This window comes from Lutra lutra, chromosome 5, assembly GCF_902655055.1.
Source record: "Lutra lutra chromosome 5, mLutLut1.2, whole genome shotgun sequence".
In the NCBI taxonomy this organism is placed as follows: domain Eukaryota; kingdom Metazoa; phylum Chordata; class Mammalia; order Carnivora; family Mustelidae; genus Lutra; species Lutra lutra.
The window spans coordinates 155,596,598-155,668,686 of record NC_062282.1 but is presented as its reverse complement, the minus strand read 5'-3'; the positions used below and the strand labels follow the sequence as shown (position 1 = coordinate 155,668,686).

The following is a 72,089-nucleotide window of genomic DNA, read 5'->3' as shown; positions in this document are numbered from 1 at the left end:
AAAATTAGCATTATGGTAAAAAAAAAAAAGTAAGACTCCATTAAAGATTTTTTTTTTTAAGAAGTTGTTTGCTAAATGGTGTTTTAGGAAAATTCCTCCTGCTAAACTATCAGAGGTAAATCGTGCTAATTGATTGGTTAACACAAAAGATCAGCCAGAGACTCTTCTGACAACAAACAAACACATATGAAAATCATGCTATTTTATTGTGAATAGAAATGGAACAGAAAGTTAGGCTCTAGGAACTTTTTGAGTAAAAAGTGAGTGGGAATTGGCAAATAAATGGGAATGTTGGATGACTGCTGTTTAATATCTTCCAGTGCAGGTAATTTGGCTCTACTACATTTCATACTTAACTCTTAACTCTTAGACCCTAAGTAGGCAATGTTATTAACAGGAAATTTGAAGTAAGAAATTCCATGAGATATTCTATTCTGATCATAATTTCCTATGTTGCCATTTTTTACCCTTTTGCTCCCACTATATAAATTATTCTAATTAAACACTAATCAAGGGGATTTCTTTTACCTCTACCACCACATTCAGTCTTCATTTTTGTTACAGTCAGGCCATGAAACTTCCACCACTTCAAATATGATCTTATAACAACTGTCAACCCTCTTGTTCTTTATTGAGAATGGAAGGCAAATCACTAACCCTGGATTAATTTAAAGAGGTTATTTTTTTTTCTTAAAAGCAGATGATTATGCAAAAAGTCAAATGGCTACATTGAAGACCTTTAATTTCAAAAATATCTGTTTGTGTTGTCAGTCATTTCCTTTAAATATTAAATATTTTCCTGACAGGCATTCTTTTCCACCACTCACCTCCTGAAACCATATCAAAGTTTGGCTAAACTTATCATTCCTTTATACCACGCTGATATTTAATCTGTTAAAATAATCTTGTATCCTCCTTCAGACTCTACAAAATTGCTTACTATCCTTTTGTATTTCATGTGTCAAGGAAATTGTGTACTTCCTACTGATCATTTTCCTATTCCTCCCCTTGATATCATTCCATTTCACCTCCTTTCGTGAGAGCATTTCATGTCATGACTTATCCTCTTTCATCTAGCATTTGCCCCTCATGTTACTAAAAAGCACACAACTCACTTTCTTTTCCATGTGTCCTTGGAATATGCTTCTAGAAATTTTCTTGGACATTCCTTGCATAGTGGGGCCCTTACCCTAATTTATTACCACCTGGTCATAAATAAACACTTCATTGCCAAACCCAGTCCATATGTCCAAAAGATTTTTTTTTTCCTTTTTATTATCTGTTTGGTGTAAGAGTCTTTAAATACAGAGCCCAAGGGGGGAACTCCCATGACGAAATCTAAAGATGGGTCTTCTCACCTGGGCACAGTCTGTGCCTTCTGCCTATGATGTCTTGTCCAGCACATGACTTGTGTGAAAGTCACAGTATAAAACTCTCATTGGGTACTGAACAGTATATTTCTTCATTCAAACATTTATCCTATAACAAGGCACTGAGTTGGGTAACTTTTATAAAGTATTCCATATTGTTTTTCAGGCTACCTTGCCTTCACTTCAACTTCTATACTTCCAGACCCCTATTCTTGATACAATCTTAAAAAGTTCTACCATAATCACATTTTGTTTCTGTTCATTCACCAAATAGAGAGACTCTTGATGGTACATATTTATCTATATAGTTAATGCACAGGAGAATATGTTTTGTGAATGAATTAACATATGACATAAAAAATCACATAAACCAAAACATGGGGCACCTGGGTGGCTCAGTGGGTTAAAGCCTCTGCCTTTGTCTCGGGTCATGATCTCAGGGTCCTGGGATTGAGCCCCACATCAGGCTCTCTGCTCAGCAGGAGCCTGCTTCCCTCTCTCTCTCTGCCTGCCTCTCTGCCTACTTGTGATCTGTCAAATAAATAAATAAAATATTTTTTAAAAAGTCACATAGACCAATGAAACAGGAACAAGAGTCCAGAAATAAATCTACAGATATATAATTAATTTTTATAAAGATGCCAAAGTCACATAATGGATAAATGATAGCTTCTTCAATAAATGATGCTAAGAATACTGGATATTTACATGCAAATCAATGATAAGTGTTTGGTTTAAGATGGTGCTATGCAAGATCTTCAGCTTGCCTCTTCCCACAGACACAGCAAATCTAAAACTACACATGGAATATTGCCTCTCAAAGTGACCTGAAAATTGAATAAATTAAGCTTCCATAAAGGATAAAATTATTCATTGAGATAGGAAAGGAGCAGAAACATAGGTTCACTATGGAAGAAACTACTCCTCATTATGATGTGTCACAATCAAGAGGGATATCAAAAATACAGAACTTTTGCTAAGGGGTGAGGGATTCAAGCCCTATATCAGGTATCTTAATCCATATATTCTGCAAGAAAAATAATTCCCCAAATCAGTAAACATTGACAATCAGTGGAGATTACATTCAAGAAAGTTATAAAACTATAGGAGCCCTTAATGGGCATTCATGAGGACTCACTCAAGTTAAAACCAGCACAAAAACACCAATTTGAAAAATGCATAGATCATACATAAGGACACACATTTGCTAACCTTAAACTTCCTGCCACAGAGAAAGGAAACAATAGGGACTCTCCCTGGGAATTAAGAGAGTAGAAGTAACCATTTTGTTATTTCAGTTTTCTTTACCAATACTAGTACTAATAAGTGCTATTTTGGAATTCTGCCTCCTGGGACGCCTGGGTGGCTCAGTTGGTTGGACGACTGCCTTCGGCTCAGGTCATGATCCTGGAGTCCCGAGATCGAGTCCCGCATCTGGCTCCCGGCTCCGCGGGGAGTCTGCTTCTCTCTCTGACCTTCTCCTCACTCATGCTCTCTCTCACTGTCTCTCTCTCAATAAATAAATAAAATCTTAAAAAAAAAAAAAAGAAAATCAGACTTCACCACTTTCCTTGTATAGACCCACCAGGAAATGTCACCTGAGAACATGCAGGTTATGAGGAGAGTGTGAGGGCAGACAGAACTTTCTTACCACAAGAGGAGTCTGTTTCTCACATTATCTGATGCTCCAATTATATCATTTGACTGGAAATTTCCATGACATTTCTGCAGCTATCATCCACCACATGGAAACTGATAAGTACTATCCTGAACAAGAATTTGAATATCCCATCTTTTCTATGCAGAATGGGGGCAGGGGGAATAAACTAAAGTCCATATGCTTGTCACAGAATTGTTGAGGATTAAGAAAAGCCCCTCAATGGGAGAAATCCTATCAATTTTCACACCAGGAAAAAGTTATATATCATAGGAGGCACTTAATGTTACCCTGAATTACTTATCTGGACTAAATCCTTCACTTTACAAGTGAGGAATGTAAGATCTATGACTTTTAGAGATCAATGAGCATCATGCTGACAGAGCAGAGGTATAGACCCTGAACAACTGAGTCTCTATATTGTACTCTGTATTCTGCCACAGTGTCAGTTTCAGACAATCCAGTCTTTATTTAAAATACTTCGTTGATAATATTCATGTTCAACAACAAATTACCTATTGAGGAAAACTTTCTTCTATGATCTACATGGATATTTCCTCAAATGCTTAGATATTATCCTAATCTCCCATCCTTCACATCCAAATACACCTTCTGTGGACTCATGTGCTTCAAAGTCCCAATTAGTTTGCCCAGGGTGACAGGTAGGAAATGGCTAAATTCCTATACAAAACTCAACATAGTGGTATGGCTTATCCTTGGTGATCATTACCCACCAAGAAAGATTTCATTTATTTCAAATAGCTAGTATGGCTACACAATTCATTAGTAACCAAAATGTATTACATATGTTGGAATACTAACAGGAATAAGGAGTGATGATTTTTTAAATTTAAATTAAGTTAGCCAACAGAAAGTACATCATGAGTTTAAGATTCAGTGTTCAGTGATTTGTCAGTTGCCTAGAAAACCCAGTGCTCATCACATAACCTGTTCTCCTTAATGTGCATCACCCAGTTACCCCATTCCTCCATCCTTCTCCCCTTAATTGTGTTTCCAATAGGTAGGAGTCTTTCATGGCATGTCTCCCTCTCTGATTTCTTCCCATTCAGTTTTCCTTCCTTTCCCTTACAGTCCTCTGCATTGTTTATAATATTCCACATATGAGGGAAACCACATGAAAATTGCCTTTTTCTGATTGACTTATTTCACTTAGTGTAATACCATCCAGTTCCATCCATGTCGATGTAAATGGTGGGTATTCATCCTTTCTGATGGCTGAGTAATATCCCATTGTACAAATGAACCACATCACATGCCAAGTGATGTGGCACACATTTTCATGTGTCTGTTGGCCATTATTATGTCTTTGGATTAATATCTGTTCATATATTCTACCCATTTATTGACTGGGCTCCTTGTTTTTGGGGTGTTGAGTTTGATAAGCTCTTTATAGAACTTGGATACAAGCTGTTTATGTAATAAGGCATTTGCAAATATCTTCTCCCATTTGATATGTTGCCTTTTAGTTCTTTTTTTTAAGATTTTTTTTATTTATTTGACAGACAGAGATTACAAGTAGGCCGAGAGGCAGTCAGAGAGAGGAGGAAGAAAAGGCTCCCTGCTGAGCAGAGAGTCCAATGTGGGGCTTGATCCCAGGACCCTGGGATCATGACCTGAGCTGAATGCAGAGGCTTTAACCCACTGAGCCACCCAGGCGCCCCTGTTGCCTTTTAGTTCTGTTGACTATTTCCTTTGCTCCGCAAAAGCTTTTTATCTTGATGAAATCCCAGAAGTTCATTTTTCCTTTAGTTTCCCTTTCCTTTAGAGACATATCTTCCAAGAAGTTTCTGTGGCCAAGGTTGAAGTGGTTACTGCCTCTGTCCTCCTCTATGATTTTTATGGATTCCTGTCTCACATTTAGTTCTTTCTCTATTTTGAGATTACTTTTGCATATGGTGTAAGAGAGTTTCATTCTTTTGCATGAGACTGTCACTTTTCCCAGCAGAATTTTTTGAAGACACTGTCTTTTTACCACTGGATATTCTTTCCTGATTTGTCAGATTACATAGAGTTGAGCCTCCATTTCTGGGCCCTCTATTCTGTTTCTTTGATCTATGTGTCTATTTTTATGCCAATACCATGCTGTTTAGATGATCACAGCTGTGCATTATATCTTGAAGTCAGGCATTGTGAAGCCACCAGCTATGGTATTCTTTTTCAATAGTCCCCTTGTTATTTGGGGTCTTTTCTGTTACCATAAAATTTTAGGATTGTTTGTTCAAGCTCTGTAAAAAATGTTGATGGTATTTTTTTATGGATTGCATTGAAAGAATAGATTGCTCTGGGCAGCATAGACATTTTCACCACGTTTATTCTTCCAATCCATGAGCATTGAATTCCCCCCCCCATCTCTTTGTGTCTTCCTCAATTTCTTGCATAAGTGTTTTGTAGTTTCTAGAGTATAGATTTTTTACTTCTTTGTTTAGGTTTATTTCCTGGGTATCTTATTGGTTTGGGTGTTATTGTAAATGGAATTGATTCCTTAATTTCTCTCTCTTCTCAGTGTATAGAAATGCTACTGATTTCTGGGGATTGATTTGATATCCTGCCATGTTGGTGAGTTACTGTATGTGTTCTAGTAATTTGGTGGTGGAGTATTTTGAGTTTTCTACATAAGGTATCCTGTCGCAAGTGTAGAAAGAGAGTTTGACATCCTTTTTGCCAATCTGAATGCCCTTTATTCCTTTTTGTTTTCTGATTGCTTAGACTAGGACTTCTAGTACTATTTTGAACAAAAGTGGTGAGAGTGGGCATCTTTGTCGTGTTCCTGTCTGAAGAAAAAAGCTCTCAGTTTTTCCCATTGAGAATTATATTCACTGTGGGCTTTTCATAGATGGCTTTTATAATATTGAGATATGTTCCTTCTATCTTTACACGTTGAAGAGCTTTAGTCAAGAAATAATGTAGTATTTTGTCAAATTATTTTTTGCATCAATTGAGATGTTCATATGGTTCTTGTCCCTGCTTTTATTAATGTGCTCTATCACACTGATTTCTTTGTGAGTGTTTAACTACCCTTGAATCCCAGGCATAAATCCCACCTGTTTTTAGTGAATAATCCGTCCAATGTATTGTTGGATCTTATTGACCAAGACCTTGTTGAATATTTTGGCATTCATATTCATCAATGATTGTGGCCTGTGACTTTCCTCTGGTAGGGTTCTTTGTCTGGTTTTATGATCAGGATAATGTTGGCCTCATAGAACTAGTTTGGAAGCTCCCCTTCCATTTCTTTTTTTTTTCAAAAACAGCTTCAATAGATAGGGATCATTTCTTTTTTAAATGTTTGGTGGAATTCCACTGGGAAGACATTTGTTTCTGGACTCTTGTTTCTTTTGGAGGGATGCTGATTATTGATTTAATTTTCTACTTGGTTATTGGTCTTTCAGATTGTTTATTTCTTCATGATTCAGTTTGGTAGTTTATAACTTTCCAGTACTGCATCCATTTCTTCCTGATTGGTTAATTTTTTGGAGCATAGCTGCCTATAATACTTTCTAATAATTGTCTCTATTTCCCTGCCGTTAGTTTTGACTCTGCTTTCACTCATGATTTTATTAATTTGGGTCCTTCCTCTTTTCCTCTGGATAATTCTGACCAGAGTTTAATCTATCCTATTAATTCTTTCAAAATAGCAGCCTCTATGGGGGACCTGGGTGGCTCAGTGGGTTAAAGCCTCTGCCTTCGGCTCAGGTCATGATCCCAGGGTTCTGGGATCGAGCCCCGTGTGGGGCTCTCTGCTCAGCAAGGAGCCTGCTTCCTCCTCTCTCTCTGCCTGCCTCTCTGCCTACTTGTGATCTCTGTCAAATAAATAAATAAAATCTTTAAAAAAAATAGCACCCTCTAGACCTAAAGATTTGTTCTACCTTTTTTGTTTGTTTGTTTCTATTTCATTGATATCTGCTCTAGTTATTATTTCTATTCTCCTTGGTTTAAGCTTTTTTGCTGAACTTTCTACACGTCCTTTAGGTGTAAAGTTAGCTTGTGCATTTGGGATTTTTCTACTTTTTTTAGAGAGGTTTGAATGGCTGTGTACTTCCATTTAAGGACCACCTTTGCATTATCCCATGGATACTGAACTGATGTGTTTTTATTTTCTTTGGTTTCCATGAAATGTGTAAGTTCTTCTTTAATTTCCTGGTTGACCCATTCATTCATTTATGAGATGCTCTTTAGCCTCCAAGTGTTTGAGGTCCTTCCAAAAATTTTCTCAATCAAGTTAATTTCAAAAGATTGTGGTCCAAAACTATGCAAAGAATAATCTCAATATTTTAGTAACAATTAAGATCTGATTTGTGACCTAGTATGTGGTCTATTCTATAGAACATTTCAAGTGCACTCAAGAAGAATGAGTATTTTGTTTTAGGAAGGAATATTCTCTACATATCTACAAAGTCTATCTGGTCCAAAATGTCCTTCAAAGCTTTTATTTCTTTGTTGATCTTCTGTTAGATGATCTGTACATTGCTTTAAGTGGGGTTTGAAGTTTCCTACTATTAATGCATTAGTATCTTGGTTATTAACTGGTTTATATAATTGGTTGATCCTACCTTGGGGATATAAACACCTACAATAGTTAGATCTTCTTATTAGACAGACACTTTAAGTATGATATAGTGTCCCTCTACATCTCTTACTACAATCTTTGGTTTAAAATCTAATTTGTCTAACATGAGGATTGCTACCCCAGCTTTCTTTTAAGGTTGTTCAGCATAGTAAGTGATTCACAGTGGCAAACTCTGATTTTCTGTGTCTGCCTTTTGGTCTCTCTAATTTCTCTCTAATTTGGGGACAGCAGTTTTCCCTGTGATATCAACTTTCTGATGAACCTAGGAAGAGTTATTCATTTTCAGTTTCTTCATTTTTTCTCTTTTTTCTTGATGTGAGAATGGGAGTGTGGGTTTCCAAGTTCCTTACGGGCCAGATTAGAAATCAGACTTTCCGTATATTTATCTATTTTAAATATCAGTGTGGCTTAAGAATTTAGAAATAGGGGCACCTGGGTGGCTCAGTGGTTTAAAGCCTCTGTTTTTGGCTCAGGTCATGATCCCAGGGTCCTGGGATCAAGCCCCGTATTGGGCTCTCTGCTCAGCAGGGAGCCTGCCTCCTCCTCTCTCTCTGCCTGATTCTCTGCCTACTTGTGATCTCTGTCTGTCAAATAAATAAATAAAATATTTAAAAAAGAATTTAGAAATAAATGAACATAATAAAATGTTAAGTTAATAAGTCATGAGTGGACACAAGATGCCAGAGATGTAGGAGGAGTCACCTTTTCAACCTGTCTCCTAAAGTGAGCTGATTACCTACCAAAGAACTCTGATCATCCATGAAATCAGCCTGAGATTAGAATTTTACACTTCTGCATCTCTTCAGGGGTAGAAGACGTCAGTGGACAGGTAAAGTGGAGTGGGAACATCAGACTGATATCAGAAGATAAACAAAAGGGGGAGGGAGCCACCAGAAGTAACACATTGGAAAGTAATACTCCAATACAAGAGTGCCCTGTGATTGGGGACCAGCATTAACTTGGAGTGTCATTGAAAGCACTCAAAAAGTTCAAAGGATCACACGGGGAAAATGGGGGAATCGGTCAGTTAGGGACAGGGGCTTAAGCCCACTGACCCAGGACAACAACAGCTGGCACTGAGCCAGAGAGAGTGCAGCGAAGAAGCCAGGTCTTTGTCGCTGATCTTCCAGCACACCTGAGAGCATCTGGAAAGTGGTGCATGTGAGGGTGAGAGAGCCTCACCAGCTGGCAAAACCACATGCCTCTGCAGAATACACTGTGCAAGACCAGAGTCTGAGTCGCACCCTACACTGTCTTCTTTTTTTTTTTTAATTTTTTAAAGACTTTTTAAATTTATTTGATAGACAGAGATCACAAGTAGACAGAGAGGCATGCAGAGAGAGAGAGAGGAAGGGAAGCAGGCTCCCTGCTGAGTAGAGAGCCTGATGCGGGGCTCGATCCCCGAACCCTGGGATCATGACCTGAGCTGAAGGCAGAGGCTTTAACCCACTGAGCCACCCAGGTGCCCCCCTACACTGTCTTCTGAGAGAGATCCGTGCAGGGCCCAGCCAGCCAGCACTGTCTAGGACCCAGAGAGTCTGAGCACACCCAGTCAGGGCTAGCAGGAAAATCTCAGTGCTCTATTGCTGCTTGGGACCTCTCTGACATTCTGGAGCTGCCCAGACAGCCATGGCTAGTATTTCTCTTGGTTTTGGGTAAAACAGGAGTTCCTGAGACCCCAGAGACCATGACTGGGCACGTGCTCTGCCAGCAGCAGAGGGTGAATTTTTGTGCTCTGGAGCACACAGAGGAGAAGAGACTGAGGCTTCTCTCTGAGGTGGAGGTCTGGGTCCAGTTTGCTTTCCTCTAAATCTCCAAAGAACCACCAAAAGTCGCCAAAGCGGGAGAAAACAAATGAACAAACACACAAAATCCTCCAGACAACAAAAGCCTGAAAAAATGGTTTCCTCAGAGCCCAGCCCTTTGATGGGGTCAGGAGGACTTAACTGTAGCAACACTGCCTGAAGAAACACATGGCAGGCCCTTCCCCCAGAAAGCCAGTCAAAAAATAAAGAAAAAAAAAAAAAAGGACAAAGGAAAAGCAACAGTACTTCGTAGATACAACTTTTATTTTTAATTTGTTCCAATTATTCTGGTTCTTTTCATTTTTTTATATAACTCTTTAACCTATTTACCATCACAGTGAGATGTTCAGTACACCAATTCCATAGAAACCTTTTAACCTGAACTTTTTAAATACATATACCTGTGTTTTTATTTTGCTTTTCCATTTTTTAATTTTTAAATTTAATTTATTTTTTTTAAATATTCATATGAAGATAATCTTCAAGGTAATCCCCTTTCCCCAATCAATGTTACCCCCATAGGTAAACCAGTTATTTTGTTTTTGTTTCTGTTTTTTTTTAATATTTTATTTATTTATTTGACAGACAGAGATCATAAGTAGGCAGAGAGGCAAGCAGAGAGAGAGGGATAGAGGAGGAAGCAGGCTCCCTGTTGAGCAGAGAGCCAGATGCAGGGCATGATCTCAGGACCCGGGGATCATGACCTGAGCTAAGGCAGAGGCTTTAACCTACTGAGCCACCCCAGTGCCCCAGTAAACCAGTTTTAATCCCCCTTTATCTCAGGAAAGTTGAGTCCTTCAACAAAAATAACAAGATATATCCCTGAAGAATCAAAAAATCCTTCCTTGCCCACAGTGAGAATTTATAACCACTTTCCATCATTTTCTTTTGTCAGTGTTTCTGTGTATTTGTTTTTGTTCTGGTACTACATAAATCTTATATTTCAGGTTCATTTTGACGGGATTCTTTTTAAAATATATTTTTTTTCTTCTCATCTACATTTGTTGGTCTTTTTGCTTTTCTGTTTGTGTTGTAAACTTCATAAATATTATCTTTAGTGCCATTTGGGATGGGCCTTCTCTTTTATCTTTCTTCTTTTTTTTCCTCTCTCTCTCTTTTCTTTTTATTCTTTTTTCTTTCTTTCTTTTCTTTCTTGATTGTTCAGAAGTGTTCTAGGGTGCACCTTGCCTGCACCATGGTCAATATATTCAGCTACATATCCCTTCAGCCCTCTCTAACCAAAATGACTAGGAGGAGGAATGCCCAACAGAAGAAAAATTCAGATACTGGGCCCTGTATTTCAGAGCTATTGGATAGGGACATAGACAGTATGTTGGAAAGGGAATTCAGGCAAACAATTATCCAAGCAATAGCTAGGTTGGAGAAAGCCATGGATCACAAAATGGAATTGATTAGGGAAGAACTGAAAGCCACCAGGGATGATGTTAACAATGATCTCAATGAATTCCAATCTAATCTAAATTCTCTAATAGCTAGGGTTACTGAGGCAAAAGATAGAATTACTGATCTGGAGGACAAACAGATAGAGAAAAAGGATCAGGAGGAAGACCAGAACAAACAGCTTAGAAGCCATGGAAACAAAATTAGGGAAATAAATGGTGCCGTGAAACATTCCAACATCAGAATTATTGGAAACCCTGAGGAGGAGGAGATAGAAGCCTAGAAGATGTAGTTGAACAAATTCTACAGGAAAATTTCCCCAATCTAGCGAATGGAACCAGAGTTCGTGTCCTAGAGTCAGAAAGGACTACCCCTAAGATCATAGAATCTAGAAAGACCTCAAGACACCTCATTGTGAAAATGGTGAATCATAATTGCAGACAGGAGCTCTTGAAAGCAGCTAGGGGAAAGAAATTCCTTATGTACAGAGGAAAGCCCATCAGAATTTCAGATGTGTCCATAGAAAACTGGCAAGCCATAAAGGGCAGGCAATACATATTCACGGCACTAAATGAGAAGAACATGCAGCCATGAATACTTTATCCAGCAAAACTGGCATTCAAAATGGATGGAGAGATAAAGAGCTTCCAAGGCCAGCAAGGTTTAAAAGAGTATGTGACCACAAAGCCAAAATGAAGAAAATATTAAGGGGGTTATATAAAGAGGAAAAAACCTAAGAATATCATTGAACAGAAATATAAAGAGACAATCTGTAGAAACAAAGACTTCACAGGTAACATGTTGTCAATAAAAACATATCTCTCAATAACCAATCATCTCAATGTGAATGGCTTAAATGCACCCATAAAATGACACAGGGATGCAGATTGGATAAAACGACAGGATCCATCCATATGTTGTCTGCAAGAGACCCATTTGGAACCTACAGGATACATCCAGACTGAAAGTGAAGGGAGGGAGAAGCATCTTTCATGTCAATGGGCCTCAAAGGAAGGCTGGGGTAGCGATTCTCATATCAGATAAATTAGTTTTTAAAGACCATAGTCAGAGATACAGAAAGATATTACATAATTCTTAAGGGACTAAAAAGATCTAACAATTGTAAATATTTATGCCCCCAATATGGGAGCAGCCAATTACACAAGAAAAATGTTAATCAAGATAAAGAGTCATATTGATATGAATACATTAATAGTAGGAGATCTTAACACTCCACTCTCAATAATAGACAGATGATCCAAGCAGAAAATGAATAAAGAAACAGAAGCATTGAATGATACATTGGACCAGATGGACCTCATAGATATATACAGAACATTCCACCCTAAAACAACAGAATACTCATTCTTATTGAGTGCACATGGAACCATCTCCAGAATAGACCACACACTGGGTCACAAATCAGAGCTCAACTGATAGCAAAATATTGAGATTGTTCCTAGACATTCTCAGATCACAATGCTTTGAAACTGGAGCTCAACCACAAGGAAAAGTTTAGAAGGAAATCAAACAACTGGAAACTAAAGACCACCTTGCTTAAGAATGCTTGGATCAACCAGGAGATCAAAGAATAACTTAAACAATACATGGAAACCAATGAGAATGAAGAGATATTGGGCCCAAACCTCTGGGATCTAGCAAAGGCGGTCCTAAGGGGGAAATACATAGACATCCAAGACCCCTCAAAAAAACTGAAAAATCCAGAATACAACAGCTGTCTCTACACCAAAAAGAACAGGATAATGAAAAACAAATTAAGCAAACTCCACACACAGAAGGGAAATAATCGAGATTAGAGCAAAGATCAATAAGATAGAAACTAGAGATACACTAAAACACATCAATGAAACTAGGAGCTGTTTTTTTTTTTTTAAAGAATCAATAAGATTGATAAACCATTGGCCACACTAATCCAAAAGAAAAGAGAGAAGGCCCAAATTAATAAAATTATGAATGAAAAGGAAGAGATCACAGCTAACACCAAGGAAATAGAAACAATCATCAGAAGTTATTATCAACAGTTATATACCAATAAGTTAAGCAACCTAGATGAAATGGATGCATTCCTGGAAACCTATAAACTCCCAAAATTGAACCAGGAAGAAATTGACAACCTGAATAGAATGATATCTAGTAACAAGATTGAAGCAGTGATCTTAAACCTCCCAAAAAACAAGAGCCCAGGACCTGATGGATTCCCTGGGTTAATCTAACAAACATTGAAAGAATAATAATACATATTCTCCTAAAGCTGTTTCAAAAAATGGAAGCAGAAGGAAAACATCCAGACCCCTTTTATAAAGCCAGCATTATCCTGATCCCCAAACCAGGCAAAACCCCACCAAAAAGGAAAATTACAGACCAATATACCTGATGAATATGGATTCTCAATAAGGTCCTAGCTAATAGGATCCAACAGCACATTAAAAAGATTATCCACCAAGACCATGTGGGATTCATCCCTGGGCTACAAGGATGGTTCAAAATTCGCAAATCAATCAATGTTATAGAACAAATCAATAAGAGAAAAGAGAAGAACCACATTGTCCTCTCAATTGATGCAGAAAGAGCATTTGACTAAATTAAGCATCCATCCTGATTAAAACACTTCAAAGTATAGGGATAGAGGGACTATTCCTCAAGTTCATAAAATCTATCTATGAAAAACCCAGAACAAATATCATCCTCAGTGGTAAAAAGCTGACAACCTCCCCGTTGAAATCAGGAACACAATAAGGATGCCCACTCTCACGACTCTTGTTCAACATAGTATTTGAAGGCCTAGCAACAGCAATCAGACAACAAAGAGAAATAAAATGTATTCAAATGGGCAATGAAGAAGTCAAACTCTCTCTCTTCGCAGATGACATGATACTTTATATGGAAAACCCAAAAGACTCCACCCCTAAACTACTAGAACTAATACAGCAATTCAGTAATGTGGCAGAATATAAAGTCAATGTACATAAATCAGTGGCTTTCTTATACACTAACAATGAAAATACAGAAAGGGAAATTAGAGAATTTATTCCATTTACTATAGCACCAAGATCTATAAGATACCTGGGAGTAATCCTAACCAAAGAGGTAAACAATCTGTACTCAAGGAACTACAGAACAGTCATCAAAAAAAAAAAAAAATAGAAGACACAAAAAGATGGAAGACCATTCCATGCTCTTGGATCAGAAGAATAAACATTGTTGAAATGGCTATACTGCCTAGACAATCTATACTTTCAATGCCATTCCGATCAAAGTTCCACTGGCATTTTTCAAAGAGCTGGAGCAAACAATCCTAAGATTTGTATGGAATCAGAAGAGACCCCAAATTGCTAAGGAAGTGTTGAAAAATAAAAAGAAAGCTGGGATTATCACATTTCCTGATTTAAAGCTTTACTACAAAGCTGTGATCACCAAGACAGCATGGTACTGGAATAAAAACAGACACATAGACCAGTGGAACATAGTAGAGAGCCCACATATGGACCCTCAACTCTATGGTCAAATAATCTTTGACAAAACAGGAAAAAATATACAGTGGAAAAAAGTCTCTTCAATAAATGGTGCTGGGAAAACTAGACAGCTATATGTAGAAGAATGAAACTTGACCATTCTCTTACACCATACACAAAGATAAACTCAAAGTGGATAAAAGACCTCAACGTGAGACAGGAATCCATCAGAATCCTAGAGGAGAACATAGGCAGTAACCTCTTCAATATCAGCCACTGCAACTTCTTTCAAGTTATGTCTCCAAAGGGAGACTTCATCAAGATCAAAAGCTTCTGCACAGCAAAGGAAACAGTCAACAAAACAAAGAGGCAACCCACAGAATGGGAGAAGATATTCGCAAATGACAGTACAGACAAAAGGTTGATATCCAGGATCTATAAAGAACTCCTCAAACTCAAGACAGAAAATCATATCCAAAAATGGGCAGAAGACATGAACAGACACTTCTCCAATGAAGACATATAAATGGCTATCAGACACATGAAAAAATATTCATCGTCACTAACCATCAGGGAGATTCGAATTAAAACCACATTGAGGGGGCATCTGGGTGGCTCAGTGGGTTAAGCCGCTGCCTTTATTCAGGTCATGATCTCACGGTCCTGGGATCGAGTCCTGCATTGGGCTCTCTGCTCAGTGGGGAGCCTGCTTCCCCCCCTCTCTCTGCCTGCCTCTCTGCCTACGTGTGATCGATCTCTCTCTCTGTCAAATAAGTAAATAAAATCTCTTAAAAAAAAAAAAAACATTGAGATACCACCTTACACCAATTAGAATGGCCAAAATTAGCAAAACAGGAAACAATGTGTGTTGGAGGGGATGTGGAGAAAGGGGAATCCTCTTACACTGTTGGTGGGAATGCAAATTGGTGCAGCCACTTTGGAAAACAGTGGAGATTCCTCAAGAAATTAAAAACGGGGCTCCTGGGTGGCCCAGTGAGTTAAGCCTCTGCCTTCGGCTCATGTCATGATCTCAGGATCCTGGGATCGAGCCCCATATCAGGCTCTCTGTTTGGCAGGAAGTCTGCTTCTCCCACTCTCTCTCTGCCTGCCTCTGTTCCTCTGTGCCTACTTTCTTTCTCTCTCTCTGTCAAACAAATAAATAAAATCTTAAAAAAATGAAATTAAAAATAGAGCTTCCCTATGACCCTGCCATTGCACTACTGGGTATTTACCCCAAAGAGACAGATGTAGTGAAAAGAAAGGCCATCTGTACCCCAATGTTTATAGCAGCAACAGCCACGGTCGCCAAACTGTGGAAAGAAGCAAGATGCCCTTCAATGGATGAATGGATATGGAAGATGTGGTCCATATACACTATGGAGTATTATGCCTCCATCAGAAAGGATGAATACCCAACTTTTGTAGCAACATGGACGGGACTGGAAGAGATTATGCTGAGTGAAATAAGTGAAGCAGAGAGAGAGTCAATTGTAATATAGTTTCACTTATTTGTGGAGCATAAGAAATAACACAGAGGACATGGAGAGATGGAGAGGAGAAAGGAGTTGGGGGGAAATTGGAGGGGGAGATGAACCATGAGAGAATATGTACTCTGAAAAGCAGTCTGAGGGTTTTTAGGGGCAGGGGTGAGAAATTGGGTGAGCCAGGTGATGGGTATTATGGAGGGCACGTATTGCATGGAGCACTGGGTGTGTTGCATAAACAATGAATTCTGGTACACTGAAAAAAAAATTTAAAAAGTAAAAAATTAAGAAAGAAGTCACGAGTGTCTTCTAATTTCCATAAAGCCGTCAACGGCAATGATTTTTTGGAAATTAGAAAACACTTACCGTTTAACATGATTTTACTAATCCTTAATTAATTTATACCTGCCCACGTTAATATATGTGTTTTCATATGAAATCTGATACTATGCCTTCCAATTCTCTATCCTAAACAATCATGTGTTTAATTTCAGTGAACTTACATTGTACGGGCCTATTCAGCCAGAACGGCCCCACCCCAGTTGAACTGCCATTTTGTTGTAAAACTTAAATTGACTTTGCCCCCACCCCCAGGGGAACTTACTTAAAAACAAGTCCTGGAAACCAGTCCCAGGTAACAAAGTCCAAGTACAGGGGTGGGTCAGGCCAGGTGGAGGTATTCAATTAGTGGGGGTGCATACTGTCTCCTAGCTACCAAGGTGATGGGCTAGTTTCCATGGTTACTGTGGGATGAATTCAATTCACCACCTGTGTGTGGCCAGGCCAAACCACATGGCCTTTGCTCTATAAAAGTTAGTCTGGAAAGCAGGGAGTGGTCTTCCTCTCTGTAAGGGGTGGCCCCACCTGGTCTGTTTGATGGTTGGTTTGATTCTTGATGCTTGGTGCAAAATAAAGCTTTGCTTGACTTTCGCTTTGTATCAGTTTCACTCCTTTAATCACGGACCCATTATTGAGATACCCATTTTTTGGGAGACCCAACAATATTTTCTTTTTTATTTATGTAAATTCAATTAGATAATATATAGTACATCATTGGTTTCAGAAATAGTGTTCAGAGATTCATCATTTACATATAAAACCCAGTGCTTAAAACATCACTTGCCCTCCTTAATGCTCATTACCCAGTTACGTAATTCTCCCACCCACCTTCCATTGTGCTACACTGTTTGTTTTCCAGAATCAATAGGCTCTTATGGTTTATCCCCCTCTCTGATTTCTTTCCATTTAGTTTCACTCCCTTCCCCTATAATCCTTGCACTATTTACTTTATTCCACATATGAGTGAAACCATATGATAATTGACTTTCTTTGCTTGTTTATTTCACTTAGCATTGAACCCTACTGTTCCATTCAGGTTGATGCAAATGTTAGGAATACGTCCTTTCTGATGGCAGAGTAATACAACATTGCATGTATAAAAACATCTTCTTTATCTATTCATTTGTTGAAGGCCATCTCAGCTCCTTCCAGAGTTAGGCTACTGTGGACATTACTGCTATGAATATTGGGGAGCAGGTGTACATTTTTTTTCACTGCATCTATATCTTGGGGGTAAATACCCAGTAGGCAATTGCTTTGTCATAGGGTAGCTCTATTTTTAACTTCTTGAGGAACATCCATACTGTTCTCTTGAATGGCTGTATAAGCTTGCATTCCCACCAATAGGTTAAGAAGGTTCCCTCTTCTCCAAATCCTTGCCAACATTTGTTTCTCATCTTGTTAATTTTGGCCATTCTAACTGGTGTAAAGTGGTATCTCATTATAGTTTTGATTTTTATTTCTCTGATGACAGGTGATATGGAGCATTCTTAAATATCTATTGGCCATTGTATATTTTCCTCCTATTTTATTGATAACTTTTATTTGTTTTTTCATGTATTAAATAATTCAATTTAAAAAATAATGCAGGGGCGCCTGGGTGGCTCAGTGGGTTAAAGCCTCTGCCTTCAGCTCAGGTCATGATCTCAGGGTCCTGGGATGGAGCCCTGCATTGGGCTCTCTGCTCAGCAGGGAGCCTGCTTCCTCCTCTCTCTCTCTGCCTGCCTGTCTGCCTACTTGTGATCTCTATCTGTCAAATAAATAAATAAAATCTTTAAAAAAATAATGCAGTGTTTCACACCATATATTACACTGTATCAAATCCTGGAACAATTATCTTCCATATATAAATTTAACATATTATCATTATATAATTAACATATTATTAATTAAGTATGTTGATTAATACATAACAACATATTATCATTTGATATCACTGATTTTCCTATGACCTTGACTTTCTTAATTTTACATTCTTTTAAAGATTTGATTTATTTATTTGAGAGAGTTACTGAAGGATAGCTTCTGCAAAGGGAGAGGGGGAGAAGGAGAGGAAGAAGTAAACTCCCTGCTGAGCAGGGAGCAAGACAAAGGCCTCAATCCCAGGATCACAAGATCATGATCTGAAGGCAGACACTTAACTTATTGAGCAAACCAGGTGTCTCTATTTTCCATTTTAAATAAATAAATAAGTGTGTGTGTGTGTGTGTGTGTGTGTGTGTGTGTGTGTGTGTGTGTATATATATATAGAGAGAGAGTATAGAATATATATATGTATGTATGTATGTATGTGTATATGTGTGTATATATATATATATATACATACATATATATGTAATTAGTTTGAGAGGATTACAGATTTGTGAATTGTAGCAAATTTGGTACAGTGAAGTCCCTTCCCCAGTTTCCTTCAGTGGTAATATTTTGTATAAATTTTGTATAACCCAATATAATGCCGCAACCAGGAAACTGAATTGACTACAATCCAGAGAACTTGTTCAGATGTTGCTACTTTGCTCATTTAGTGTGTGTATTTGTGTGTAGAGGAGTAGTTTATGTAATTTTATGCCATGGTTAATGTGAGTAACAAGGTCAACCAAGAAATAGAAAAGTAAAATCACCATAAAGATCTCTTATGTTATCCCTTTTTAGTCACATTTGCATCCACATTTCATTTTGACCCCATGCCAGTCTCTGACTTCTGTTGAACCAATTTATCTATTGAAATTTTGTATTTTAAAGAACATTTTATGAACCGACTCAGGTAACATATAATCTTTGTCATTGCTTTTTTCACAGTGTAATTCCACTGAGATCCATAGAAGTTGATTTGTGTACCAACATTTTCTTTTTTATTCATTAACAGTATACTATATTATGGATGTGCCACAATTTAATTACTCACCCACTGGGGACATTTGGATTACTCCAAAATTTTGACTATTACAACTTATGGCATTATGAACATTTATGTATATTGTGAATACACACTCTGAATATTGCCAACAATTGTAATTTTAGTGTCATGTGGCATTTACATATTTACTTTTATTAGAAAATACAAAATTTTTATGAAGGTCTGTGGCATTTTACATTTCTAATAGCAATGTATGATTGATCCAGTTTACCTGTGTCTTTCCCAGCATTGGTATTTTCACTTAGAAAAGAAAAAAAAAAGATTTATTTTTTACAGCAGATGTTTATTGATATTTCATAATGTTTTTTTTTTTTCATATTTTCTTTATGGCTAAAGGTGTTGTGTGTATTTCATAGAAGTATTTTAATAACTATGTATACTCTATAACTACCATAGAGTAACATGAAAAATGCCTATTATATTGCTTGGCCCATTTTTATAACTAGTGAATTTCTTTTCATTTTTACTGTTGATTTGCAATATTTCCTTATATGTTATAGCTAAAATATTCAGCATGGCTGCTTACATGCTTGCTCCCAAAATGTAGGATTAGGGAAGGAGATGACTCCTTCTACTAAAACAATTCATTTTTTCACACGATACATTGAATTATTTGGTGAATTATCTTTTTAAATTGAATTATCTTATATAGTAAGAACAAAATAGAAGTTATCAATAAAATAAGAAAACATACAAATGGTGAACAGACTCACGAAAAAATGGTCTACATCACTTGTCATCAAAGAAATACAAATCAAAACCTCTATTAAATTGTTCTAATTGTAATCAAGACCTCTACTAAAATTGGAAGACTAAGCAATATTTCCAACCTCTGTGCTTCTGCACAGCAAATTCCATCTACATTGCATGACACAATTTGTGTTTGCTTTGTGCCAAATAAGAAAATTTTATTTTCACTCATTTCATTTTCAAAAGAGTGTTTTTGAATTTTAATTCAGAAATCCGATCTTGATGCTAAACTGGTGATAGAATCAAAGTTCTTTTTTTTTCTTTTCATTCTGAAAAGTATTTATTTCATCCTGTGATCAATAACCCTGCTTTAACATTCTTCCTTATTGGGCCATTTAATGTATAACGGCATGAGTCAATTTGTTCAGAGTCCAACTTGTGCTTTCACTTTCCCATATGTGATTTTCCTAACAAGCCAGTTTTCTGTTTGAGAATCATGTTCACAGTGTTTTAGAAACTATAAGTGAACCAGATTTCAGGACTGGGACCCATGACAGCTCATGGGAGGGCAGAGGTCTGATCTTCCACCCTTGGGACCACCAGCTGGGATGCAGCCTTTATGTGTCAACTTCAGGACCCTTCTTCTCTTGGTTCTGCTTCCCTGGCCAGGTGCAGGTGAGTAAGATGAAAGGACAGCTGGGTTTTTCTTTACCCTGGAATTTAACTCAGAAGTCATTTTGATATACAATACATTGTCAGGTTTCTGCTCTTTTCCTAATACCTGGACCTGAAGACCTCAGAATTGTTCTCCTTTCAGTATTTTCCCACCTCTGTCTTCATATTTCCCTTTCCTTTTCTATGATTTTTTAGGATAAAATCATATAAGTATGCAAAGTTATTTTGTAAACTGTAAATAATACAAGAAGAATATCTCAAAAACACTCTCATTTATTCGGTCTAGTTGATGGAAATACATTTTCTGACCTGAGCCAGAAAAGTCAATGTGTTTCCTTGGGGAATGCTTTCTGCGCACTGCTGTCAGATCCTCAAGTCAGAAACTTTGGGATCTCATGGTCATGTTGCACTTACCCAGCTGCATGACCCTTGGCAGGGTATTGGATATTATTGGCTTTAATAAATTCCCTTTTGTTCACCTGAGTGCAGTTGAACTGAGATTGAATATCACTTCCAGTATGGAAATATTACATGTCCACAGGGATGTAAGGAAATTGGTCAAAGGGAAAAGACATTCAGGTTAGTTGAAAGAAGTATGATATATTCTATTTCATTGCAAAAATAAAAACTGAAATTTCAATACATTTTGATAGAGAATATTCATGCTGATTTTAATGAAATATATGCTAATTAATAGTGAAATATAATTTTCCATCAAATAAAAGAGATAATATTAAATTCTAAAATATTATCTCAGTCTACTTCCTCAGAAATATCATCTATTAAAATATAGGAAACCAATTATACATTATAAAATAATTTATAATAAATTCATACATACACGCATGCATAATATGTTTGTGACAAAAATAAAAAAATGTATTATATCTCAGAAGATATTTTTTTAAGATTTTATTTACTTTTTTGACAGAGATCACAAGTAGGCAGAGAGGCAGGCAGAGGGTGGGGGGTTAGCAGGCTCCCCGCTGAGCAGAGAGCCTGATGCTGGTCTCAATCCCAGGTCTCTAAGATCATGACCTGAGGTGAAGGCCTCAGGTCTGAGGTGAAGCCAACCAGATTCCCCAGAAGCTTTATTTTTAAAATTAGCTTTATGGAAGTATATTTGATATGTAAAAAAAAAAGCACATTTAATATATACAGTCCTGATTTTGGGCATTTGGTGTTTTGTTTTCTTTGATAAAAAGATCAATGAGGTACAGCCACAACAGGGAGGAATAGAAGGTTTGCTCAGGAAAACAAAGTTTATTTTTCTCACATGTTCTTAGAGAAACCACCGTAAAGACACTTCCTCTGCCTTTATTCATGTAACCCCAAAGACAGGGTGTCAGGTAAGAAGTTTGGGAGCCTAAACAGTGGGAAGGCTCATTAGCAAGTATCTTTATTGGGATGAAGGCGGGACACATAAATAAAAGGCACAAATAAATTTCTGTATTTAAATATCACTACGTCCTCATCTGAAGAGAGCAAGAAGGGATATTTGTGACAAAGTCCAGCCTTATCACAGTGGTGCATGTGGTCAATTGGGCATTGGGCTCATAAGCATGTTTGTGGACATGCTGAGTTAGCAGGAATATGCAGTATAAAATTTACAACACAAAAGAAAAAAAAACCTGTTTAATAATCATCACAATCCAGGCAATCAATATATCTAACCTTCCGTAAGTTTCCTCCTATTATGCTGTTTTATTTTTTATCATTTTTAGTCTTTAATTCAATTTAGCTAACATATATTGTATTATTGGTTTCAGAGGCAGAATTTTTATTTTATTTTTTTAAACTTTTTTTTATTTATTTTCAGCATGACAGTATTCATTGTTTTTGTACCACACCCAGTGCTCCATGCAATCTGAGCCCTCTCTAATACTAATCACCTGGTTCCCCCAACCTCCCACCCCCCACCTCTTCAAACCCTTCAGATTGTTTTTCTGAGTCCATAGTCTCTCATGGTTCACCTCCCCTTCCAATTTCCCCCAACTCCCTTCTCCTAACTCCCCATGTCCTCCATGCTGTTTGTTATGCTCCACAAAGAAGTGAAACCATATGATAATTGACTCTCTCTGCTTGACTTATTTCACTCAGCATAATCTCTTCCAGTCCCGTCCATGTTGCTACAAAAGTTGGGTATTCATCCTTTCTGATGGAGGCATAATACTCCATAGTGTATATGGACCACATCTTCCTTATCCATTCGTCCGTTGAAGGGCATCTTGGTTCTTTCCACAGCTTGGCAACCATGGCCATTGCTGCTATAAACATTGGGGTACAGATGGCCCTTCTTTTCACTACATCTGTCTCTTTGGGGTAAATACTCAGTAGTGCAATGGCAGAGTCATAGGGAAGCTCTATTTTTAATTTCTTGAGGAATCTCCACACTGTTCTCCAAAGAGGCTGAACCAACTTGCATTCCCACCAACAGTGTAAGAGGGTTCCCCTTTTTCCACATGCCCTCCAACACATGTTGTTTCCTATCTTCATAATTTTGGCCATTCTAAATGCTGTAAGTAGGTATCTCAATGTGGTTTTAATTTGAATCTCCCTGATGGCTAGTGATGATGAATATTTTTTTCATGTGTCTGATAGCCATTTGCATGTCTTCATTGGAGAAGTGTCTGTTCATATCTTCTGCCCATTTTTTGATATGATTGTTTTGTGTGTGTTGAGTTTGAGGAGTTCTTTATAGATCCTGGATATCAACCTTTTGTCTGTACTGTCATTTGCAAATCTCTTTTCCCATTCTGTGGGTTGCCTCTTTGTTTTGTTGACTGTTTCCTTTGCTGTTCAGAAGCTTTTGATTTTGATGAAGTCACAAAAGTTCATTTTCCCTATTGTTTCCTTTGTCTTTGGAGTCATATCTTGAAAGAAGTTGCTGTGGCTGATATTGAAGAGGTTACTGCCTATATTCTCCTCTAGGATTCTGATGGATTCCTGTCTCATGTTGAGGTCTTTTATCCATTTTGAGTTTATCTTTGTGTACGGTGTAAGAGAATGGTCATTTCATTCTTCTACATAAAGCCGTCCAGTTTTCCCAGCAGCATTTATTGAGGAGACTGCCTTTTTTCCGCTGTATATTTTTTCCTGTTTTGTCGAAGACTATTTGCCCATAGAGTTGAATGTCCATATCTGGGCTCTCTACTCTGTTCCACTGGTCTATGTGTCTGTTTTTATGCCAGTACCATGCTGTATTGGTAAACACAGCTTTTTAGTAAAGCTTGACATCAGGTAACGTGATGCCCCCAGTTTTATTTTTGTTTTTCAACATTTCGTTAGTGATTCAGGGTCTGTTCTGATCCCATACAAATTTTTGGATTATTTGCTCCAACTTCTTGAAAAATACCAGTGGAATTTTGATCGGAAAGGCATTAAAAGTATAGATTGCTCTAGGCAGTATAAACATCTTTTTTTTTAAAGATTTTGTTTATTCATTTGACAGACAGAGATCAGAAACAGGCAGAGAGGCAGGCAGAGAGAGAGGAGGAAGCAGGCTCCCCGCTGAGCAGAGAGCCCGATGTGGGGCTCGATCCCAGGACCCTGAGATCATGACCCGAGCTGAAGGCAGAGGCTTAAACCACTGAGCCAGTCCGGCACCCCGGCAGTATAGACGTCTTAACAAAGGTTATTCTTTCCATCCAAGAGCATGGAATGGTCTTCCATCTTTTTGTGTCTTCTTCAATTTCGTTCATGAGTGTTCTGTAGTACCTCGAGAACAGATCCTTTACCTCTTTGGTTAGGTTTATTCCCAGGTGTCTTATGGTTCTTTGTGCTATAGTAAATGGAATAAATTCTCTAATTTCCCTTTCTGTATTTTCATTGTTAGTGTATAAGAAAGCCACTGATTTCTGTACACTGACTTTGTATCCTGCCACGTTGCTGAATTGTTGTATGAGTTCTAGTAGTTTGGGGGTGGAGTTTTTGTGTTTTGTGTGTAAAGAATCATGTCATCTACGAAGAGAGAGAGTTTGACTTCTTCATTGCCAATTTGGATACCTTTTATTTCTCTTTGTTGTCTGATTGCTGTTGCTAGGACTTCTAATACTATGTTGAACAAGAGTGGTGAGAGTGGGCATCCTTGTCGTGTTCCTGATCTCAATGGAAAGGCTGCAGGCTTTTTCACATTGAGGATGGTATTTTCTGTGGGTCTTTCATAGATAGATTTTATAGGGTTCAGGAATGTTCCCTCTATCCCTATACTTTGAAGCGTTTTAATCAGGAATGGATGCTGGATTTTGTCAAGTGCTTTTTCTGCATCAATTGGGAGGACCATGTGGTTCTTCTCTCCTCTCTTATTAATTTGTTCTATCACATTGATTGATTTGCGAATGTTGAACCATCCTTGAAGCCCAGGAATGAATCCCACCTGGTCATGGTGGATAATCTTTTTAATGTGCTGTTGGATCCTGTCTGCTAGGATCATGTGGAGAATCTTAGCATCCATTATCGAATATCAGTTGTGATATTCGTCTGAAATTCTCCTTTTTGGTAGGGTCTTTGCCTGGTTTGGGGATCAGGGTAATGCTGGCTTCATAGAAAGAGTCTGGAAGTTTTCCTTCTGCTTCAATTTTTTGAAACAGCTTCAGGAGCATAGGTGTTATTCCTTCTTTGAAAGTTTCATAGAAATCCCCAGGGAATCTATCAGGTCCTGGGCTCTTGTTTTTTGGGAGGTTTTTGATTACTGCTTCAATCTCGTTACTAGATATTCGGTCTATTCAGGTTGTCAATTTCTTCCTGGTTAAATTTTGGGAGCTTAAAGTTTTCCAGGAATGCATGAATTTCATCTAGGTTGCTTAGTTTATTGGCATATAACTGTTGATAATAACTTCTGATGATTGTTTCTTTTTCCTTGGTGTTAGTTGTGATCTCTCCCTTTTCATTCATAATTTTATGAATTTGGGCTTTCTATCTTTTCTTTTGGATTAGTGTGGCCAATGGTTTATTGATCTAATTAATTCTTTCAAAAACCAGCTTCTAGTTTCATTGATATATTCTACTCTATCTCTGGTTTCTTCCTCATTGATCTCAGCTCTAATCTTGATTATTTCCCTTCTTATGTGTGGATTTCGTTTGATTTGTTGTTTATTCTCCAGTTCTTTAAGGTGTAGAGAGAGCTGGTGTGTTCTGGATTTTTCATTTTTTTTTTTTTTTGAGCGAGGCTTAGATGGCTATGTATTTCCCCCTTAAGACCGCCTTTGCTGTATCCCATAAGTTTTGAACCGAAGTATCTTCATTCTTATAGGTTTCCATGAATTGTTTCAGTTCTTCTTTGATCTCCTGGTTGATCCAAGCAATCTAAAGCAAGGTGGTCTTTAGCTTCCAGGTGTTTGAGTTCCTTCGGAACTTTTCCTTGTGATTGAGCTCCAGTTTCAAAGCATTGTGATCTGAGAATGTGCAGGGAATAATCTCAGTCTTTTGGTATCAGTTGAGTCCTGATTTGTGACCCAGTATGTGGTCTATTCTTGAGAAGGTTCCATGTGCACTGAGAACAATTACTATTCTGTTTTTTAGGGTAGAATGTTCTGTATATATCTATGAGGTCCATCTGGTCCAATGTGTCATTCAATGCTCTTGTTTCTTTATTGATTTTCTGCTTCAATGATTTGTCTATACTGAGAGAGGCGTGTTAAGATCCCATACTATTCATGTATTCATATCAATATGACTCTTTATCTTGATTAACAGTTTTCTTATGTAATTGGCTGCTCCCATATTGGGGGCATAGATATTTACAATTGTTAGAGCATCTTGGTGGGTAGTCCCTTTAAGAATGATGTAGTGTCCTTCTGTATCTCTGACTACAGTTTTTAGTTTAAAATCTAACTTCTCTGCTATGAGAATTGCTACGCTGGCCTTCTTTTGAGGCCCATTGGCATGAAAGATGCTTCTCCATCCCTTCACTTTCAGTCTGGGTGTATCTTTAGGTTCAAAATGGGTCTCTTGTAGACAACATATGGATGGGTCCTGTCGTTTGATCCAATCTGCAACCCTGGCCCTTTTATGGGCGCATTTAGGTCATTCACATTGAGAGTGGTTATTGATAGATACGTTTTTATTGACATCGTGTTACCTTTGAAGTCTTTCTTTCTGTAGATTGTCTCTATATTTCTGTTCAATGCTATTATTTGGAGTTTTCCTCTTTTATAGAACCACCCTTAATATTTCCTTCTGTGTCAGCTTGGTGGTTGCATAGTCTTTTAAGCCTTGCCGGTCTTGGAAACTCTTTATCTCTCCATCCATTTTGAATGTCAGTCTTGCTGGACAAAGTATTCTTGGCTGCATGTTCTTCTCATTTAGTGCCCTGAATAGATCTTGCCAGCCCTTTCTGGCTTGCCAGGTCTCTGTGGACAGGTCTGACGATATTCTGATGGGGTTTCCTCTGTAAGTAAGGAGCCTCATTGTCTTAGCAGCTTTCAAGAGATTATATCTAGAATTATGATTCCTCATTTTGACACTCAGGTGCCTTGATGTTTTTCTGGAATCTATAATTTTGGGTGGAGTCCGTTCAGCCTCTAGTACATGAACGCTCGTTCCATTCGTGAGATTGGGAAAATTTTCATGAAGAACTTGTTCCACTATATCTTCTAGACTTCTTTCTTTCTCCTCCCATGCAGGGATTCCAATAATTCTGACGTTTGAACATTTCATGGCATCATTTATTTCCCTGATTCTGTTTTCGTGGCTTCTAAGCTGTTTGTTCCAGGCTTCCTCCTGATCCTTTCTCTCTATCTGTTTGTCCTCCAGATCACTAATTCTAGCTTCTGTCTCAGTTACCCTAGCTTTGAGAGAATTTAGATTAGACTGGAACTCATTGATAGCATTGTGAACATCATCCCTGGTAGCTTTCAGTTCTTCCCTAACATTGTGAAGATCATCTCTGGTTGTTTTCAGTTCAGCCCTAATCAATTCCATTTGGTCATCTATGGCTTTCTCCAACCTGACTATTGCCTAGTTAATTGTTAGCCTGAATTCTCTTTCTGACATATTGACTATGTTGTTAGCCGTTAGCTCTGTTGCAGAAGGCCCATCGTCTGTATTTTTATTCTGTTGGCATTCCTCCTCCTAGTCATTTTCATGAGAGATGACTGAATGGATGTAGCTGGATGTATCGACAGTGGTACAGTCAAGGTGTACCCTGGAATGCTTCTGAGCAATCAGGTTTCCCCACCCAAATGAGAGAAAAAAGATAAGAGAAAGAAAAAAAAAAGAGAGAGAGAGAGAGAGAGAGAGAAAGCAAAAAAAGGGATGATAAAAGTGACACATCAGCCCAAATGGTCCCCAAGGTAAGATTTATGAATTTTACAAAGAAAAGCAGACAAACAAAAAGACTGATAAAATTATATTACAAGAGAAAAAAATATATATGTATGTATATAATCAAATAAAGGAAGAACCTCGTCAAAAAGAACCCCAAGTGTAAGATTTATATACTATCAGGACAAAAAGAAAAACAAAGAAACACTGATGGAAGAAAAATATGGGAGAGTGGTAATAAATTCTGTGTGGGCGAGGAAGTTTGCTTTGATTCTTCCTGGATGTATCCAATATCTTTGTTAAAGGACTCAACTTTCCTGAGATAAAGAGGTATTAAAAATTGGTTTACCGGGGCGCCTGGGTGGCTCAGTGGGTTAAGCCGCTGCCTTCGGCTCAGGTCATGATCCCAGGTCCCAGGTTCGAGCCCCACATCGGGCTTTCTGCTCAGCGGGGAGCCTGCTTCCTCCTCTCTCTCTGCCTGCCTCTCTGCTTACTTGTGATTTCTCTCTGTCAAATAAATAAATAAAATCTTTAAAAAAATTTTTGGTTTACCTGTAGGGGTAGCATTGATTGGGGAAAGGGGATCACCTGGAGGTTTAACTCTATATGAATATTAGAAAATAAAAATAAAAAAGGAATAAACTAGACTAAACTAAACTAAAATTAAAAAAAGGAAATTAAAAAAATAGAAATGTAAAAGAAAAACACAGGTGTATGTATCAAAAAGTTCAGGTTAGAAGGTTATCATGGAATTTGGTGTACTGTGATGGTAAATAGGTTAAAATATTATCTATGTAAAAAAATAAGCCAGAATAGTGGGAACGATTTAAAAATAAAAGTTTTCCTATGCAGTAGTGGTGGTTGTTCTCTTGTCATCTTTTTTTTTTTTTCTTTCCTGGTTGTTTTTCTGGGGGAGGGGACTGCCACGTGGGTTTTCAGTCAATGATGTTCTCTGAGTTAAGTCCTCCCGCCCCCCTCAAGGGGGTGGGCTCTGAGGAAACTGTTTTTTTCAGGCTTTTGTTCTCTGGAGGTTTTTTTGTTTGTTCACTTTATTTTTTCTCTCTCGCCTTGACCGCTTTTGATGGTTTTTGTAGGTTTAGAGGAAAGCAAACTGCACCCTGACCTCCCTTTCAGAGAGAAGCCTCAGTCTGGCTGCAGGGCCCAAATAAATTCCCTCTTGGCTGCTGGCAGAGCAGGTTTTGAGTCGCGGTCCCTGGGTACTCAGGATTTTTTGCTTGTACCCAAATCCAGGGCAGCAGCGTCTCTCTGGGCAGCTCCCAACTGCCAGAGAGGTTCCAAGCAGCAATCACACACTGAGATTTTCCTGCTGGCCAGGGCTGGGAGTGCCTGGTCTTTCCCAGTCCAGGAGCACAGGACTGGTGCCTGTGCACACCTCTCTCAGGGGAGGGCACGGGGCGTGACTCAGACTCTGATAGCAGGGCATGGCACTTACGTGGGGACTGCAAAAATGCTGTGCTTCTGCCAGCTGGCAAGGCTCCCAACCCCTCATGGGAGCCGGACCCCACACACTCTCAGGCGCTCTGGTGGCTCAGGGACCAAGACCTGGTTTCTCTGCTGCACTCTCTCTGGCTCTGCACCAGGGGTGGCTGTCCTCGTTCTGGGGACTTAAACCCCTGTCCCTAGCCATCCCGATTCCCACAATTCCCCTCCCCTGCGATATTTTCTCTTTTTGAGTGCTTTCTACCAGACTCCAAGTTAATGCTGGTCCCCCAGATGCAGGGCACTCTTGTATTGGGATATTACTTTCCAATGGGTTGCCTCTGGTGGCTCCCTCCCCCTTTTGTTTATCTTCCAATATCAGTCCGAAGTTCCCACTCTGCTTTACCTGCCCACTGGCATCTTCTGCTCCTGTAGAGATCCAGACGTGTATAATTCTGATCTCAGGCTGATTTCGTGGGTGATCGGAGTTCTTTGGAAGGTAATCAGCTCACTTTAGGGTACAGGTTGAAAGGGTGCTTCCTCCCACCTCCCTGCCTTCTTGTCTCTCCCTGAATATGTCTTGCAAGCCCTTTCTGCCCTGCCAGGTTTCTTTGGATAAGTCTTTTGTTTTCTGATGTTCCACTCTCCATACTTAAGGAATCCCCTCTCCCTAGTTGTTCTCAGGATAGTTTCTTTGGCTATAAGATTTGCAAGCTTCATTATTATATGTTGGGGTGTTGATCTGTTTTTATTGATTTTTGGAGGGGTCCTCTATGCCTCTTGGATAAGAATGTTTGTTTCTTTCCCAAGATTAGGGAAATGCTCAACCATGTTTCACTGAAATAAACCTTATAGCCCCTTCTCTCCACACACTTGAGAATCCCAATAATTCTGACATAAGTTCATTTCAAAGCATCATTAAATTATTGAAGATTTTCCTCATGGGCTACTAGTTGTCTCTTTTTTCTTCAACTTCATTTCTATCAGCTTCCCCTCTAGATCACTTATTCCTTCTTTAGCCTCATTGACCTTATTGTTGGAACATCCAATTTAAACTGCATCTCATTCATAGCATTTTTATATTTGATCTCATTTCCTCCCTAGTGATTCTGAGTTATCTTGTATGGTTATTTTTTTCCAAGCCTAGCTATAAACTTTATAATTGCTATCCTGAATTCCATCTCTAAGACCATACCTATATCTATATTGACTCGTTCTGTGTCAGAGAATGTTGCTACTGGTTCCTTTCTTTGTTGTGAGTTCCTCCTTCCAATCATTCTGCCCTTGGAAGGATGGTTGTGAATGTACCCAGTCCAAAATATCAACCAAAACCCAAGCAAACTACACTCTAGGAAAATCCAAGGTGGTCAGAAGTCACCACACAAAAGCACACAAAGCCCAATGCAACAAAACTATGTATATATGGTTCTGGGAGGAGAGACTATAATCTTCCAGGTTAGGGAAAAAAATAAAACACACACACAGGTGATCCACTTGTTCTTGATTGAATTTCTTTCTGTGTGTTAGAAGACAGTACATCCCAAAATTTCAAAAAAAGTAATATTTATATTTATATAAAAATAAAATTGAATAGATAGAAAAAAGCTATCTTGAAGCATATATATTTAAAGTGTAGATGTGAAAATATAAAATTTAAAAGGAGACTTAAAAACCTAAGCTAGTAAATAAGAACCTAATTGAAATGGGGAAAATGCAAAAAAAAAATAAAATTTTAAACTGCAAGATAAAGGAGTAATGAGGAATCACCTGTAGCTCAAGGTGTTATTTTCCACTGGTGCTGGCTGGATAGTTACAGTCTTGTGGGTTCCATAAGTTTGTCATTCACCTGTTCTTCCAGTCTGTCTTTGGGGGTGGAGGTAGGGTTTTGCTGCTCTACTGTTTTCAGGTATTTGTGCCTGGGAGGAGTTGCTTCACCCCTTGTAAGGGCGAGGGGCTTAATGTAAGCTGGGTCTTTATGTGGCTTTTGTTCTCTGGTGGCTTTCTGCCCTTTTTCAGAGAGTTAAAGCAAAAATGGTAATGATTGGATTCCCAGACTGCAAGATTAGTCTCTCCCCTTTTCAATAAACTCTACCAGTCAAACCAACACCACTTCTGTGTGCACCATGCTTCACAGAAACCTAAGGGCCATGCCCACAGCAATCCTCCTGGGGGATTAGCAGGGATCCATGAATGTCTCTGCACTTTGTTTCTTTGGGATTTTGAGGGTTTGTGGGTTTGCACAAGAATTCTACTCTGCTGATGCCAGGTCATGGATGGATGCCACTCTTACTATTCTATCCAGGGCCACTATGACCCTGAGAGCATTTTCACAGTCATGGGCACAGTCATTTTTTCCTACCAGGGGATGTTAAGTGACCTGCACATTCTAGTCCTTTTCTGGGTGCTCAGGCAAAGAGCAGTCTCCCTATCAGTCTGGCATGATTTATGGCAACACAAGTCTCTCCTGGGACTGCTGAGTGTAACTAGTTTCCCCACTTTCCATTTGGGCACTTTATCAATTTAGGCACACAGTTCTTTCCATGACTCCTGGGATCCTGAGACCACAGTGACCCACCTGGAATTCTGCCTTTTGCATCCCCTGAGCTGCTTTCAGAAAGGGATGTCTCACTGGAGTAGATTTCTAAGGGTTCCTACTTTGCTATGTGGTGTTATATGACTGTCCAGTACCCAGCTTATGGAGGCTCCCTACCCCCTATTTATCTTTGGATGTTTTCCTGCTGATTCATGATTCCACACCTTCAACCTTGAAAAATCAGTCATTTGTTTTGCTTGTAGATTTCCACATATATTTCCTCACATCTCAGGCTGAGTTTGTGGGTATTCAGAATAGTTAGATAGGTATCCAGCTAGATTCCATAGACCAGACGAAGTGAGGTCCCCTACTCTTCTTCCTTCTTGCCTCCCTCCCCCTTGATATGATTCTTAATCACATTTTTGGATACAAGTACTCAACTTTGGATAACAAAAGAAAAATGCATACATATATGCATACATGCATACATACACAAGACCACACTATATTAAAAAGTTTTTGCACAGCAAAGAAAACATCCAATATATGAAAGAGGCAACCTACTGAATTAGAGAAGATATTCTCAAATGATATATCCAATAACAGATCCAAATACATCCAAATATTTGAAAAACTTATACTCCTCAGTGCATAGGAAAAATATGAATCAGAATGATGTGCAGAGAACCTAGATAGACATTTTCCAAAGAAGATATACAGATGGCCCACAGGCAAATGAAAATTCGCTAAGTTTCTCTATCAAAGAAATGCAAATCAAAACCATGTCATACCATATTACACCCGTCAGAATACTCATATCAAAAAGAGAAGGAATACCTAGTGTTGGTGAAGATATTGAGTAAAAGAAATCCTTATGCACTGTAGGTGGAAATGCAAATTGTAGCATGTTATATGGATAATAGTATAGATATTTCTCAAAAAAATAGAACTACCATATGATTCAGTAGTCTATTTCTAATACTTAAAAAATGAAAACACTAATTTGAAAAGACACATGCATTCCAAATTAAATAATACTCAGGCATAAGAAAGAATAAACTCTTGCCATTTGTGAAAACATGAATGGACTTAGATGGTCTTATGTTAAAAGATATAACTGAAGACAGAAAAGCACAAATACCATACAATTTCACTTACATGTGGAATCTCGAAACAAAATATATGAAGAAACAACCCAGAAACAAAGTCATAGTTACAGAAAATAGACTGATATTTGATAGAAGTCAGGGAATGAGTATACGGATGAGAAATTAGGGGGATTCAGACGTACTATCTGCCAGTTTTTAAATAATACATGGGGATATAATATACAGCATAGGGTAGATAGTCAATAATATTTTAACAATATTGCATGGTAATGGTAACCAGATATATTGGTGACCATTTTTTAATGTATCATTAAGGTTTACATCTGAAATTAAAACAAAATGATGTGTCAATTATTCTTCAAAAAAAAAGAAATGAATTGTTTCATGAATAATAAATACCAAACCACACTGTAATGCACATGGTAAGCAATCTGTCAATGAAAATGATCGTGTAACACTTAATCAGTGAGACTGCAAGAGAGAAAGAAACCTCACCCACTTTTCCAAACAAGTTGGTTCAATCCATTACATGCATGTCTCAAAATATACAATAAAAACTTTGTCTTAACTAAAACAATTTAACAGTACTTTTTGCTACACATTTTAAATTCATATAGTTATTAAGGGATTATCTGTGCTAATCATTTGCTTCTATCCAAAAGAAAAATAGAGCTTTCTTTACATGTATGAGAAGCAAGAAGTTAGAACTTGGAGGTATATGGGTCTGGGTTTAACATACACAGTGAAGGGGAAAGATGGCAGAGAAGTAGGGACACTGTTTCAACCGGTCCCTTAAAGTGAACTAAATATCTACCTAAACACTCTGAACACCCATGAAATCAGCCTGAGATATAGGATTATACACTGCTGGATCTCTTCCAGGGCAGAAGACACCAGTGGAGACGTAAAGTGGAGTGGGAAGGCTTGGACTGAGATAGGAGGATAAGCAGAAGAAGGAGGGAACCATCAGAAGCGACCCATTGGAAAGCAATACCCCAATAAGAAGTGCCCTGTGGTTGGTAACCAGGATTAACTTGGAGTCTGGTTAAAAGCACTCAAAAAGAGCAAAAGCTCTTAAGGGGCAATTGATGAAATTGGTGGTCATGGGCATGGGTCTAAGCCCACGGACCCAGGACAACTGCCTCTGGCAAACACACGAGCCAAAAAGAGTGCAGCAGCACCTTCAGTTCCTGGTCCTGAGCCCCAGGCTGTATGCTGCTTGGACCACCACTCAACTGGGCGTACTCCCGCGCACCCATGAGGGATTCTGGTGGGCACTGACTAGAACCACACACTTTTGCACTCTGCAGGCACTGTGTGACCAGGGTCTGACTGCACTCCCCACCTGCACCAGAGAAAGCATGGTGAGGGCACTCGCCAGCGGTCTCTAGGACCGCTGAGGGTCTGGACACTCCCAGCTTGCACCTGAAGGAACTTGGCACAATCTCTGGTCCGGATTCATCAGCAGCCTGAGTTGCTTGACTGAACGCACCCTGCAGTGTGGGCCCAGTACTCAGACAGCAGTCCCAGCAAAGGTAGCCACCAGAAGTGGGATCCCTGGACAAATATTGCTTATGGTTTTAGTTGCACTGGGGTGCAGAGACAAGCAGGTGTTTCAGGCAACCCCTGAGACAGAGGCTGGAGGCCCACACATGGTCTGTGGGAGGTTGTGGTGTACAGTGGAGTTTGCAGAGTGGGAGTCTGAGTGTTCTGGACAACCCAGAGGGGAGCAGACTGAGGCTTTTCATTGAAGTGGAGGTCTGGGTAGAGTTGGATTTTCATTAAACCTCCAAAATGCTGCAAAAAGCTGCCAACCCCTCCCCAACAAAAGCCTGAAAAACTGGTTTCCACAGAGTCCAGCTCTTTTATAGGGGGCAGGGAAACTCAGCCTTAGCAAGACTGACTGAAAAACAATGTGTCAAGCCCCTCCCCAGGAGGCAAGCCAAAAGAATGAGACAACAACCACCAAAGGGACCCCATAAAACTGTAAAACTCCAACATTAGGAGAAAACATATATTAAGCTCCTGGTATTGCCCTACAACCTGCATATTTTATACATACATTTTTTTAAAAATTCATTTTCATGATTCTTGTTCTTTTAATTTCTTTAACCTACCTAACATTACAACTAGAGGTTTAATACAACACACTCCATAATAACCTTTTAACTTGAAATTTTTCATAAACATACCTGTGTTTTTCTTCTTCTTTTCTTTTTTCTTATTTTCTTAATACAAATAGATATAAGCTTCAAGGCAATATTTTCCCCTATTCAATACTACCCCTACATATAAACTGGGTGTAATATCCCTTTATCTCTGGAAAGTTTAATCCTTTAACAAAGATAACAGGAGGAAGAACCAAAATAAACTTCCTCACCCACATCGAGGATTTATAACCACCTTTTCCTTCTGTCTGTTTTTCTGTGTATTTGTTTTTGTTCTGGTATTATATAAATCTTATTCTTGGGTTTATTTTGGCTGTTTTTTTTTCCTTGTCATTTACTTTTGTTGGTCTTTTTTTTTTCTTTCCATTTTTGTTTATATGCCTTATAAATTTTATTTTTGGTGCTCACTCTGCCTAGGTTTTCTCTTTTTTTCTCTCTCTTCCTCTTTCTATCTCTCTTTTTCATTTTCCTCTCTTTTTGGTGGTGACTTCTGATTGTTCTGAAGTTTTCCAGGGTACACCTCACCTGGATTGTGGTTGGCATATTCAGCTATAGATCCCCTCAACCACTTCTCATCAAAAAGATTAGGAAGAGGAACACCCAACAGAGGAAAAATTCAGAGGCTGTACCTTCCCCATCAGAACTGTTGGATATGGATGTGAACAGTATGTTGCAAAAGGAATTCAGGGTAACAATGATCTAGGCAATGGCGAGGTTGGAGAAAATCATTAGTGACAACATGGACTCTCTAAAGGCAGAAGTGAAAGCCACCAGGGCTGAAGTTAAAAATGCTATGAATGAGATCCAATCTAATCTAAATACTCCAAGTGTATTAGTATTAGTATTAGTATTAGTATTAGTATTAGTATTAGTATTAGTATTAGTATTATAATAGAGTAACCAAAGCAGAAGATAGAAATAGTGATCTAGAGGACAAAACGAAAGAGAAAAAAGATGAAGAGGAGGCATGGTACAAACAGCTAAAAGTCATGAAAACAGAATTAGGGAAATAAATGATGTGATTAAATATTCCAACATCAGAATTATTGGGATCCCTGAGGAGATGGAAAAAAGACAGAAGACTAGAAGATATAGTTGAACAAATTCTGGATGAAAATTCTCCCAGTCTGGGGAATGGCACAAGCATTCATGTCCTAGAGATAGAAAGAAAACCCCCCAAGATCAAGGAATCTAGAAAAACCTAAAGGCATTTAATTGTGAGACTCATGAATCAGAATTTTAGACAAGAGGTTCTGAGGACAGCTAGGGGGAAGAGATTCCTTAAGTACAGAGGAAGGTCCATCAGAATAACCTCAGATCTCTCCACTGAAATCTGGGAAGCCAGAAAGGGCTAGCAAGACATATTCAGGGCACCAAATGAGAAGAACATGCAGAAAGAATACATTATCCTGCAAGGCTGACATTCAAAATGGATGAGGAGATACAGAGCTTCCAAGACTGGAAAGATTTAAAAGTGTATGTGGCCATCAAGCCAGCACTCTAAGAAATATTAATGTAGTTCGATTAAAGAAGAATGAATCAAAGAGTGAAATAGAACAGAAATTTACAGAGACAAACTATAGAAACAAGGACTTCACAGGCAACATGATGTCAATAAAAATGTATCTTTCAATAATCATTCTCAATGTGAATGGCCTAAATGCTGCCATAAAACAGCAAAGTTTTGTAGATTGGATAAAATGACACGGCTTGTCCATATGCTGTCAACAAGAGACCGATTTAGAACATAAAGATACATCCAGACTGAAAGTGAAGGAATGGAAAAGTAAATTTCCTGACAACAGGCCTCAAAAAAAAGCTGGGGCAAGGATTCACATATCACATAAATTAGATTTTAAACTAAAAACTCTAGTCAGAGATAAAGAAAGACACTACATCAATGAAAGGATATATCCACCAATAAGATCTAACAATTGTAAATATCTATGTCCCCCAATATAGGAACAGCCAACTACATAAGCCAAATGTTAATCAAAATAGAGAGTCATATTGATAAGAATACATTAATAGTAAGGGATCTTAACTCACCACTCTTAGTAATAGATCACCCAAGCAGAAAATCAATAAAGAAACTAGAGCTTTGAATGACACAGTGGACCAGATGGATTTCATAGATATATACAGAACATTCCACACTAAAACAACCAATACTCATTCTTCTAGAGTGCACATGGAACTTTATCCAGAAGAGACCCCATACTGGCTCACAAATGAGGGCTCAACCAATACCAAAAGATTGAGATTATCCCCTGCATATTCTTAGACCACAGTGTTTTGGAACTGTCATTCAATGGCAAGAAAAAGTTTGGAAGGAATTCAAATACTTGGAAGCTAAAGAACACTCTGCTTAAGAATGTTTGGATCAACCAGGAAATCAAAAAAGAACTTAAAGAATTCAGGTAAACCAATGAGAATGAAGACACATTGGTCCAAAACCTTTGAGATATGGCAAAGGTGGTCCTAAGGTGGGAAAACATAGCCATTTAAGCCTTACTTAAAAAAAATACAGAATACATGAGCTCTCTTTAGAAATAGAGCTCTCCTTAAAGAAATAGAAAATCAACAACAAATTAAGCCAACCACATGCATAAGAAGGGAAATAATTAAGATTAGAGTGAAGATCAATGAGTGAGAACTAGAGATACAGTACAGCACATCAACGAAACTGAAGCTGATTTTTTGAACGAATCAATAAGATTGATAAACCACTGGCCAAACTGATACAAAAGAAAGGGGAGAGAGGACCTAAATTAATAAAATTATGAAGGAAAGGGTAGAGATCATGACTAATGCCGAGGAAAAATATACAATCATCTGAAGTTACTATCAACAGTTATATACCGACAAGTTAAGCAATCTAGAAGAAATGGATGTGTTCTTGGAAACCTAAAGATTTTAGAAACTGAATCAGGATGAAATTGACAACCTGAATAGACCAATGTCTAGTAACAAGATTGAAGCAGTGATCAAAAAAACTCCCAGAAAACAAGAGACCAGGACCTCATGGACCTGCTGGGGAATTCTACCAACATTCAAAGAAGAAATAATACCTACTCTTCTGAAGCTGTTTCAAAAAATATAAGCAGAAGGAAAATTTCCAGACTCTTTCTATGAAGCCAGAATTACCCTGATCCCCAAACCAGGCAATGACCCCATCAAAAAGGAGAATTTCAGACCAATATCCCTGATAAATATGGAAGCCAAGATTCTCAACAAGATCCTAGCTAATAGGATCCAACAGTACATTAAAAAGTTTATACACCATGCCCAGGTTGGTTTTATCCCTGGGTTGCAAGGGTGGTTCAACATTTTAAAATCAATCAATGATACAGAACAAATCAGTAAGAGAAGAGAAAAGAACCACATTGTCCTTTCAAGTGTTGCAGAAAAAAAAAAAAATTGACAAGATACAGTATTCATTTCCGATTAAAATGCTTCAAAGTATAGGGATAAAGGGAATATTCCTCAACTTCATAAATTCTGTGAAAAACCCACAGTGAATATCATCCTCAATGGCAAAAAGCTGACAGTCTTCCCTTTGAGATCAGGAACACGACAAGAATGTCCACTTTCACCATTGTTGTTCAACACAGGACTAGACGTTCTAGCAATAGTAATCAGACAACAAAGAGAAATAAAAGATATTGAAATTGGAGAAGAAGAAGTCAGACTCTCTCTCTTCACAGATGACATGACACTTTATATGGAAAATCCAAAAGACTCTACTCCCAAACTACTAGAACTCATGCAGGAGTTCAGTGATGTGACAGGATACAACATCAATGTATAGAAATTAGTTGCTTTCTTATACACTAACAATGAAAATATGGAAAGGGAAATTAGAGAACTGATTCCATTTACTATAGCACCAAGAACCATAAGATACCTGGTAATAAACCTAACCAAAGAGGGAAAGGATCTGTACTTGAGGAACTATAGAACACTCATGAAAGAAATTGAAAAAGACACAAAAAGATGGAAAAGCATTCCATGCTCATTGATTGGAAGAATTAACATTGTTAAAATGTCTATACTGCCCAAAGCAATCTATATCTTCAATGCCATCCTGATAAAATTTCCACTTTCATTTTTCAAAGTGCTGAAACAAACAATCCTAAAATATGTATGAAACCAGAAGAGACCCTGAATTACTAAAGAAATGTTGAAAAAGAAACACAGAACTTGGAGCATCATGTTGCATGATTTCAATCTTTATACAACGCTGTGATCCCCAAGGCAGACATAGTGCTGGCACAAAAAACAGACACATAGACCAGTGGAACAGAGTAGAGAGCACAGATATGGACCCACAAGTCCATGATCAACTGATCTTTGACAAAGCAGGAAAAAATATACAGCGGAAAATGTCTCTTCAATAAATGGTGTTGGGAAAATTGGGCAGCTATGTGTAGAAAAATGAAACTTGACGATTTTCTTACACCATACACTAAGATAAACTCAAAATGGATAAAAGACCTCAACATGAGGAAGGAATCTATCAAAATCCTAGTGATGGACATAGAGAGTAACCTCTCCGACATCAGCCACAGCAACTTCTTTCAAGATATGTCTCCAAAGGTAAAGGAAACAAAAGCAAAAATGAACTTTTGGGACTTCATCAAGATCAAAAGCTTCTGTACAGCAAAGGAAACAGTCAAAACTACAAATAGGAAGACCAAAAAATGGGTGAAGATATTCTCAAATGACAGTACAAACGGTTAATATCCAGGAACTATAAAGAACTCCTCAAACTCAACACACCAAAAAACCAGATAATCACATCATAAAATGTGCAGAAGACATGAAAGACAATTCTCCAAAGAAGACATACAAAAGGCTAACAGCCACATGAAAAAATGTGCATAATCATTAGCCATCAGGGAGATTCAAATCAAAACCACATTGAGATACCACCTTACACCAGTTAGAATGGCCAAAATTAACAAGACAGGAAACAACAAGTGTTGGAGAAGATGTGGAGAAGGAGGAGCCCTTTGAACTCTTGGTTGGAATGCAAGTTGGTGTAGCCACTTTGGATAACAGTGTGGAGCTTCCTTACAAAATTAAAAACAGAGCTTCCCTATGACCCTGCAATTTCACTACTGGGTATTTACCCCCAAAGACACAGATGTAATGAAAAGAAAGACCATCTATACCCCAATGTTCAAAGCATCAATGGCAACTGTCACCAAACTGGAAAGAACAAAGATATCCTTCAGCAGATGAATGGATAAGGGAGATGTGGTCCATATACACTATGGAGTACTATGCCTCCATCAGAAAGGATGAATACCCAACTTTTGTAGCAACATGGACGGGACTGGAAGAGATTATGCTGAGTGAAATAAGTCAAGCAGAGAGAGTCAATTATCATATGGTTTCACTTATTTGTGGAGCATAACAAATAGCATGGAGGACAATGGGGAGTTAGAGAGGAGAAGGGAGTTGAGGGAAATTGGAAGGGGATGTGAACCATGAGAGACTATGGACTCTGAAAAACAATCTGAAGGTTTTGAAGGGGCAGGGGGTGAGAGGTTGGGGGAACCACGTGGTGGGTATTGGAGAGGGCACGGATTGCATGGAGCACTGGGTGTCGTGCAAAAACAATGAATACTGTTACACTAAAAATAAATTTTAAAAAAATTTTAAAAATCCAAATAAAATAAATGTAACACGGTATTAAAAAAATGGGCGGGACTGGAGGAGATGATGATGATGATGATGATGATGATGATGATGATGATTTACTGACTTAAAATAAGTAAATCAGAGTGAGTCAATTATCATGTGCTTCACTTACTTGTGGAGCATAAGGAATAACACAGGACATTGGGAGATGCAGAGGAGAAGTCAGTTGGGAAATTGGACAGGGAGATGAACCATGTGAGACTGTGGACTCTAAGAAACTAACTGAGGATTTTGGAGGGGAAGAGAGTGTTGAGTTGGGTGAGCCTGCTGGTGGGTATTAAGGAGGGCATGTGTTGCAGGGAGCACTGGGTGTGGTGCCTAAATAATGAATCTTGCAACACTGAAAAAAATAAAATTAAATTTAAAAATGTTAAAAAAAATACACAAGGACAGAAATAAGAATGCTATCATTCTTTATGTTTATATTTTAAAGTGATAACCCTAGATCCTTATGAAAGAGATATTTGAACATGAATACTGGAAGAAAAGACCTTTGAATGACTTAAACCAGGGAAAATTTAATTGTTTTAAGATTTGTATTTAATCTATGGTTGCTCATTATGTGTATATCATTGTAAAACCTTAGAAAATTTATGTTGTATACAGGGTCTTACACTTATTTTCTAAATTAGGAAAATATATAAATAGTCCATTTCTTTCTTAACAGAAAAACTGTATTTATAAAAGTTTCTAATTATATTTCATAATTAGTTATATAAGATTAGATAACATGTTTTAAAGCTTGGAAATATTTGGTTGTTGCTTTTAGAATTCTCAGTTCATTTTCATCAGTAAGTATTTATTTATTTTTTTAAAGATTTTGCATATTTAATTTGTCAGAGAGAGAGAGAGAGTGCACAAGCTGGCAGAGTGGCAGGCAGAGGCTGAGAGAGAAGCAGGCTCCCTGCAGAGCAAGGAGCCTGATGCAGGACTGGATACCAGGACTGTGGGATAATGACCTTAGCTGAAGCCAGTGGCTTAACCGACTGAGCCACCCAGGTGTCCCCATCATTAAGCATTTGAGGAGAATTTACTATTCACTCAATTTATTAATCACTGACCCAATAATTAATTATTGACTGATTCAATATTCCCATTTTTAAATGAAAGTAATATTTTATATCACATAGAATAAATATAAAGCATAAAGAATGAGATTGATATAATTTGAATTCCAATCATAGGCAAAGGGAAAGCCCAATTAAGTTTTTATTAAGATTATATGACTATTGTACATTGACATCATGTCCTGTACTATCTGGCTACACTTAAAGCGTATTGTGTATCCTTATTTTAGATCTGTTCATTAAATGGCTTACTGTCATTTAGCTTACTGTCAGTTAACCCAGTTTACTTGCTAACTGATCAGATGGTCACAATGATGCCTGTCACAGTCTCAGTGATGATTCCATTGTTTTTGAAATTATTTCCAGGACAATTCTATGTGATAGGACCCAGAGAACCAGTCATTGGCTTGGTTGGGGAAGAGGCTGTGTTGTCCTGTCAGCTCAGCCCATCAATGGATGCTCAGAACATGGAAGTGAAATGGTATCGTAATGATCCTTTTGGCCTGGTGCATCATTATAGTACTTCCCAGGTTGATATGGAGCAGCAGAGGCCAGAATACCAAGGGAGAACAGAATTCCTGAAGGGGAATATTACCAAAGGGCATGTTGCCTTAAGGATACATCCCATCCAACTTTCAGATGGAGGGGAGTATGCATGTTTCTTTGAAAGCTCCACATACTACAATGATGCAACATTCCAAGTGTTGGTCACAGGTAAGTTTCTGCAAATGAAAATTCATACACAATTTATTATTATTATTATTATTATTATTATTATTGTTGTTGTTATTATTTATTTTTGATCAGGAGTCTAAAGTATCCGTTTAGATGGTTAAAGTTGGCTAAATCTATACATACACTATGATGGAATGCCAAGAAATTTAAATATGTAAAATTATTCTAATCAGTCCATCCCAGTATTCTTTGGCTCTAGTAAAAATATATTTGCATCTTTTCTTTTCTTTTTTTTTTTTTAAAGATTTTACTTACTTGACAGAGAGAGATCACAAGTAGACAGAGAGGCAGGCAGAGCGAGAGGGAAGCAGGGTCCCTGTTGAGCAGAGAGCCTGATGCGGGACTCGATCCCAGGACCCTGAGATCATGACCTGAGCCGAAGGCAGCAGCTTAACCCACTGAGCCACCCAGGCGCCCTATTTGCATCTTTTCTATGCCAACACCTTTACTTTGAAGGAAAGAAAGAACAGGAGTTATAGTAGGTATGATATCAGAAGATTCAGTCCCAGAAATGTATCTTAGTCTCTATTCAGAAACACAGAATGAACTAAACAGAGGCAGAAAGAATCTCACCAGCCTGCTATCAGGCTAGGTTTTTTACACCTTGCTGCTGCCCATTCTGATAATAGTCCAATCAAATGTGGTGTTTCTGACTCCCAGTATGACATCCATATTTATTCAGATCCTTTCATAATTTGTCCCCTTAGATCTCACTCCTCTCAGATATTTTCCACACAAACAAGACAAAATAAAACAAAACAACATAACTCTACTGCCAGCATGAAAGTTAAGCATTCCACTTCAACCATGCACTGAGTGATAATCACCGTTTTCTCTATAAACATTGTGAGACCTTATATTGAGCTCAGATGATGAGTTTCTCTATCCTCTCCTTTATAATGGACATTAAGAGACATTAACCCAATCCATCAGATGGAGCCAATATTATTGATCTTCTTCCCAAAGACTGGGAAATTCTTCTCCTCCAGAACTCCCTTACCTGTTTCTAAATATTTCTACCTCTTATTTAGTGAAAATTCTGATTATGAACTAAGTAATCCGTAATCCATATTTACATACTAAAGGGTGGATGCTTATATAATTTTCATAAATTAAAAGAAGTTGTTGTTGAGAGACTTACTTGCAAGTTTTAAACACCTTTTTGAGTCAGAGTTTTTGTTACCTGACACTTTGATTCACACATCCCCTAATAGTTTTTCTGGAGAGTAAAGGAGTGAATAGTTGCCTCCTTCTGTGATTCCTTCCTGGATTCAGAGTAAATCTGCATCTTTAGGTATGTAGACTAGGATTCCTCAGTGGAAGTCTCTATTTTATGCAAATGAGTGTCACTCCCATGGAGGCATTTAGCCAGACACTAAGAATGAATGACATCAATTATGTTTACCTATTCACTGAGTTTTGCCTTTAGAGCAGGGATCATTCACTCTACTATGGTAACTTCTGAAGCAATCCAGGCGTTAGACATCCACTTCATGAAGTCCTACAGACATTTCCTAAACCTTGGGTAAACCCATATTAGGAGGTCTGAATTTGAGAGCCAATTGTTACTGTTGCTTCTTGAATAAACAATATGTCATTTCTCAGGATCATCTCAATTTTATCTCAGACTTAACTTGTTCTTTGTACAGTTATCCTATTACTAAATAGAAAACAACTTTCCACTAGTCTTCCATTTTACCCCAGTTTCTTTAGAAGAATGCATTTCCTATCTTGAATTTATTACCACTCAACTCTGGCATTGTGTTTCAGAATGAGTTTGTTATTAGCTGAAAAAATTGTTAGTTGACACATGTCCTAGAATTTACTTTACAATCTCCTATATCTTATAGATGAGGTTATCTGATACATCACTTTGTTGATTTTTCCAAATCATATATGCAAGGGAAGGTGTATTTGCTACCCAAGCACAATTTTTTAAAATAAAACTAAGATATGTATGTATGTACTGTATAGTGTCTAACATAACGTAATAAAATTAAAAAAAAGATAAAAATAAATAAAAAATTCAGACATAAAAATAAATAAATAAAACTAAGATAAATCCTATGGTGATCTTAATTTGTACTGTGGATATATATTACAAAAAATAGTGATAAATTCCATCCACCTTTTTTACTAGGTCTAGAACATCCAAAGAAATTTTAACCAAACTTAACAAAAAATATTTCCTAAGAGCTAAGGAAGAAAATTGAAAGTTCTGATATTAGATGACATAACCTTATAATGATGATGAACACTATAGGTTTTCTCTCCTTGCCATGGTCATAAGACAATGAAAATCCCAGAGATTCAAAATGGGTAAAGAATGGTATTTAAGTCAGCCTGTGCTATGTCCGAAGCCATCCTGGCCTCATGTATACCAGTCAGAAACCTACAACAGTAGGAGAACCATGGTGACCTGATTTCCTCTCTTATTAGCTAACTTTTTTCCACTTTAGCCCCTCAGTCTTGACTTGATAACTCAAGTTACATCATTAATGGCTAAGGCAACATTTGGAATACATTTTTCAATCCTCTAAAAATATCCATTCCCTCACCCCTATTTCCCACTCCTATTTTTAATTGAGGCTTAACCTGCACAATGCATTTTACCCTTAGACCACAAATTTAATGAGGTAAAGAGAATGGTATAACTTGAAGTACAACATTACTTTTCTCTCTCCAAAAAATCAGATACTAATGAAACATTTATTGTGTTTCTACCAAAAAAAAAAAAAGATTTATAGAATTTTGTCTTCAGAAAATACCCACCCATAATTGCATTTCTCTTCAAGTCCTAGAAGGTAGCCTGAATATGTGAAATGTAATGGGATGGCCTTTCAAATGTAAAGATCCTGGAAAATGAAAAACATATTTTCTTTGTATTCTTAATTGATGAACTCTTTAAGGTGAATAATATTTATTACAACCCAGTAAGCAGTTTAATAGAGTAATTTTTATACCCATTACATGGGTTGAGACAATTTTTATCTTCATTTCACAAACAGGGAATGGAGGTATAGAGAGGTTGGTCCATTAGTTGCACTGGCTTACTGTTGCCAGTCAGTACAAATGTAACTTTTGAATCTAGAACTTATCCTCATAATCATGATTCTCCATTGATTCTCAAAGCTACTATATTCTGAAAATACCATTTATCAGTACCAGCACTGGGGAACACCACTGTGCCAATGAAGTCATCATTGGTGTAACATGTTATATACTAACTCCTGTTGATTTGTCAGGGTCTGGCCCTCCATGCAGTATCAGATAACATTAGATCATTTTCTTTCACCAACTTAATAGAAGGACTGCCATAACAAATTATTGCAAATAAGATGGCCCAAAACAACAGAAGTGTATCTTCTCACAGTTCTGGAGGACAGAGTCCACAATCAAGGTATCATCAGCATTATGGTCTCAGGGAAGCATCTGAGAAGAATGCTTCCTTGCCTCTTCCAGGTTCTGGCATGACTTGTCTTATGCTGGGATCTCTACATTCTCTACTACAAACTTCACAGGGCCATTTTCTTGTGTCTCTGTGTCCAAATTTCTTTCTTATATAGACCACATTCACTTTGGATTATGATCCACCCCAATCCTGGATAATTTCCTCTTTACTAATTACTTGTACAAAATGGTATCCAAATAAGTGCCAGGTATTGAAGGTTAGGACTGGAACATATCTTTTCAGAAGACACATTTCAACTCACAATAGGGCTAATATGAACCCAGTAAATTTGATCTTTGTTGTTTTCACTCTATCAGTTACTCTACATAATACTGAGTGGAATGCTTCACTACTATCCACTGAACTACAGAAGACAGTAGCTTAAACCAGAGCTTCTTTATTCTAAAGAAGGAGCACAGCTTCTTTATTCTAAAGAAGGTAAAGGCAGAAAGGAGCATAGAATCAGAAGAGTGGCTAGACAACTGTGCAGTTCACACATTTCTTATCTTGATTTGCCACATCCATATAATCCACTTTTGAAGATGACTCACACTCTGCATTCTCCAGCCCTTAAGAAGGGAGAAAGAATGAAGAAAAGGTATCTCTTTACTTTGAGGGAAATGGTCTAGAAAGCATATGCATCATTTTCATTTGAAACACACCATTGATATCTCGAAGTCGCTTCTAATTTTAAGTCTGGAGGGTTGGAACATGCATTCTTAACCAGGGCTGATATATACACAGTCAAAATTAATATTGTTTCCCAAAGGGTTCTATCCAAAATGGTGGCTACTAACCATGTGTTAAATTGAAATTTAAATGTTTTTGATATACATTTGATTGATGAAAATATGAAATTCAGTTCCTAACAGTATTTCAGGTACTTAGTAGCCACCTGTATCTAGTTTATCTGGACCACAATGATGTCAGTAACATTCCCAACATCATAAGTTCTTATAAAAAATAACATCTTTAGAATTAGATATTAAAAGATATTTAAGAATGACTAGTAATTTGCCTCAGAAAACCACCAAATCATGTGTACCTTTAGCTTTGAGGTTCCAAGTGATTTGATGGATGTTTTTCTACCCAACTTTAAGAATCATCAAATAAATTACTCAGTGATGTTTCAAAGTGGGGGAGGTAAAAAGCAAACAATACAGACATGCGGGGCATTTGGGTACTTTATTAAATGTTGATACAGTTGGTTTTTTTTTTTTCCAAAATTCTTTGTGACTAGTTTATTTTCTTAACTCCACTTTTATAAATAAGAAAATTGAGTTTCATAGAAGTTAGTTAAAATGTAAAATTGCAAGAAATCTTTTGGAGATGTGTAATATCTCTGTCTTTGGCTATTCTAGTCTCAGGTAGGGCTCCTCATATCCACATTGAGCCTGGAAATAAAAAGGACTTTAAAGTGACCTGCATGTCCACGGGGTGGTATCCAGAGCCTGAGGTGCAATGGAGGAACCATCAAGGACTGCATCTGGCACCAGGCTCTGAGACAAAGACAATGGAAGGAAGTGGATTGTTTCATGTGGAATCATCTCTCACAGTGGACAAAAGTTCAAGAGCAGAAGTGTCCTGTGTTGTAAGGAACACAATACTCAGTGTTGAGAAGGAAGTGCATGTTTCCTTGGCAGGTCAGTTATCATTAGCAATATCATTGGTAATTAAGAAGATTTATTTTTTATCATTATGTTAGTCACCATACAGTACATTAGTTTTTGATGTAGTGTTGCATGATTCATTCATTCTTTGTGTATAATACCCAGTGTTCCATGCAGTCTGTGCCCTCCTTAATAGGGATCACCAGGCTCACCCATTCCCCCACTCCTCTCCCTTCTAAACCCCTCAGTTTGTTTTCTGGAGTCTTTGGTTTTTCATGGTTCATCTCCCCCTCTGGTTTCCCCCCCCCTCTCATTTTTCCCTTCCTTCTCCTAATGCCCTCCATGCTATTCCTTATATGCTGCAAATAAGGGAAATCATATGATAATTGACTTTCTCTGCTTGACTTATTTCACTTAGCATAATCTCCTCTAGTCCCATCAATGTCAGTGCAAATGGTGGGTACTCATCCTTTCTTATGGCTAAAGAATATTCCATTGTGTGTATGGACCATCCATTACCCATTCATCTGCTGAAGGGCATCTCAGCTCCTTCCGCAGTGTGGCCATTGTGAACATTGCTGCTATGAACATCAGGGTGCATATGGCCCTCCTTTTTACTACATCTGTATCATTCAGATAATTAAGATCTTGTTGACAAAGATCTATGACTGACACACCAAGAAGAATATTCTAGTTTATCCATTTGTGATTCTTAATGTGGAAGACTTATAAAAATTCATATTTGGTCTTGTTTTGTATTTCTTTTTATGATAGAAATGTCATTGTTCTACTTTATAAAAATGAATATATGAATGCACAAAGGAATTCAAAGTGAGAAAAAGTATTTTGAGGAATCTTTCAAAGTTCCTCCTAAACTTCTGATCCCACTGCCTAGGGAAAGCTACTTTTCACTACTTGGTGTTTTCTCCCATCTGCCAAATTGGATTTGAATCCTGGCAGAGCCATTTACCAGCTTCATGATCTTGGGTAACTATTGAGCTCTCTGTACTCAGTTCCCATCTGTTATATATGGGTAATATTACTGTCTACTTCATGAAATTTTTATAGTAACAAAAATAATTAATAGCACAGGCAAAGAAGAGCTCAGACTTCAATCTATTCTTTATACCTACCGAAAGTGATCTTTCAAAGAAAGAGATTGCCCGAAGTATCTCCTTCAACTTACTGTATATGCAAATACCTTTATTTGAATATTTCACCCTATCAACAGCAACCCTCTCTCTCTCTTGTCCTTCCTATCTTTTCAGCTTCATTTTTCATCCCTGTCTTCCATGTCTCTAATTCTCCCTGCCCCACATAATTCTCTGAACATATTCAAACATGCAATACCCCTTGTAGCTTGTCATTGACACATTTGTTCTGCTTTTCTATAACTAAGAGTTTCCTACTGGTCCCTCAATACTTTATCTTATCTTCCCACGAACCTGTCATCAACTTTTCTGTGTTCAGTGCCCTCTTTATTCATATATTTTTGTGATTATATGTTTCACTATTTCCCCAGATAGAATAAGAAACTCCTGAGGACATTTCATCATATTTCTATTATGTTTCCATTTCTTAGAAAAATACTGAGCCATAATATGCTTTCGTAGAGTAGATAAATATTTGTTTCACCTCCTATCAACAAGCAAAGTGTCATTTCTTGTTTTATTGTTTTCTTACTATTTTTTTAAAGATTTGTTTATTTATTTATTTATTTGACAGAGATCACAAGCAGGCAGAGAGGCAGACAGAGAGAGAGAGGAGGAAGCAGGTTCCCCACTGAGCAGAGAGCCCGACGCGGGACTTGATCCCAGGAACCTGAGACCATGACCCGAGCCGAAGGCAGCGGCTCAACCCACTGAGCCACCCAGGCGCCCCTTCTTACTATTTTTAATTTAATTTTATTTTTCCAGTGTTCCAAGATTCATTGTTTATGCACCACACCCAGTGCTCCATGCAATACGTGCCCTCTATAATGCTTTAGTTTGGGAAATCATATTATTTTAAGATAATTAGGAAGACAAAGGGCTGATATATGAGATTTATAAAGAACTCCTCAAACTCAATGCTCAAAAGACAGATAATCACACCAAAAAATGGGCAGAGGCCATGAAGAGACACTTCTCCAAAGAAGACATACAAGTGGCTAATAGACACATGAGAAAATGTTCAACATCATTAGCCATCAGGGAGATTCAAATCAAAAGCACATTGAGATACCACCTTACAGCAGTTACAGTGGCCATAAATACATTAAACAATACGTGTTGGGGAGGATGTGGAGTAAGGGGAACCCTCTTCCACTGTTTGTGGGAAGGCAAGTTGGTGCAGCCACTTTGGAGAGCAGTGTGGAGGTTGCTTAAGAAACTAAAAATAGAGCTGCCCTATGACTCTGCAATTACACTACTGGTTATTTATCCCCAAAATAGAGATGTAGTGAAAAGAAGGGCCATCTGTACCCCAATGTCTATAGCAACAATAACCACAATTGCCAAACTGTGGAAAGAGCCAAGATGCCCTACAACAGAAAAAGGATAAAGAAGACATGGTCCATATATACAATGGAATATTATGCCTCCACCAGAAAGATGAATACCCAACTTTTGTATCAACATGGACAGGACTGGAGGAGATTATGCTGAGAGAAATAAGTCAATTATCCTATGGATTTTACTTACTTGTGGAGCATAATAAATAATATGGTGGACATTAGGACAAGGAAAGGAAAAGAGAATAGGGGGAAAATGGAGGGGGAGATGAACCATGAGAGACTGTGGACCCTGAGAAACAAACAGAGTTTTGTAAGGGAGGGGGTTAGGGGAATGGGTAAGTCTGGTGGTGGGTACTAAGGAAAGCATGTATTGCATGGAGCACGGGGTTTGGTGTATAAAAAATGAATCTTGGAACACTGAAAAAATAAAATAAAATTTAAAGACATAAAAAATTAAATTAAAAAATAAATTAAACACACACACACACACACACACACACACACACACACACACACACACACAGAGATAGTGAAGAAGAGAACCTAAGTTTGGGAATGTGAAAGAAGCAAACACACATGCCAAATAGAGGATTTTTGTTCAATAACTTTAGTATTACAAAGAATAGAGGAAATTAGGAGTTTCTTACTGAGATTTTTATACCAAAGAAATGAGTTGAAACATATAATAAGATATTATGAGTTGGGAAAATATTATAAAGCTCTTGAAAGTCTGAATGTAGGAGATACATTTTTTTATATTTTAATATATTAATGGGTTTGAGATCACCAAATAAAAATTCCAGAGACATCTTGTTGAAATCTTAAATGAGGGTAGTCTCTGAAGGAATGTGTCCTTGACACTTCTTTTAAAATAAGTGTTAATTAGAAAAATAACAAAACAATAGTTATTAATTTTACTGATTACAGTTGCCAGCTGGCAGATATCTCATAAGAAACCTTAAATTGAATTAAACATTTGTCTCTAAAACCTAGACCATGAATCCCATTGGGCTTATTATCCAAGATGTCACAGTTTCTCCTTTAATCTTTAGAGAAGCTCCACATGCCTCTCACTCATTGACATATTTTCAAGATCATATATATGTTTATGTAGAAAATAATTGGATAGAAAGAACACATGACAAAGACAGTTTGGGGAACCAAAGGTGAAAAATTGGAAACAAATATGAAAAGAAATACCTTATTGCATTTGTAGGTTTTTATTAATTATGACAGAATTATTTGTTACATAGAGTAATATTAATTTTGCTAAATCTTGATTGTAAGTACATAGATGTCTGATGCATTACTTGTATGTTTTCAGCATATTAAAACATTGTGATCATTTATAAAATAAACCTTCTGAATCTCCATACATTAGGAACAAGAAAGGGAATGGAAGCCTCTTTAGCATTCCTGAATTCTGTAGAATTCCAAGGAAGGATAAGTGAGGCTTAGAATCTGGGGGCACCTGGGTGGCTCGGTGGTTAAGTATCTGTCTTCAGCTCAGGTCATGATCCCAGGGTCCCGGGATCGAAACCAGCATTGGGCTCTCTGCTCAGTGGGGAGCCTGCTTCTCCCTCTCCCACTCTCTCTGCTTCTATTCCCTTTCTCACTGTGTTGCTATCACATAAATAAATAAAATCTTTAGGAAAAAAAAAAAAGAATCTGTGTCATTTCTAGCAATGTCTCCAAAAAGAAAATTCTTGGGATCTGTTCGCAAAAGCCAAGTCACTGATGCCAAGCTAGATACTTAATGAGACAATCTCTGTTTTTCAGATTCCTTATTTCTTGAGGACTTTACTTGGATAGTGTGGTTGGTTGTTCTCCTGGTTCTCCTGGTCATCAGTGTAACCATCTGTGTTCTATTTCTGCATGCTAGAAAAGACAAAGGTAAATGAAACAACAAGAACAACAACAAACAACTCAAAGGAACCCAAGACAAAAACAGCAAAAACTGTGGGGATTGGGTTCATTTGTGGAAGAAGTACACTGTAATATTAACACAAAATTCATAATTGGTTTGTAGGGGGCCTTTAGCATTTCAAATTGGGAGCAAGAAAAAGTAATCAGAAAAAATATGTAAGTACATACTCAAAACTCTGAGCATTTTTCAGAAAATAGAGGTTGTCTGGTTAAGGTCAATTATGTTCATGTAGTTTTGGGATCTAGGTGAGGAGCAGTGGAGTGGAATCTAGAGACAAAAACCAAGAAAGAATTATTGAAACATCTTTGGTGCAAAATGGTGGTTTATTAAAGCACAGGAGCAGGACCCATGGGCAGAAAGAGCTGCTGCTCTGGGGTTTGTGAGGTGTGGCTGATTATATATCATGGGATTTTGGGAGGTAAGGAAAAAGGGTGGTCTGAAAGAACTTTCATGTATTAAAGAAGACACACAGGATACTGGTAGTTTTGCCATTTGTTAAGGTTGTTTTTCCTTTAAGTAAGGCATTAACAGTAAGATAGTTGGGAAATTCTTGGAAGCATGTCACACTCCTTCTATCATACCTCCTTGTCATTGAGCTTTAGGCTTAGCAGAAATTCAACTTTATTTACATTTTTCTCTGCCTGAGCCTCCCTCAATTTTATGGAGGGGAAGATGATATTAGGGTTTCAGGAATGGAGTTATGGACCTCTGGAAGTTAGGCTATTGATAAGAAAGCTTTTTCCTTGTAAATAACTGGGACATTTGTAGACTTAGGGAGACTCAGGTCTTGCATGATTGTGATCTCTACCAGTTAAATGTTTGTTTTTCCTCTAGGGCAGCCTGGAGTGCCTAAGGAATGTCACATATATATCACAGGGGGAAGTGTGGGGTGTCAGCTTCTGCCTTGTCCTCAGCTAGCCTTCTGCTTCTTATCAATTTCATCAAGAAAAAAAATGCACTTCATTTCTGATATACACTTAAATTTGAGGGTTTAAAAACTAGATTATATCTCTGTTTGTTGGTTTATGTGCTTGTTTATGTACCCAGAGGTAATACAATTCTCTGTGACATCATTTGTTAATTGAAGTTAGTTTAGCATCAGGGTGGCATTTTCTGGTTTCAGAATGCATGTGTTCTTTCATGTATTTGGGGGTGGGGGGAGTGTAATCTAGAGCAGTATTCAGAACATTTCTTCATAAGCATAAGCAAGAAGACATTAAGAAGTTAAAGTTTTTATCGAGGCCATGACTCCCCATGATGGACTTTCTCTGCAGGGGGTGAAATGTCTCTCATAGAGAGCCTGTTTCTCTGTCCTTTAAATTGATAACTTTTATCTAAGCAGGACTGACTACCATAGCCTGTGACCCTTCTGTGCCTCACTTTTCAATGTGTCTGCTGAGATCTTTAAACAAATGCTCTCCTTGGAACTAATGGAAGTGTTCTAGATGGCATTACATTAGTTATTCCTATACAGCTAAGATGTATATTGTTCTCCATTGATTGAATTTCCAGTATCTTAAGCATTACTTTCCTGCCAACTTTACCTCAATTTGTGTTGAAAAGAATCAGGACAGTAATCAAAGGTAAAACTAAACAAGGAAACAAACAGCAACAGCAACTATAAAAATTCCCAGAGTGTGAAGAGATGCATAGTGCTGTGCTAAAATTCTACTCTCATCACCTACCAGTTCACACAAATGATTATACTTCATATCCCTAAATTAATGTACAATGTAGACTTTTCTCAAAATGTCCAATACTGGGGGCATCTGTGTGGCTTACTGGGTTAAGCCTCTGCCTTTGGCTCTAGTCTGATCTCAGCATCCTGGGATGGAGCCTGCAACAGGCTCTCTACTCAGCAAGGAGTCTGCTTCACTCTCTCTCTCTCTCTCTCTGCCTGCCTCTCTGCCTACTTGTGATTTCTGTCTCTGTCAAATGAATAAATAAAATCTTTTAAAAATGTCCAATATTGTTTACTTGGTCAATATTAAAAAAATTAGTTTTTTCTGAAACCATTGGAAACATATTTTTCAAGGTAGAAAAAGAGGATTTATTAACTAGAGGGTCATAAATCAAAACATAAGGACATTATTGGGTATTCTTTGAAAAAGTTGACTAAGTGGCTAAGTATGTGGAAAATTTACATAATTTATAACTCTGCTGTCATTGCTTATTATCAATACACTAATTCAGCCAATAATTGTTTTGTTTAATTGAAATATTAAAACAAATTTTAATTTGAAAAAAATTGTTGATTATACTGGAATTAAAATGAAAAATAATAAAAAAGTATAGTTGACAAACAATATTATATTACTTTCAGGTGTACAACATAGTGATTCAATAAACTCCATACATTATGCTTGGTTCCCAAAGTATAGCTATCATCTCTCACTATAGCTATCATCTCTCACTATGCAATTATTCTAATACCAGAGATTATATGCTCTATGTTGCACCTATTATCCACTTGATTTATTCATTTCATAATGGGAAGCCTGTACCTCCCACTCCCTTTCACCCTTTCACCCCCCAACCCCTGCAACCACCAATGTGTTCTCTGTATTTATGGATCTGGTTCCATTTTATTTATTTTGTTTTTTAACATTCCACATAAAAGTGCAACCATAGGCTTTGTTTTGTCTGACATCTCACTTATCTTAATATCTTCTAAGCTCATCCATGTTGTTGCAAATATCAAGATCATATTCTTTCTCTGGCTGAATATATACAAATCTATTGTCATATATATATATGTATATATGTATATGTATGTATATGTATATGTATATGTGTATATATACACATATATGTATATATGTGTGTATATATATATATATAATTGTGAGATAGATATCTAGATATCTATCTCACATCTATGTATATAGATATAATCTGTATATAGATGATACAGATCTATATATATGATATATAGATCTAGATCTATATATAGATCTATATATAGATCTAGATCTAGATAAAGATATAGATATCTAGATATCTATCTCACATATAGTTATCTATATATCTCACATAACTATATATGTCTAGATATAGATATAGATATAGATATAGATATAGATAACTATGTATCTATCTCACATATTATTTGTTCTTTCATCTGCACAAGGACACTTTTAGGTTGCTTCCAGATCTTGGATATTGTAAATAATACTGCAATAAACTTAAGAGAATCCATATGATTTTGAACTAATGTTTCCATTTCTGGAGGGTAAATACCCAGTAGTGGAACTACTGAATTGTACAGGATTATTCTTTTTATTTTCCTTTTTTTTAATTAAATTTTATTTTTTTCAGTCTCCCAAGATTCATGATTTATGCACCACACCCAGTGCTCCATGCAATATATGCCATCACCTTTTTAATTTCCTAAATAAATCCTTTGCTCTTTTCCACATTGTCTGCAATAGCTTAGATTCCCATTTCAGTATGTGAGAATTCCCTTTTCTCCACATCCTTGCTAACAATTAGTATTTATTATATTTTTGATTCTAGCCATTATGACAGGTATCAGATGATATCTCTTGGTTTTGATTCACATTTCACTGGTAATAAGCTATGTTGACCATTTTCACCTGTGTCTGTTGGCCATCTGTATAAGATTTTTGAAAATCATCTAATCAGGTCCTTTGCACATTTTCAAATGAATTATAGTTGGTTTTTGTTTGTTTGTTTGTTTTGTTTGTTTGTTTATTTTGTTTTTCTTTTGGTTTTGGTTTTGAGTTGTATATGTTTTATATATTTTGGAAGTTAAAGTCTTACCAGATATCAATACAAGTCTCTTTTCCCATTAAGTAGTTTGTGGGTTTTTTTTTAAGATTTTGTTTATTTATTTATTTGACAGAGATCACAAGTAGGCAGAGAGGCAGGCAGAGAGAGAGGAGGAAGCAGGTTCCTCACTGAGCAGAGAGCCCGATGTGGGGCTTGATCCCAGGACCCTGGGATCATGACCTGAGCCGAAGGCAGAGGCTTTAACCCACTGATCCACCCAGGTGCCCCTTTTGTTTTGTTTTGTTGATAATTTCCTTCACTGTATAAAGGCTTTTCTTTAAGGATTTAAGATATTTTGTTGTTTTTCTTTGTTTGTTTTACGATTTCATTTACTTATCTGAGAAAGAGAGAAAGAGAGAGAGACAGTGAGCTGAAGGGAGAGGGATAGAGAATCTGAAGCGGACCCCATGCTGAACACAGAGTCTGTTGTGGTAATTAATCTCACTTCCACAACATCATGATCTGAACCAAAACCAAAAGACTGATGCTTAACTGACTGAACTTAGCCACCCCTGTGTAAGGTTTTTAAGTTGGTCCAGTCCCAGTAGTTTGGTTTTTGTTTGCTTCCCTTGCCAGCACAGACATATACATACAGATGTTGCTAAGAACAATGTCATAGAGGTGCACCTAGCACCTTGTGTCAGCCTCTGTGCTTAGGAAAGAATCTGCTTGAATTTCTCTCCATTTCTCTCGTTCTGCTCCTCCCCTGCTCATGCTCTCTCTCTCTCTCTCTCTCTCTCTCTCACTTTCTTTCTCTCTCATTGAACAAATAAAACTAATAATCATATATATATGAAAAATGTCAAAAAGACTGTTGCCTATGTTTTCTTCCTATAGCTTTATGAGTTCAGACCTCAGTCTTTAAACAATTTTTGTTTCTGTGTAGGGTTTAATGAAGTGAATCAGTTTTATTATTTTGCATGTAGTTATCCAGTTTACATAACACCATTTATTGAAGAAAATTTATCTTCCCTGTGTATATGCTTGCCTCCTTTAATTGACCATATAAGCATGGATTTATATTTGGTATCCCTATTTAATTCCATTTATCTGTGTGTTTATTTTTTGTGCCAGTAACATAACTGCTTTAATTATAATAGATTTGTGGTGTATTTTGAAATCTGGGATTATTACATACACACCTTTATTTTTCTTTCTCACCATTGCTTTGGATATTCAAGGCCTTTTGTGTTTCTGTACACTTTGGACAATTATTTGTTTTAGTTATGAGAAAAATGTTATTGGTATTTAGATAAGGATTACCTTGAATCTGTAGCTTTATTGTGGTAGTATGGATATTTTAACATTATATATTCTTCCAGTCTATCTGCAAGGAATATCTTTCTATTAGTTTTTGTCATCTAAAATCCTTTAGTTGATATGTTATAATTTTCAGAGTATAGGTCATTTAACTTCTTGGTGAAATTGAAACCCAGATATTTTGTTATTCTGATGAAATTTTAAATGGGATTTTTTTCAATTTTATTTTTTATAAACATATATTTTTAACCCCAGGGGTACAGGTCTGTGAATCGCCAGGTTTACACACTTCACAGCACTCACCATAGCACATACCCACCACAATGTCCATAATCCCACCACCCCAACCCCCCTCCCCCCATCAACCCTCAGTTTGTTTTGTGAGATTGAGAGTCACTTATGGTTTGTCTCCAACCCAATCCCATCTTGTTTCATTTACTCTTCTCCTACCCCCTTAACCCCCCATGTTGCATCTCCTCTCCCTCATATCAGGGAGATCATATGATAGTTGTCTTTCTCTGATTGACTTATTTTGCTAAGCATGATACCCTCTAGTTCCATCCACATCGTCGCAAATGGCAAGATTTCATTTCTTTTGATGGCTGCATAGTATTCCATTGTGTATATATACCACCTCTTCTTTATCCATTCGTCTGTTGGTGGACATCTAGGTTCTTTCCATAGTTTGGCTATTGTAGACATCGCTGCTATAAACATTCGGGTGCACGTGCCCCTTCAGATCACTACGTTTGTATCTTTAGGGTAAATACCCAGCAGTGCAATTGCTGGGTCATAGGGTAGTTCTATTTTCAACATTTTGAGGAACCTCCATGCTGTTTTCCAGAGTGGTTGCACCAGCTTGCATTCCCACCAACGGTATAGGAGGGTTCCCCTTTCTCCGCATCCTCGCCAGCATCTGTCATTTCCTGACTTGTTCAGTTTAGCCATTCTGACTGGTGTGAGGTGATATCTCATGGTGGTTTTGATTTGTATTTCCCTGATGCTGAGTGATATGGAGCACTTTTTCATGTGTCTGTTGGCCATCTGGATGTCTTCTTTGCAGAAATGTCTGTTCATGTCATCTACCCATTTCTTGATTGGATTATTTGTTCTTTGGGTGTTGAGTTTGCTAAGTTCTTTATAGATTTTGGACACTAGCCCTTTATCTGATATGTCATTTGCAAATATCTTCTCCCATTCTGTCAGTTGTCTTTTGGTTTTGGCAACTGTTTTTTTTTTTTTTTTTTTTTTTTTTTTTTTTTTTTTTTTTTTTTTTTTTTTTTGCTGTGCAAAAGCTTTTGATCTTGATAAAATCCCAATAGTTCATTTTGCCCTTGCTTCCCTTGCCTTTGGTGATGTTCCTAGGAAGATGTGGCTGCGGCTGAGGTCAAAGAGGTTGCTGCCTGTGTTCTCCTCAAGGATTTTGATGGATTCCTTTCTCACATTGAGGGCCTTCATCCATTTTGAGTCTATTTTCGTGTGTGGTGTAAGGAAATGATCCAATTTCATTTTTCTGCATGTGGCTGTCCAATTTTCCCAAACCATTTATTGAAGAGGCTGTCTTTTTTCCATTGGACATTCTTTCCTGCTTTGTCGAAGATGAGTTGACCATAGAGTCAAGGGTCCATTTCTGGGCTCTCTATTCTGTTCCATTGATCTATGTGTCTGTTTTTGTGCCAGTACCATGCTGTCTTGATGATGACAGCTTTGTAATAGAGCTTGAAGTCCGGAATTGTGATGCCACCAACTTTAGCTTTCTTTTTCAATATTCCTTTGGCTATTCGAGGTCTTTTCTGGTTCCATATAAATTTTAGGATGATTTGTTCCATTTCTTTGAAAAAAAAAATGGATGGTACTTTGATAGGAATTGCATTAAATGTGTAGATTGCTTTAGGTAACATAGACATTTTCACAATATTTATTCTTCCAATCCAGGAGCATGGAACCTTTTTCCATTTCTTTGTGTCTTCCTCAATTTCTTTCATGAGTACTTTATAGTTTTCTGTGTATAGATTCTTAGTCTCTTTGGTTAGGTTTATTCCTAGGTATCTTATAGTTTTGGGTGCAATTGTAAAAGGGATTGACTCCTTAATTTCTCTTTCTTCTGTCTTGTTGTTGGTGTAGAGAAATGAAACTGATTTCTGTGCATTGATTTTATATCCTGACAGATTACTGAATTCCTGTACAAGTTCTAGGCGTTTTGGAGTGGAGTCTTTTGGGTTTTCCACATAGAGTATCATATCATCTGCAAAGAGTGATAGTTTGACTTCTTCTTTGCCGATTTGGATGCCTTTAATTTCCTTTTGTTGTCTGATTGCTGAGGCTAGGACTTCTAGTACTATGTTGAATAGCAGTGGTGATAACGGACATCCCTGCCGTGTTCCTGACCTTAGCGGAAAAGCTTTCAGTTTTTCTCCATTGAGGATGATATTTGCTGTGGGTTTTTCATAGATGGCTTTGATAATATTGAGGTATGTGCCGTCTATCCCTACACTTTGAAGAGTTTTGATCAGGAAGGGATGCTGTACTTTGTCAAATGCTGTGTCAGCATCTATGGAGAGTATCATATGGTTCTTGTTCTCTCTTTTATTAATGTGTTGTATCACATTGATTGATTTGCGGATGTTGAACCAGCCTTGCAGCCCTGGAATAAATCCCACTTGATCGTGGTGAATAATCCTTTTAATGTACTGTTGAATCCTATTGGCTAGTATTTTGGTGAGAATTTTCGCATCTGTGTTCATCAATGATATTGGTCTGTAGTTCTCTTTTTTGATGGGATCCTTTTCTGGTTTTGGGATAAAGGTGATGCTGGCCTCATAGAATGAGTTTGGAAGTTTTCCTTCTATTTCTATTTTTTGGAACAGTTTCAGGAGAATAGGAATTAGTTCTTCTTTAAATGTTTGGTAGAATTCCCCCGGGAAGCCATCTGGCCCTGGGCTTTTGCTGTTTGGAGATTTTTGATGACTGTTTCAATCTCCTTACTGGTTATGGGTCTGTTCAGGCTTTCTATTTCTTCCTGGTTCAGTTGTGGTTGTTTTTATGTCTCTAGGAATGCATCCATTTCTTCGAGATTGTCAAATTTGTTGGCGTAGAGTTGCTCATAGTATGTTCGTATGATTGTCTGTATTTCTTTGGTGTTTGTTGTGATCTCTCTTCTCTCATTCATGATTTTATTTATTTGGGTCCTTTCTCTTTTCTTTGAAAAGTTGGCCAGGGGTTTATCGATCTTATTAATTCTTTCAAAGAACAAGCTCCTAGTTTCGTTGATTTGTTCTATTGTTTTTTGGTTTCTATTTCATTGATTTCTGCTCTGATCTTTATGATTTCTCTTCTCCTGCTGGGTTTAGGGTTTCTTTCTTGTTCTTTCTCCAGCTACTTTAGGTGTAGGGTTAGGTTGTGTACCTGAGACATTTCTTGTTTCTTGAGAAAAGCTTGTACCGCTATATATTTTCCTCTCAGGACTGCCTTAGTTGTGTCCCACAGATTTTGAACCATTGTGTTTTTATTATCATTTGTTTCCATGAATTTTCAATTCTTCTTTAATTTCCTGGTTGACCCATTCATTCTTTAGAAGGATTCTGTTTAGTCTCCATGTATTAAGGTTCTTTCCAAATTTCCTCTTGTGATTGAGTTCTAGCTTCAGAGCATTGTGGTCTGAAACTATGCAGGGAATGATTCCGATCTTTTGATAACGGTTGAGACCTGATTTATGACCAAGAATGTGATCTATTCTGGAGAATGTTCCATGTGCACTAGAGAAGAATGTGTATTCTGTTGCTTTGGGATGAAATGTTCTGAATATATCTGTGATGTCCATCTGGTCCAGTGTGTCTTTTAAGGCCTTAATTTCCTTGTTGATCTTTTTCTTGGATGATCTGTCCATTTCAGTGAGGGGAGTGTTAAAGTCCCCTACTATTATTGTATTATTGTCGATGTGTTTCTTTGTTTTTGTTATTAATTGGTTTATATAGTTGGCTGCTCCCACGTTAGGGGCATAGATATTTAAAATTGTTAGATCCTCTTGTTGGACAGTTCCTTTGAGTATGATGTAGTGTCCTTTCTCATCTCTTATTATAGTCTTTGGCTTAAAATCTAATTGATCTGCTATAAGGATTGCCACTCCTGCTTTCTTCTGATGTCCATTAGCATGGTAAATTCTTTTCCACCCCCTCACTTTAAATCTGGAGGTGTCTTCAGGTTTAAGATGAGTTTCTTGTAGGCAACATATAGATGGGTTTTGTTTTTTTATCCATTCTGATACCCTGTGTCTTTTGATTGGGGCATTTAGCCCATTAACATTCAGGGTAAGTATTGAGAGATATGAGTTTAGTGCCATTGTATTGCCTGTAAGGTGACTATTATTGTATATTGTCTCTGTTTCTTTCTGATCTACTACTTTTAGGGTCTCTCTTTGCTTAGAGAGCAAATATTTCAATATTTCCTGTAGAGCTGGTTTGGTGTTTGCAAATTCTTTCAGTTTTTGTTTGTCCTGGAAGCTTTTAATCTCTCCTTCTATTTTCAATGATAGCCTAGCTGGATATAGTATTCTTGGCTGCATGTTTTTCTTGTTTAGTACTCTGAATATATCATGCCAGCTCTTTCTGGCCTGCCAGGTCTCTGTGGATAAGTCTGCTGCCAATCTAATATTTTTACCATTGTACGTTACAGACTTCTTTTCACGGGCTGCCTTCAGGATCTTCTCTTTGTCACTAAGACTTGTCCATTTTACTATTAGGTGACGGGGTGTGGACCTATTCTTATTGATTTTGAGGGGGGTTCTCTGAACCTCCTGGAATTTGATGCTTGTTCCCTTTGCCATATTGGGGAAATTCTCTCCAATAATTCTCTCCAATATACCTTCTGCTCCCCTCTCTGTTTCCTCTTCTTCTGGAATCCCAATTATTCTAATGTTGTTTCATCTTATGGTGTCACTTATCTCTCGAATTCTCCCCTCATGATCCAGTAGCTGTTTGCCCCCTCTTTTGTTCAGCTTCTTTATTCTCTGTCATTTGGTCTTCTATATCATTATTTCTTTCTTCTGCCTCATTTTTCCTAGCAGTGAGAGCCTCCATTTTTTATGCACCTCATTAATAGCTTTTTTTTTTTTTTTTAATTTCAACTTGGTTAGATTTTAGTTCTCTTATTTCTCCAGAAAGGGCTTTTATATCTCCCGAGAGGGTTTCTCTAATATCTTCCATGCCTTTTACGAGCCCAGCTAGAACCTTGAGAATCATCATTCTGAACTCTAGATCTGACATATTACCAATGTCTGTATTGATTAGGTCCCTAGCCTTTGGTACTGCCTCTTGTTCTTTTTTTTTGTGGTGAATTTTTTTGCCTTGTCATTTTGTCCAGATAAGAGTATATGAAGGAGCATGTAAAATACTAAAAGGGTGGCAACAACCCCAGGACAATATGCTTTAGCCAAATCAGAAGAGATCCCAAATCGTGAGGGGGGAGAACAGAGGGGATAAAAAGAGGTTCAGAAAGAAAAAAAAAAAAAGAAACAATTAAAAAAAGAAAACCAATAAAGAAAAAATATAAAAAGGAAATATATATATATATATATATATATATACATATATATATATATATACATATATATATATATGTATATATATATATATATATATATATATTAGATAAACTAGTTAAAAAACGTTAAAAAAGAAAAGGGTAAAAGTTAAAAAAATTTAGCAGAAGATGAAAAAAAATTGAAAAAGAAAAAAAATTAAATTAACTGCAAGGCTAAAGAATCATGGGGAGAAAGCCATGAGTTCCGTGCTTTGTTTTCTCCTCCTCTGGAATTCCGCTGCTCTCCTTGTTATTGAAACTGCACTCCTTGGTAGGTGAACTTGGTCCTGGCTGGGTTTCTTGTTGATCTTCTGGGGGAGGAGCCTGTTGTAGTGATTCTCTAGTGTCTTTGCCCCAGGCGGAGTTGCACCGCCCTTACCCGGGGCCGGGGTGAGTAATCCGCTTGGGTTTGCTTTCGGGAGCTTTTGTTCCCTGAGCACTTTCTTTAGAGTTCCGGAGGGCGGGAATGAAGATGGCGCCCTCCTGGTCTCTGGCCCAGAGGAGCTGAGAGCCCAGGGCCCCACTCCTAAGTGCGCCCTCAGAGAACAGCGCCCAATTACTCCCGTCACCCTGGCCTCCAGCCGTGCTCTGAGCTGTCAGAGCCTGCGACCGGTTCAAAGTAACCCTGAGCTTAGAGCTTACTCCTCAGCTCTGTCTCTGTAGCCAGCTTCCCCATTCTAATACCTGTAAGCTCTGTGACACTCAGACACCCCCGATCCTTCTATGACCCTGTGGGACCTGAGGCCACGCTGACCCCGCGTGGGCCTCACCCCGGTTAAACCTCTGGAGTGATGTCCCTCAGCGGAACAGACTTTTAAAAGTCCTGATTTTGTGCTCCGTTGCTCCGCCGCTTGCCGGGAGCCGGCCCCTCCCCCTGCGGTCTATCTTCCTGTCGCTTTGGATTCACTTCTCCGCCAGTCCTACCTTTCAGAAAGTGGTTGATTTTCGGTTTCTAGAGTTGCTGTTCTTCTTCTCTTCGATCTCCCGTTGGATTTGTAGGTTTTTGCAATCTTTAGATAAGCTATCTAGCTGATCTCCCACTACCTGAAGTAGTCTCAGCCTGCTACTTCCCCACCATCTTGATTCCTCCTCCTTAAATGGGATTTTTAATTTTTTTTTGCTTCATTTTTAGTGTATAGAAAATTGAATGATTTCTTTATTTTAATTTTTTATCATGCAAATTTACTGAATTTATTACTTCTAAAAGCTTCTCTGTGGAGTCTTTAGGGTTTTCTATGTATATAATATTATGTCTTATTCAAGATGTTATAGTTTTCTTTCTCCCTTATGGATTCGGATGCATTTGTTTCTTTGCATAGGATTATACAGTGATAGGATTATGATTTCCAGTACTATTTTGAATAAATGTGGCAGAGTAGACACTCTTCTCTTGTTCCTGTTTTTGGAGGAAAAGCTCTCAACTTGTCACCATTAAGTATGATGTTAACTGTGGGTTTGTCATATATGATATTAATTGCATATGGGTATATTCCCTCTAAAAGCATTTTGTTGAGAGTTTTTAATGTTGAAAAACTTGAAATTATGTCAAATTGTATTTTCTGCATCTATGAAGATGATTATATATTTTTTATCCTTTATTCTATTAATATGGTATTTTACACTGGCTTGTGGATACTGAACCATCTTTGCATTACCCAAAGAAACACACTTGATGATGATGAATGATCATTTCAAAGTATTGTTGAATGTAGTGTTCTAATATTTTGTTGAGAATTTTTATCTATGTTCATCAGGAATATTAACCTGCTTTTTTTTTGTTTTTTGTTTTTTTTTTTTTGGATTTACTTTAGTGTCTTTGGTTTTAGTATCAAGGAAAAGCTGGCCTCAAGGAATGTATTTAGAAGGTTTCCTTCCTCTTATATTTCTTGGAATAGCTTGAGGAGAATCAGTATTAACTTAAATTTTGTGTGGAATTCATTTGTGACTCCATCTGGTTCTTAATTTTGTATTTTTTTAGTTAAATTTTTACATATGTATGTGTGTATGTTGTATGCATGCATTTTTAAATTTTATTTTTTCAGTGTTCCAAGCTTGATTTTTTTTTACACCACACCCAGTGCTCCATGCAATATATGTCCTTCTTAATACCAACCACCAGGCTCTCCCAACCCCCACCCCATTCACTCCAAAACTCTCACTTTGTTTCTCAGACTCCAGTCTCTCATGATTTGTCTCCCCCTTCTGATTTCCCCAACTCACTTCTCATCCCCATCTCCCAATGTCCTCCTTGTTATTCCTTATGCAGAACAAGTAAGTGAAACCATATGATAATTGATTCTTTCTCTTTGATTTATTTCACTCAGCAAAATCTCATCCAGTCCCATCCATGTTGATACAAAAGTTGAGTATTCATCCTTTCTGATGGAGGCATAATACTCCATAGTGTATATGGACCACATCTTACTCATCCATTCATCTGTTGAAGGGCATCTTGGTTCTTTCCACAGTTTGGTGACTGTGGCCATTGCTGCTATGAACATTGGGGTACAGAGGCCCTTCTTTTCACTTCATCTGTATCTTTGTGGTAAATCCCCAATAGTGCAAGTTCAGGGTCATTAGGTAACTCTATTTTTAATTTCTAAAGGTATCTCCACATTGTTTTCCAATGTGGCTGAACCAAGTTGCATTCCCACCAACACTGTAAGAGTGTTCCTTTTTCTCCACATCCTCTCCAACACACGTTGTTTACTTTCTTGTTAATTTTGGCCATTCTAACTGGGGTAAGGTGGTATATCAATGTGGTTTTTATTTGAATCTCCCTTATGGCTAACGATGATGAACAATTTTCATGTGTCTCTCAGGTATTTGTATGTCTTCTTTGAAAAAGTGTCTGTTCATGTCTTCTGCCCATTTTTTATATGATTATCTGTTTTGTGTGTAGTTTGAGTTGGAGGGGTTCTTTATAGATTTCGGACATCAGCCCTTTGTCTGTAGTGTCATTTGCGAATATCTTCTCTGATTCCATGGGTTCCCTCTTTGTTTTGTTGACAGTTTCCTCTGCTGTGGCAAAGTCTTTTATCTTGATAAAGTCCCAAAAGTTCATTTTTGCTTTTGTTTTATTTGCCTTTGGAAGCATATCTTGAAAGAAGTTGCTGTGGCCAATGTCAGAGAGGTTACTGCCTATGTTCTCCTCTAGGATTTTGATAGATTCCTGTCTCATGTTGAGGTCTTTTATGCATTTAGAGTTTATCTTTGTCTATGGTGTAAGACAACGTTTGAGTTTCCTTCTTCTACACATTGCTTTCTAATTTTCCCAGCAGCAATTATTGAAGACTGTCTTTTTTTCCACTGTATATATATTTTTCCTTTTATGTCAAAGATTATTTGACCATAGAGTAAAGGGTCCCTTTTGGACTCTCTACTCTGTTCCACTGGTCTATGTGTCTATTTTTTGTGCCAGTACCATGTTGTCTTGGTGATCACAGCTTTGTAGTAATTATTGAAATCAGGCAATGTGATGCCCCCAACTTTATTTTTTCTTTTTCAGCATTTCTTTAGTAATTCAGGGTTTCTTCTGGTGCCATACAAATTTTAGAACTGTTTGTTTCAGCTCTTTGAAAAATGATGGTGGAACTTTGATTAAGATGGCATTGAAAGTATAGATGGCTCTAGGCAGTATAAACATTTTAACAATGTTTATTCTTCTGATCCCTGAGCATGGAATGCTTTTCCATTTTTTTGTGTCTTCTTCATTTTCTTTCATGAGTGTTCTGTAGTTCCTCAAGTACAGATCCTTTACTTCCTTGGTTAGGTGTATTCCCAGGTATGTTATGGGTCTTGGTGCTATAATAATTTGAATCAATTCTCCAATTTCCTTTTCTATATTTTCATTGTTAGTGTGTAAGTAAGCAATGGATTTCTGTACATTGATTTTGTATGTTGCCACATTACTGAATTGCTTTATGAGTTCTAGTACTTGAGAGGTGGAATCTGTTGGGTATTCTATATAAAGTCTCAATTCATCTGTGAAGTGAGAGAGTTTGACTTCTTCATTGACAATTTGAATACCTTTTATTTCTTTTTGTTGCCTGATTGCTGTTGCTAGGGCTTCTAGTATTATGTTGAACAACAGAGGCATGAGTTGATATCCTTGTCGTGTTCCTGATCTCAAAGTGAAAGCTTTTGTTTTTTTTTTTTCCCATTGAAGATGATATTTGCTGTGGGTTTGTCATAGATAGATTTTATGAAGTTGAGGAATATTCCCTCTATACCTATACTTTGAAGCGTTTTAATCAGGAACAGCTGCTGTATCTTGTCAAATGCTTTTTCTGCATCAACTGAAAGGACAATGTCATTTTCTCTATTCTCTTATTGATTTGTTATATCACATTAATTGATTTGTGAGTGTTGAACCACTCTTGCCTACAGGGAATAAATCCCAACTGGTCATAGTGTATAATCTTTTTAATGTACTGTTATATTGTATTAGCTAGGATCTTGTTGAGAATCTTAGCATTCATATTGATCAGGCAAATTGGTCTGAAATTATTTTTTTTGGTTGTTTCTTTGTCTGTTTGGGGGATTAGGGTAATTCTGGCTTCACAGAAAGAGTCTGTAAGTTTTCATTCTTCTATTTTTTGAAACAGCTTCAGGAGAATAAGTATTATTTCTTCTTTGAATTTTAGACAGAATTCCCCAGGGGATCCATCAGGTCCTGGGTTCTTGTTTTTGGGGACGTTTTTGATCACTGCTTCTGTCTTGTTACTAGATATTGGTCTGTGAGGTTTCAATTCCTTCCTGATTCAGTTTTGAAAGTTTATAGGTTTCCAGGAATGATTCCATTTCATCTAGTTTGCTTATTTGTATATAAATGTTGATAATTTCTGATGATCATTTCTATTTACTTGGTGTTAGTTGTGATTTCTCCCTTTTCATTCATAGTTGTATTAATTTGGGTCCTTTCTCTTTTATTTTGGATTAGTTTGGCCCATGTTTTATTGATCTTATTGATTCTTTCATAGAATCAGCTTTTAGTTTCTATCTCATTGATCTCTGCTCTAATCTTGATTATTTCCCATCTTGTGTGTTGGGTTGGCTTAATGTGATGTTGATTCTCCAGCTCTTTAATGTGTAAAGAGAGTTGGTGTATTCTGGATTTTTCAATTTTTTTTGAGTGAGGCTTGGATGGCTTTGTATTTCTCCCTTAGGACCGCCTTTGTTGTATCCCATAGGCTTTGGGCCAGAGTGTCTTCATTCTCATTGGTTTCCATGGATTTTTAAAGTTCTTCTTTGATTTCCTTATTGATCCAAACATTCTTAAGCAGGGTTGTTTTTAGGTTCCAAGTGTTTGAATTCCTCCCAAACTTGTTCTTGTGGTTCAGTTCCAGTTTCAAAGCATTGTGGTCTGAGAATATGCAGGGAATAACTCAATCTTTTCATATTGGTTGAACCCTGATTTGTGACCTAGTACATGTTCTATCTGGAGAAAATTCCTTGTGTGCTGGAAAAGAATGAGTATTCTGTTGTTTTAGGATGATATGTTATATATATCTATGAGGTCCATCTGGTTCAATATGTCATTCAATGCTCCTGTTTATTTTTTTTTCTGTTTGGATGATCTGTCTGTCTCTGAGAATGATGTGTTAACATCGCCTTCTATTAATGTATTTCTGTCAATATGACTCTTTTTTTTAAAGATTTTACTTATTTATTTGTCAGAGAGAGAAAGAGAGTGCATGAGCATGCACAAGTAGACAGAGTGGCAGTCAGAGAGAGAAGCAGGCTTCCCGCAGAGCAAGGAGCTTGATGTGGGACTCGATCCCAGGACCCTGGGATCATGACCTGAGCCAAAGGCAGCAGCTTAACCAACTGATCCACCCAGGTGTCCCATGACTCTATTTTGATTAACATTTGTCTTATGTACTTGATGGTTCCCCTTTTGGGGGCATAAATATTTACAATTGTTAGGTCTTCTTGGTGGCTAGAACATTTCAGAATAATGTACTGTACTTCTTTGTTTTTGACTACATTCTTTAGTTTAAAATCTAATTTCTCTGGGTGAGAGTCACTACCCCAGCTTTCTTTTGATGTCCATTGACATGAAAGATTCTTCTCCATCCCTTCACATTCAGTCTGAATGTTTCCTTAGGTTCCAAATGGGTCTCTTGTAGACAATATTTGGATGGGTCCTGTGTTTTATCCAATCTGTAATCCTGTGCTGTTTTATTTGAGCATTTAGGCCATTCACATTGAGAGTGATTATTGAAAGATATGTTTTTATTGACATCATGTTGCCTGTGAAGTCCTTGTTTCTATAGAGTATCTCTGTAAATTTCTGTTCTATGTCACTCTTGGGTTCTTTTTTTCTTTTATAGAACCCCTTAATATTTCTTAGAGTGCCAGCTTCGTGGTCATATACTCTTTTAAACGTTTCCATTCTTGAAAGCTCTTTCTCTTTCCATCCATTTTGAATGTCAACCTTGTTGGATAAAGTATTCTTGGCTGCATGTTCTTTTCATTTAGTGCCCTGAATATGTCTTGTCAGCTCTTTCTGGCATTCCAGCTTTCTGTGAATAGGTCTGATGTTATTCTGATGGACCTTCCTCTGTATGTAAGGAATCTCTTCACCCTAGCTGCTCTTTAAAACTGTTGTCTCAAATTATGATTCATCAGTCTCACAATCAAGTGTCTTGTGGTCTTTCTATATTTGTTGATCTTGAGGGGTGATCTTTCAGCCTCTAGGAAACAAATGTTGGTTCCATTCCCCAGACTGGTAAGATTTTCATGGAGAATTTGTTCAACTATATTTTCTAGTCTTCTTTCTTTCTCCTCCCCCTCAGGGGGGATAATAATTATTCCCAATAATTCTGATGTTAGAATGCTTCCTGGTGTCATTTATTTCCCTAATTCTGTTTTAATGGCTTCTTAGCTGTTTGTTCCAGGCCTTCTCCTGTTCTCTATGACTTTGTGCTCTAGATCACTAATTCTATATTCTGCCTCAGTTACCCTAGCTCTTAGAATATTTAGATTAGATTGAAACTCATTGATAGCATTTTTAACTTCTTCCCGGGCTGCTCTCACTCTGCCCTTAGAGGTTCTATGTTGTCACTAATGGTTTTCTCCAACCTAGCCATTGCCTGGATAATTTTTACCCTGAATTCCCTTTCTGACATACTGTTTATGTCCATATCCAATAGCTCTGAAGGAAAAGGCACAGTCTCTGAATATTTCCTCTTTTGGGTGTTTCTCTTTCTAGTCATTTTGGTGAGAGGTGGTTGAGGGGATTTATAGCTGAATATATCAACTGTCATCGAGGCAAGGTGCACTCTGGAATGCTTCTGAGCAATCAGAATTCACCACCAAAAAGAAAGAAAAAAGAAAAAAAGAGAGAGAGAGAGAGCAAGAAAGAGAGAGACAGAAAATAAAAGACAGAATGGGCCCCAAAATTAAGATTTATAAGGTATACAAACAAAAATGGGCAAACAAAAATATGGACAAAAGTAAATGACAAGAAAAAAAAAATGAACCCAGCTAAAATGAACCCCAAGGATAAGACTTTTATAATACCCAAACAAAAACCAAATACACAGAAATACTGACAGAAGAAAAAGTTGGGAGGGTGGTTATAAATCCTCCAAGTGGGTGAGGAAGGTTATTTTGATTCTCTCTGTGTGCCTTGATAACTTTGGTAAAAGACTCAAATTTCCAGAGATAAAGGGAGATTAAAACTTGTTTATATATAGAGGTAGTATTAGTTAGCAAATAGGATTACATTGAAGCTCATATCTATGTGTATATTAAAAAAATATAAAAGGAAAGAAAAACACAGGTATATGTATGAAAAGAAATCAAGTTAAAAGGTCATTATGGAATATGCTATATTAACCCTCTAGTTGTAATGGTTAAAAAAAAACTAAGTAGGTTAAAAAAAAGTAGGTTTAAAAACCTAAGTAGATTCAAAAAATTAAAAAGAACAAGAATAGTGAGAATGAATTAAAAATAAAAATTCTATCTATGAATTATACTGATTTTAGGGCAATAACCAGAGCTTAATATATTGTTTTTCCCTGATATTGAGGTTTTACAGCTTTATGGTGACCCTGAGGTGGTTGTCCTCTCCTTCTTTTGGCTGACTTTCTGGGGGAGGGACTTCCCTCAGGTTGTTTTTCAGGTAGTCTTACTTGGGTTGAGTCCTCCTGCCCTCTATCAAGGGGCTGCGCTCTCTGGAAACCAGTTTTTCAGGCTTTTGTTCTCTGGAGGTTCCCCCCCCCCCCTTTAGTTGCTTATTTTGACTTTTCAGAGGTTTAGTGGAAAGCAAACTGGACCCAGACCTCTGTCTCAGAGAGAACCTTCAGTCTGCTCCCCTCTGGGTGGTCCAGAATACACAGACTCCCCTCTGCAAACTTCGCTGAGCTATGCAACCTCCCACAGGCAGAGGAAGTCCCCAGCGACCATCTCAGGGGATGCTGGAAGTGTCTACTTGACTCTGAATCCCCATGCTACTAAAACTGTGAGTGATATTTGTCCAAAGAGCATGTTTCAGATGGCTGCCTTTCCTGGGACTGCTGGGGTCCAGACATGAGGTTGCCACCATGGGTGATTGCACTGGCCCCAGCTAGGAGAGTCCAGACCCTTGGTTGGTCCTAGACATCACTGGCTAGCTCAAGGGCAGAGCTTTCTCAGGCACTGGCAGGGAGTGGGTAAGACCCTGGTCATGCAGTGCACAGAAGGTCAAGGGAACACGGCTGGTGTTGTCACCAGACTCACTCTTGCGGGGGCATCAGTGTGCCCAGCTGAGTTGTGATGCAAGCCACACAACCCCACAGGCTCCATCACACTCTCTCTTGGACAGGTAGTCATAGGTGGTGGCTGTTCTGGGACCATGTGTTTAGGCCCATGCCTATTACCCCCTGATTCCACCAATGGCCCCTTAAGATCTTTTGCTCTTTTTGAGTGCTTTTAACCAGAATCCAGGTTAATTCTGGTTACCAGGACACTCTCATATTGAGGTATTACTTTCCAATGGGATGCTTCTGGTAACTCCCTCCCTCTTCTATTTATTTTCTGATATCAATCCAATCGTGTACGCTCTGCTTTACTGCTCCACTGGAGTCTTCTGACCCAATAGAGACTCAGAACTATATAATCCTACATCTCAGGATAATTTCATGGGTGTTCAGAGTGTTTTCATAGATAACTAGCTCACTTTAGTGGACAATTGAAACAGGGTCTCCTACTTCTCTGCCATCTTGCCCCTACTCAGCATATAGGTTTTCATAATATTTTCCTATAATTGCATTTCTGTAGTGTCCTTCATTATTTCTCCTCTCTCATTTGTGATTTCATTTATCTGTGTTCTTTCTGTTATGTTTTTGATAAGTCTCACTTCTCAATTTCATTTATTTTTTTTTCAAAGAACCAGTTTCTCTTTCATTATTCTGTTCCACTGTTTTGTTTGTGTGTATATATATAATTTATTTTTGTACTAATTGCAATTATTTCCTTACTTCTTTTGACTGGACTTACGCTTTGCTTTTTGTTATATTCCAAGTTAATTTCAATGTAAGGTTAGGTTTTTTTATTTGAGATTATTTT

The 72,089-nt window shown here is 37.6% G+C and overlaps 1 protein-coding gene across 1 annotated transcript; it reads left to right on the top strand.

Annotated features, from left to right (window-relative positions):
* Positions 1-20,177: 20,177 nt before the first annotated feature.
* LOC125099633 (butyrophilin subfamily 3 member A2-like) lies at positions 20,178-53,152 on the top strand. Its single transcript, XM_047728879.1, has 4 exons — positions 20,178-20,399; positions 42,055-42,402; positions 47,236-47,517; positions 51,758-53,152. The coding sequence occupies exons 1-4, from the start codon at positions 20,285-20,287 to the stop codon at positions 51,877-51,879; spliced, it is 867 nt and encodes a 288-aa protein (XP_047584835.1). The 5' UTR covers positions 20,178-20,284; the 3' UTR covers positions 51,880-53,152.
* Positions 53,153-72,089: the final 18,937 nt, after the last annotated feature.

Excerpts from the sequence above, each read along its gene's own strand:
- LOC125099633 (XM_047728879.1), top strand. The coding sequence starts at position 20,285 with ATGGGAGGGCAGAGGTCTGATCTTCCACCCTTGGGACCACCAGCTGGG. Across the intron at positions 20,400-42,054 it reads GCTTCCCTGGCCAGGTGCAG|GACAATTCTATGTGATAGGA; the intron begins GTGAGTAAGATG and ends AATTATTTCCAG. Across the intron at positions 47,518-51,757 it reads AGTGCATGTTTCCTTGGCAG|ATTCCTTATTTCTTGAGGAC; the intron begins GTCAGTTATCAT and ends TCTGTTTTTCAG.